The sequence below is a fragment of the Loxodonta africana genome, chromosome X (assembly GCF_030014295.1).
Source record: "Loxodonta africana isolate mLoxAfr1 chromosome X, mLoxAfr1.hap2, whole genome shotgun sequence".
NCBI lineage: Eukaryota > Metazoa > Chordata > Mammalia > Proboscidea > Elephantidae > Loxodonta > Loxodonta africana.
Genome location: NC_087369.1, coordinates 163,521,118 through 163,593,206, shown reverse-complemented (window position 1 = coordinate 163,593,206; position 72,089 = coordinate 163,521,118). Strand labels below are relative to the sequence as shown.

General features: G+C 39.3%; 1 protein-coding gene across 1 annotated transcript; it reads left to right on the top strand.

The window, feature by feature from the left end:
- The first annotated feature begins 26,433 nt into the window (after nt 1-26,433).
- On the top strand, nt 26,434-61,078 carry LOC104846930 (cerebellar degeneration related 1). Its single transcript, XM_023539449.2, is given in 3 exon segments — nt 26,434-26,580; nt 59,046-59,272; nt 59,274-61,078. Coding segments are annotated over 3 exon segments (810 nt in total). The 3' UTR covers nt 59,710-61,078.
- Nucleotides 61,079-72,089: the final 11,011 nt, after the last annotated feature.

The following is a 72,089-nucleotide window of genomic DNA, read 5'->3' as shown; positions in this document are numbered from 1 at the left end:
TTTCCTTGTGTCTTTGGTGTTCTTCATTCTCCTTTGCTCCAGGTGGGTTGGGACCAATTGATGCATCTTAGATGGCCGCTGGTTAGCTTTAATTTTTTTGCAGCTAAGTTTTTTTTTTTTAAGACTCCTAGTAACTCCTTATATCTTTTAGATAACTTACAAGCAGATCTGTAGAAAGGAACCACTCTAGAGAATACGAGGAAATACCTAGAACTCTGCTTTCAGCTTCCCTTTCCCTGAAAAATGTATAACCCAAAACCATTTCCTTTCCTTTTTAAAGGAACACATGAACTGATTAAAACTGGGGAACATCTTTCTTTGGATGAAGACGTTCAGAAATGGACCATGGATGGCGTGCACGATTTCATTAGAGGCCTTCCTGGCTGTTCCGGCTGTGCTCAGGTGATTTAAATAGTATTTAAGTGCTTTCCTAAAAGTATGACACTCTGAAATATATTTCCTTGATAACGAATCCTGCCAAACTCATATTTAATCCAAGAGAAGATTCCCAATAGTCTCCCCTTTTTATGCCATGGGGTCCCCTGGGACAGGTGCCTCTGCTTGGTAGAGCCTGTGTCATGCACCCACACCGCAGCTGCAAGGGAAGCTGGGAAAGCCAGTGTCTGGCTTCAGTTTCTCTCCTGGGAAGCAAGGTCTGTCTCCCGCGAAGACTCCTGAGATGTGGGAATTCTCCCAAAATTGGAAGGAAGTTCAGAGGTTAAACACCCAAAAGGAATGAGAAATGTCTACTACATTCCCTATTCATACATATAGCAAACAATTTTCAAGCACATATGCCGGTGTCAGAAGTTTTGGGCTATTCATCATAGCTAGCAGAAAAATATACTTCATTCTCTGCCTTAGGTGTCTACTCATCAGCCTCCAAGCATTTGCCTCCTGCATATACATCCTCTCTTTTGGATTTTAATTCCTGGGGTGATTCATCAGGCATTCCTTGTTCCCAGGAAATAATTCCTTGATAAAAGGACTCTGCTGCAGTTTTCCTTCACCACCATCCTGCACAGGGTCCCCAAAAAAAACCCAGTACATTAGGTGTTGTAAATGGATGGATGATAGAAAGTCCAAACTAGCTCTTTTCTTTCATGTGATAAAGGAGATGTATAGCAACCGCTGTACCTCTGTTCCCATCTGCTTGCTGGCTCCTCCTGCCAAATTCATATAATGGAGACACTTGCTATGTACTTCTCCCTGCTGTCCCTCTAATGAGACAGCACATTCCTCCTCTCCACTCTGTATTCCCTGTGTGCATTTAGCCAGCTCCTGTCCACCTCTGCATTTTCATCTTGCCTACAGAAAGGAGTTGCCCACATACTCTCGTGTCTACTTGAGCCAAGAAGCTCACTCCTCACCAGCATCATTGTCTATCTTACAGTCCAGTCCAATCCCTGTCTGGAGAGTTGGCTTCAGAAATGTTTCCAAACATGGGCCAACAAAGGGTCCAGGGACGAGGACCTCCCGAGTACCTCTAGTCTCAGTCAGACCATTAAGCCTGGTCTTTTTACAGGAATTTAAGATCTGCATCCCACTGCTCTCCTGCTCCCTCAGGGGTTCTCTGTTGTGTTCCCTGTCAGGGCAGTCATTGGCGGTAGCCGGGCACCATCTAGTTCTTCCGGCCTCAGGCTGATGTAGTCTCTGGTTTATGTGGCCTTTTCTGTCTCTTGGGCTCATCTTTACCATATGTCTTTGGTGTTCTTCATTCTTCTTTGCTCCAGGCGGGCTGAGACCGATTGATGCATCTTAGATGGCCACTTGCTAGTGTTTAAGACCCCAGACGCCTCTCACATATTCTTATACCAGTTGGCCTAGGTGTGCCCTGAAACCATGATCCCCAAATCCCCGTCCCTACTACTCTGGCCTTCAAAGCGTTCAGTTGTATCCAGGAACTTCTTAGCTTTTGGTTTAGTACAGTTGTGCTGACCTCTCCTGTATTGTCTGTTGACTTTCCCTTCACCTAAAATAGGTCTAGTCTACTATCTAATTAGGGAATATCCCTCTCCCTTCCTCCCCACCCTTCTAACTATCAAATAATATTTTCTTCTCTGTTTAAACTTTTTATTGAGTTCTTGTAAAAGTGATCGCATACAATATTAGTCCTTTTGTAACTGACTAATTTCACTCAGCATAATCCCTGCCAGATTCCTCCATGTTATCAGATGTTTCATAGATTCACTGTTGTTGTTAATCATTGTGCAGTATTCCATTATGTGAATATATCATAATTTATTTATCCATTCCTCTGTTGATGTGCGCCTTGGTTGCTTCCATCTTTTTGCTATTGTAAACAGTGCTGCAATGAACATGGGTGTGCATACATCTGTTCACGTGAAGGCTCTTATTTCTCTAAGATATATTCCAAGGACCGGGATTGCTGGATCGTACCATAGTTCTATTTCCAGCTTTTTAAGGAAGTGCCCAATAGATCTTGAAAGTGGTTATACCATTTTACATTCCACCAGCAGTGGATAAGTGTTCCAGTCTCTCCACAACCTCTCCAACATTTATTATTTTGTGCTTTTTGGATGAATGCCAGCCTTGTTGGAGTGAGATGTTATCTCGTTGTAGTTTTGATTTCCATTTCTGTAATGGCTAATGATCGTGAGCATTTCCACATGTATCTGTTAGCCCCCTGAATGTCCTCTTTGCTGAACTGCCTGTTCATATCCTTTGCCCATTTTTTAATTGGGTTATTTGTCTTTTTGTTGTTGAGCTTTGCAGTGTCAAGTAGATTTTAGAGAGCAGATGCTGATTGAAAATGTCATAGCTAAAAACTTTTTCCCGATCTGTAGGTAATCTTTTTGATCTTTTGGTGAAGTCTTTGAATGAGCATAGATGTTTGATTTTTTTTTACACTTATCTAGTTTCTCTTCTGCTGTTTGTGCACTGTTAGTAACGTTTTGTATACTGTTTATACATGTATTAAGGCTCCTAGCATTGTCCCTATTTTTTCTCCCATGAACTTTATCGTTTTAGATTTTATATTTAGGTCTTTGATCCATTTTGAGTTATTTTTTGTGCATGGTGTGAAGTATGGGTCTTGTTTCATTTTTTTGCAGATGGATATCCAGTTATGCCAGCACCATTTGTTAAAGAGACTGTCTCTTCCCCGCTGGAGGGACTTTGGGCCTTTGTCAAATATCAGCTGCCCATATGTGGATGGATTTATGTCTGGATTCTCAATTCTGTTCCATTGGTCTATGTATCTGTTGTTGTACCAGTACCAGGCTGTTTTGACTACCGTGGCGGTATAATAGGTTCTAAACTCAGGTACAGTGAGGCCTCCCACTTTGTTCTTTTTCAGTAATGCTTTGCTTATCCGAGACCTCTTTCCCTTCCATATGAAGTTGGTGATTTGTTTCTTCATCTCATTAAAAAATGTCATTGGTATTTGGATTTGATTTGCATTGTATCTACAGATCGCTTTGGGTAGAATAGACATTTTTACAATGTTGAGTCTTCCTATCCACAAGCAAGGTATGTTTTTCCACTTATGTAGGTTTCTTTTGATTTCTTGCAGTAGTGTCTTGTAGTTTTTTTTTTGTATAGGTCTTTTATGTCTCTGGTTAGATTTATTCCTAAGTATTTTATCTTCTTGGAGGCTATTGTAAATGGTATTGATTTGGTGATTTCCTCTTCAATGTTCTCTTTGTTGGTGTAGAGGAATCCAACTCATTTAGGTGTGTTTATCTTGTATCCTGATACTCTACTAAACTCTTCTATCAGTTTCAGAAGTTTTCTTGAGGATTCTTCAGGTTCTTCTGTGTATAAGATCATGCTATCTGCAAATGGAGATACTTTTACTTCTTTGCCAATTTGGATGCCCTTTTTTCTTTTTCTAACCTAATTGCTCTGACTAGGACCTCCAGCACAATGTTGAATTAGAGTGGTGACAAAGGGCATCCTTGTCTGATTCCTGTTCTCAAGGGGAATGTTTTAAGAATCTCTCCATTTAGGATGATGTTGGCTCTTGGCTTTGTATAAATGCCCTTTATTATGTTGAGGAATTTTCCTTTTGTTCCTACTTTGCTGAGAGTTTATATTAGGAATGGATATTGGACTTTGTCAAACGCCTTTTCTGCATCAATTGATAAGATCATGTGGCTCCTGTCTTTTGTTTTATTTATGTGATGGATTACACTGATTGTTTTTCTAATGTTGAGGCATCCCTGCCTAACTGCTATGAATCCCACTTGGTCACGGTGAATTTTTTTTTCTGATATGTTGTTGAGTTCTACTGGCTTGAATTTTGTTGAGAATTTTTGCATCTATGTTCACGAGTGATACAGGTCTGCAATTTTCTCTTTCTATGGTGTCTTTACCTGGTTTTGGTATCAGGGTTATGCTGGATTTGTAGAATGTGTTTGGGAGTATTCCATCTTTTTCTATGCTCTGAAATACTTTTAGTAGTAGTAGTGTTAACACTTCTCTGAAAGTTTGGTAGAATTCGCCAGTGAAGCCGTCAGGGCCAGGGCTTTTTTTTTTTTTTTGGAGTTTTTAAATTACCTTTTCAATCTCTTGTTACAGATTTATTTAGTTGTTCTACCTCTGTGTTAGTTTAGGTAGGTACTGTGTTTCTAGAAATTTGTCCATTTCCTCTAGGTTTTCAAATTTCATAGAGAACAATTTTCCATAGTATTCTGCTATGATTCTTTTAATTTCAGTTGGTGCTCATCTCATTTCTTATTTGGGTTATTTGCTTCATCTCCTGTTTTTCTTTTGTCAGTCTGGCCAATGGTTTATCAATTTTGTTAATCTTTTCAAGGAACAAGCTTTTGTTAACACTTTCAGTTGTTTTTCTGTTCTCTATTTTGTTTCATTCTGCTCTAACTTTTATTATTTCCTTTCTTCTGGTGCCCGAGGGCTTCTTTTGCTACTCTGTTTCTATTTGTTTGAGTTGTAAGGTTAATATTTTGATTTGGCCCTTTCTTCTTTTTGGATGTGTGCATTTATTGCTATAAATTGACCTCTGAGCACTGCTTTTGCTGTACCCCAAACTTCTGGTAGGATGTTTTTTTCATTCTCATTTGATTCTATGAATTTCTTTATTCCATCCTTAATTTCTTGTATAACTTAGTAGTTTTTGAGTAAGGTGTCATTCAGTTTCCGTGTGTTCGATTTTTTTTCCTTGCTTTTTCTGTTATTGATTTCTAGTTTTATGGCCTTATGGTCAGAAAAGATGGTTTGCAATATTTCAATGTTTTGGATTCTATTAAGGCTTTCTTTGTGGCCTAATAATGTGGCCTATTCTGGAGAGTGTTCCATCAGCTTTGGAAAAGAAAGTATGCTTGGCTGCTGTTGGGTGGAGTGTTCTGTATATGTCTATGTGATCAAGTTGGTTGATTGTGGCATTTAGATCTTCCATTTCTTTATTAAGCTTCTTTCTGGATGTTCTGTCCTTCATCAAAAGTGGTGTGTTGAAATCTCATACTATTATTGTGGAGCTGTCTATCTCTCTTTTCAATGCTGTTAGAGTTTGTTTTATGTATTTTAGAGCCTTCTTATTGGGTGTGTAAATATTTATTATGATTATGTCCTCCTGGTGTACTTGCCCTGTAATCATTATGTAGTGTCCTTCCTTTTCCTTTGAAGCGGACTTTACATTAAAGTCTATTTTGTCAGAGATTAATATTGCCATTCCTGCTCTTTTTTAATTTTTCTTTGCTTGATATATATTTTTCCATCCTTTGAGTTTTAGTTTGTGTTTTTAAGTCTAAGGTGTGTCTCTTGTAGGCAGCATGTAGACAGATAGTGTTTTTTTATCCATTCTGCCACTCTCTATTGGTGCATTTAGTCTATTTACATTCAGCATAATTATTGATAGGTATGAGTTTAGTGCTGTCATTTTGATGTCTTTTTGTGTGTATGTGTTGTTGACAGTCTTTTTTCCACTTAGTTTTCTGTGCTGAGTCATTTTTCTTTATGTATTTTCATCATTGCTGATTTTGTATTTGCTGAGTCTTTATGTTTTTCTTGTTTTTTTTATTTCAATGTGTAGAATTGTTAGTTTCCTTTGTGGTTACCTTAATATTTACTCATGTTTTTCTAAGTTTAAACCCATCTTTTATTTTTTTTATATCACCTTGACTTCCTCTCCATATGAAAGATCTATGATTACATTTTTTAGTTCCTCTTTTTTGTTTTAACGTTGTCATCTTTTACATACTGAAGTCTCTTCTTTCAGCATTTTAGCCTTAATTTATTTTTGTGACTTCCCTATCTGGGTTGATATCTAGTTGTTCTGTCCTGTGCTCTAGTCTTTGGCTGTTATCTGATATTATTGATTTTCTAACTGGAGCACTCCCTTTAGTATTGCTTGTAATTTTGGTTTGGTTATTCCAAATTCCCTAAACTTCTATTTATCTGGAAATGGCCAAATTTCGCCATCATATTTGAGAGACAGTTGTGCTGGATATATTCCTTTCCTGGCAATTTTTTTCCTTCAAGGCTTTATATTTGTCATCCCATTGCCTTCTTGCCTGCATGGTTTCTGCTGAGTAGTCCGAGCTTATTCTTATTGACTCTCTTTTGTAGATGACTTTTTGTTTATCCCTAGCAGCTCTTAAAATTCTCTCCTTATCTTTGGTTTTGGCAAGGTTGAATATAATATGTCTTGGTGACTTTCTTTTGGGATCTATCTTGTGTGGGGTTCGATGAACATCTTGGATAGATATCTTCTCATCTTTCACAATATCAGGGAAGTTTTCTGCCAAAAAATCTTCAACAGTTCTCTCCATATTTTCTGTTATCCCCCCTGTTCTAGTACTCCAGTCACTCATAGGTTATTCCTCTTGATAGTCCCACATAATTCTTAGGGTTTCTTCATTTTTTTTTAATTATTTTATCTGATTTTTTGTCAAATAAGTTGGTGTCAAGTGCTTTATCTTCAGTCTCACTAATTCTGACTTCCATTGCCTCAATTCTGCTCCTATGACTTTCTATTGAGCTGTCTAATTCTGAAATTGTATTCTTAATCTTCTGGATTTCTGTTTGCTGTCTCTCTTTGCATTCTTGCAGCCTGTTAAATTCGTGATTATGCCCTTCTATAATCTTCTTAAGTTCCTCCATTGCTTCCTCTGTGTGTTCATTGGCTTGTTTTGCATTTTGCCTGATCTCCTTCCTGATCTCTTCTAGAGTTCTGTATATTCATCTTTTGTATTCTACCTCCAGTAATTCCAGGAGGTTCTCTCCCTCTGGAAGATTTCTTGATTACTTGTTTTGGGAGCTTGCTGGTGCCATCATGATCTGCCTCTTTATGTGATTTGATATCGACTGTTGTCTCAGAGCCATTATTAAGTTATTATATTTATTTATTTTATGTTTGCTTACTCTGTACTAGCTTCTTATTTTCTTTTGTTTAGATATGCCCAAATAGGCTGTTTGTAGGAGGTGTTTTGATTATTGGCATCTTTGAAATTTTAACGTCCTGTCATCAGGTGGTTAGATTTGTTATTAGGCTTGTGAGCCCAGGAGTCTGTTTACTTTTCTTGCATGGATTCAGCTCAGGTGTCCAGATAGTCGGTCACCAGCTGTATGGTGCAGGCTCTTACCTACAGTCCTAGACAGGCAGGGGTGATTGGAGTAGGCACAGGTATCTGGCTGCAGTACAGGATCTTGTGCTGAACAAGGCAGGGAGCTGATGGCTGCTCCTGAGTGTCTGGGAGGAAAGCATGTCCCTGTTCCCTAGAGTGTGTGGGTGGGTGGGTTTTGCAGCCAGACTGAGCAGCCAATGCTGTTGGCTGTAGGGACTGGGAGGCACCACTTATTCTTGGACCCTGTTGCAGGTGGCTAGATGTCATGGGTGGGGTCAGCAGTCCTCAGGCCCCTTATGTGTGTAGGTGAAGACCCTGCTTAATGGGCAGAGTGGTGTCAAATGTCACAAACCTACCACTCCACCATATAGCTGATACAGTGAAGTTAGGCTTCAGGTATATACCCTGTTGTACTGTGCTAATGAGGGCCTACGCTGTTGAAACGGGCCCACACAAGTCTATGCAGGGGTGAAAGGCATTCAAAGTCCGAGCACCCCTTATGTCTGCGCCTAGGCAAAGGATCTGTACCTGCCCTGAGTTCCTGGCTTAGGGGAGGTGGGAGATTAGTTTTTCCTGTTTGTTAATTTGTTCCTTCTCTTGGCCCAGGGGAAGTGACAACTAGCAATTGCTGAAGCTGGTCCGGGACCTGGTGCAGAGGGAGCAGGAAAAGAGGTTCTTCCCAAAAGGGGTGTTTTTTGATCGGAGTGGTAGGTTAGACGTATGGACTTGTCTTTTCCCAATTGAGTGCCACTTCTTCCTGGTTCTGGAGGGTTGAGCAGACTCTCCACTGCTCAGTCTCTCCCAATGTGGAAAATGCATCCTGAACGCCACTGCTTCCCTCACTGTGTTCGTCAGCCAATCTGGCATGCAGGGTGCCAGTTCCCACTGGGTCAGGTCTGGCAACTCCTTGCTGCTTGTGAACTGTCTCTCCCTCCCCCTGCCACTCAGTCTGATTCCTCAACTTTGCCTTTGATGTTCAGGGCTCCTAGCTTGTCATATATAATTGATTCACTTGTTTTTTCCGGTCTTTATTGTAAGTGGGGCCACCAGAAGCATCTGACTACTCTGTCATCTTGGCCCCACTCTCTTCTGAGTGAACAATTTTAACACAAACTCACTAGGGTAGAAGTTTGCAATCTTATCTAAGGGGCTTTTGGGATGTTATATATTCCAACTGACTGTAAAAAATGAGAGCTTTATTTCCCAGTCCTCAGCCTTGACAGATACTCATAGAAGGAATCTTCTCATACCTCCCACAAAATTCTAGAGTCCAGTTTAGGGAAGGTGTTAACAGTGCCAACCTGGGATCGTCCCAGGCAACACAGCTTTCCTACAGCTTCCAATATGATTGTGAAAGCTGCTTAGAAGCTTGCTTTAACCAGCAGCAGCTCTAGGAATCCATTGCTTACGCAACTATACTTCAAGCCTAGCTTAAACAGGCACACCAAGGGAGTGGAAGGAGGAGCCACTCCTTCATAGAGCACATATTGGATACAGCAGATATCTAGCCCTGCAGAGCTTGTTTAAGCCATCATGTCCACTGCATGGAGTCAGGCCACCACCATCCCCACTCACAATGTAGGGGCATCTATGCATTGTCCAGTCTTTGGCCTGAACTACCTTGGCAACCTGTCTTGCATTCAGGATTCTCTGCAGTTCTTCTCATCCCAGCTTTCGCCCTTGTGACTTGTTATGCTATTTATATTATCACCTCACATCTTGGTCCTGAAACTTTGGTACCATTTTTTCCAGATATGAATTTGGCTTTTATCAACTATGCTTTGGTTCTGCCCTTTGATTCTGCTACTTCAGAAGCTCTACGTAACTACCTAGTCCATCCTGGCCCCAAACCTTCACAAGTTGGACTTCCCCCCACTCGTGGCTCCAAAGATCTGAGGGCTGAGCAAAAGGAGTTTGTAGGGAACATGCATACATGTTGCTGTTGAGTCGATTCCAACTCATATACATGCAAATAAAATACACTTAAATCATGCACTGTTCCATGTTGTGGTAAAAATGGTTTTATGTAGTAAATAAATTTTTTCTAGGAAGCAATTCTAAAACGTTATTGTCTAAAGCCCACTGAGGCTGAACAAAAGACACTGTGACCCACCTACCTCATCAATTCTCACTTTCCAATGGAAGAAAAGCTCAATAATAAGTAAGCACTCTTAGAGGGGGAATACATTTTCCTCACTTCTGATTTCAGTTTGGAGAGATTTTCCCTAAGCACAGCCTGGTCTCTCTCCACCCCTTTACTCAGTCTAGCCTTGGGGTTGTTGTTGTTGTTAGCGGCCATTGAGTTAGTTCCGACTCGTAGTGACCCTATGCACAACAGAACAAAATGCTGCTTGGTCCTGTGTCATCCTCACAGTTGTTGCTGTGCATGAGCCCATTGTTGCAGCCACTGTGTCATTCCATCTCATTGAGGATCTTCTTCTTTTTCGCTGACACTCTACCAAGCATGAGGTCCTTCTCCAGGGACTGATCCCTCCTGACAACATGTTCAAAGTATAGGAGACCTAGTCTTGTCATCCTTGCTTCTAAGGAACAGTCTGGTTGTACTTTGTCCAAGAAATATTTATTCATTCTTTTGGCAGTCCATGGTATATTCAACATTCTTCTCCAACACCAAAATTCAAAAGCATCAGTTCTTCTTTGTGCTTCCTCATTCATTGTCTAGCTTTCACATGCATATGAAGTGATTGAACACACCATGGGTTGGGTCAGGGGCACTTTAGTCTTCAAGGTGACATCCTTGCTTTCCAACACTTTAAAGAGATCTTTTGCAGCCGATTTGCCCAGTGCAATGCGTCTTCTGATTTCTTGACTGCTGCTTCCATGGGTGTTGATTGTGGATCCAAGTAAAATGAAATCCTTGACAACTTCAATCTTCTCCGTTTATATTGATGTTGCTTATTGGTCCAATTGTGAGAATTTTTGTTTTCTTTATGTTGAGGTGCCAATCCATCCTGAAGGCTGTGGTCTTTGATCTTCATCAGTAAGTGCTTCAAGTCCTCTTCACTTTCAGCAAGCGAGGTTGTGTCATCTGCATAACACAGGATGTTAATGAGTCTTTCTTTAGTTCTGATGCCCTATTCTTCTTCATATAGTCCAGCTTCTCAGATTATCTGCTCAGCATACAGATTGAATAGGTATGGTGAAAGAATACAACCCTGAAGCACACCTATCCTGACTTTAAACCATGCAGTATCCACATATTCTGTCCAAATGCCTGCCACTTGATCCCCACATACAGATTCCTCATGAGCACAATTAAGTGTTCGGGAATTCCCATTCTCCACAATGCTATCCATACTTTGTTATGATCCATACAGTCAAATGCCTTAGCATAGTAAATAAAAAGCACAGGTAAACATCTTTCTTGTATTCTGAGCTTTCAGCTAGGATCCATCTAACATCAGTAATGATATCCCCTCCCCCCCCGGTTCCATAAAAAATCCATATCCTCTCCTAAATCCAGCTTGAATTTCTGGCAGTTCCCTGTCGAGATACTGCTCAGTCACATTTAAATGATCATCAGCAAAATTTTGCTTGCATGTGGTATCAATGATATTGTTTGATAATTTCTGCATCTGGTTGGATCACCTTTCTAGGGAATAGGCATAAATATGGATCTCTTCAAGTTGGCTGGCCAGGTACCTATCTTCCAAATTTTCTGGCATAGGCGAGTGAGCACTTCCAGTGCTGCATCCATTTGTTGAAACATCACAATTGGTATTCCGTCAATTCCTTGAGCCTTGTTTATCACTGGAAACCCTGGTAGCGTAATAGTTAAGTGCTACGGCTGCTAACCAAGAGGTCGGCAGTTCGAATCCACCAGGCGCTCCTTGGAAACTATCGGGCAGTTCTACTGTGTCCTGTAGGGTTGCTATGGGTCGGAATCGACTCAATGGCACTGAATTTGGTTTTTTTTTTTTTTTTTGATTTATCACCAGTGCCTTCAGTGCAGCTTGGACTGCTTCCTTCAGTACCATTGGTTCCTGGTCATATGTTACCTACTGAAATGGTTGAACGTTGGCCAATTCTTTTTGATATAGTAACTCTGTGTATTTCTTCCATCTTCTTTTGATGCTTCCTGCATCATTTAATATTTTCCCTGTAGAATCCTTCAGCACTGCAACTTGAGGCTTGAATTTTTTCTTCAGTTCTTTCAGCTTGAGAAATGCTGAGCGTGTTCTTCCCTTTTGGTTTTCTATCTCCAGGTCTCTGCACATGTCATCATAATACTTTACTTTGTCTTCTCAAGCTGCCCTTTGAAACCTTCTTTTCAGCTCTTTTACTTCATCATTTTTTCCTTTTGCTTTAGCTACCCGACGTTCAAGATCAAGTTTCATAGTCTCTTCTGACATCCATTTAGGTCTTTTCTTTTTTCCTGTCTTTTTAATGACCTCTTGCTTTCTTCATGTATGATGTCCTTGATCTCATTCCACAACTCGTCTGGTCTTTTGTCATTAGTGTTCAGTGAGTCAAAACTATTCTTGAGATGGTCTCTGAACTTAGTTGGGATATACTTAAGGTTATACTTTGGTTGTCTTGGACTTGTTCTAATTTTCTTCAATTTCAACTTGAACTTGCATATGAGTAATTGATGGTCTGATCTGCAGTCGTCCCCTGGCCTTATTCTGACTGAAGATATTGAGCTTTTCCATCGTCTCTTTCCACAGATGTAGTCTATTTGATTCCTGTGTATTCCATCTGGCAAGGTCCATGTGTATAGTTACCATTTATGTTGGTAAAAAAAGGTATTTGTAATGAAGAAGCTGTTGGTTTTGCAAAACTCAATCATGCTATCTCCAGCATCATTTCTATCACCAAGGCCATATTTTTCAACTACCGAACTTTCTTCCATGTTTCCAACTTTCGCATTCCAATCACCAGTAATTATCAGTGCATCCTGATTGCATGTTCAATCAATTTCAGACTGTAGAAAAATCATCAATTTCTTCATCTTTGGCCTTAGTGGTTGGTGCATAAATTTGAATAATAGTCATATTAACTGGTCCTCCTTCTAGGCATGTGGATATTATCCTATCACTGACAGCACTAAACTTCAGGATAGATCTTGAAATGTTCTTTTGGACAATGAATGCAACACCATTCCTCCTCAAGTTGTCATTCCCAGCATAGTAGACTATATGACCGTTTGATTCAAAATGACCAGTACCGGTCCATTTCAGCTCACTAATGCCTAGGATATCGATGTTTATGTGTTCCATTTTATCATTGACGATTTCTGATTTTCCTGGATTCATAATTTGTACATTCCAGGTTCTGATTATTAATGGATATTTGCAGCTGTTTCTTCTCATTTTGAGTTGTGCCACATCAGCAAATGAAGGTCCCGAAAGCTTTACTTCATCCACATCATTAAGGTCGACTCCACTTTGAGGAGGCATCTCTTCCCCAGTCACATCTTGAGTGCCTTCCAATCTGAGGGGCTCATCTTCTTGCACTGTATTAGACAGTGCTCTGCTGCTATTCATAAGGTTTTCACTGGCTAATTCTTTTCAGAAGTAGATTGCCAGGTCCTTCTTCCTAGTCTGTCTTAACCTGGAAGCTCATCAGAAACCTGTCCGCCATGGGTGACCCTGCTGGTATTTGAATACCGGTGGCATAGGTTCCAGCATGTCAGCAATACACAAGCCCCCACAGTAGTAGAAACTGACAGGCATGTGGGGGAGCCTTGGGATAGTGAACTGATTCGTCTGATTGGTAAATTTGGGCAGATCAAGCTCAGCTCTGGCCTCCTTTTCTCCTTACTGCTAGCTGCCCTCTGCTCTTCCAGGGATTCTGCCCCTTTGGGAGGTAGGTATCCTCACCTAGTGCTACTGTGACTGCGTGGGTAAACCTGCCTATTTCAGGGGTTCAGTATTAGCAAGCCCAGTTAGCTAACAGATCTAAGGCCACATCTTCCAAGGTGGCCTCTTAAAGGTAATGAAGATGATCACTTGACTTCACATGCCATTTCTTTGTTTTCCCAAGTTCTTCTCAACTTGGTGGGGAAGAAGTGTGTCTCCTTAAAGACTCCAATAAATGTCATTACATAAGGCCAAGGATTTTGCTTGTCTTCACTGCTGTATGTGTCTAGCACAGTAGGTTAGTCAACTAATTTATTAGCCAACGGAATGTGAGGGGAAGTATGTCAGGAGGCTTCTGGGAAAGATTTCTCATCCTTAAAAAGAGATTTAAGCAGGGGACATTCTCTCCTTACGCTTTTGGGAGGTTCCACATGAGGCTACTATTCTGAAGCCACTGCAGCCACCTTCCCACCATGAATAGATGAGTCTGAGGCTTCAGATGATCGAGTAGGTAAGTGGGAAAAGTAATAGTATTGATAAGTCACTGAATTAATCAACCCTGTGATCACTTGCCCCTGGGACCTTATATAGTACGCAATAACGAATCTCCTTATGGTTTAAGCTATTTTGAATTGGAACTTCTATTGCTTGGACTTAAAGCATCCTAAGTGTTAAAACCAGTTGCTATCAAATTGAGTCTGACTCATGGCAACCCTGTGTGTGTCAGTGTAGAACTGTGCTCCATAGGATTTTCAGTGGGTGATTTTTCAGAAGTAGATTGCCAGGCTTTTCTTTCGAGGCACCTCTGGGTGGACTCAAACTGCCAACCTTTCATTTAGCAGCCAAATGTGTTAACCATTTGCACCACCCAGGGACAGGCTTAATTTGTTGTTGGTGGTGATGCTATCAATGAACATGCTATAAGCAAATTACCCTATGTACATAGCATTTGTTAATGATAAAACCAATGACATATTTCCTTATGAGTTATTTTATAGTGAAGTAATAGCATTATTTTGCAATATCTAAAAATAACAGCGTGTGATACCAGAATTGAAACATAGGACATCTCATACAAAAACTAATGTACTTGGAGCCAAACAACAGAATGTTGATTCTGTATACGAATTGTGCAAAATGTTTTATGAAAGAAGGCTGAATAAGTTGCCATGGAAATGCTTCTAATTTGACTTACTAGATAGACCAGTATTTTATTTCTGAACTGCCACATTTCTCTAAATCTTAGACATTCAGCTTCACAGGTAGTACCAAATTTTGCTCTAAGAGGTAATAGATTTAGTCTAGACCTTTGTGATTATTAGAAAAATGAAGCATAAACTGAACTATATTTCTTTTTCTATCATTAAAATTAGCACCTCCATTTTCAAATTGGTTATGCTGTTTTGAGAAGTAAAAATATGGCACCATTTAACAATTTCTTTTCTCGGCACACCTTCCACTGTCCTGGCTCTTCCTAAAAGTACGTGCAAGTAACTGAGGCAGTAAGTTGCAACTGAAAGAATAAACACCTCCCCCTCTTTGCCTCGCCCTGCCTATACAGAAAGGAAAGGGAAGGAGAATCATAAAGTAAGTCCTTACAATGAATAAATAATCTCAAGGCTCTGATAGCTGAAAGACAGGTCATAAGGACCCAAATGGCTCATCAATGGGCCTCTTTCCTACTGTTGGTAACTCCAAAGAGGAATGATATGGAAGCAAAGAATGAGGGAGGGCACACTAGATGAAAATATTCATCAAAATGCACCTACAGTAACTTAAAGTTTAAATGCCATAAAATGGCCATGGCAAGCCATGCCCTGGTCAGGTAAACTAAAAATAAACTGCTGTGAAAACATCCTTCCAGAAACCATGAGCACTGTAGCAAGCAGTCCTGCATGAGCATGCACTGTGGGAACCTTACAGTCCTGAATTCAAGTCTTCAGGAAACTTAAGCAATGGACTAATTGTACCTTATGAATACCAAGCTCTGGAAACCTATAATTGCTCACTTAGTAAGTTAATAGTATAGGATAATGGTTAAGAACATGGCCTCTGGAGGCAAATTGCCTAAGTTTGAATCCCAACCTTGCCACTTCCCAGCTGTGTGTCCTTGCACAAGTTACCCAAATTGTACCTCAATTTTGCATCCATTAAATGGGGACAATAAAAGTATCTTCTACCTAATAGGGCTATTATGAGGGCTAAACAAGTTAAACCAGAATTTTAATTGTTTGGGGCAGTGTCATACATATATTAGTACTATATGAACACTGTTAAACAAACAAGTAGGTTCTCCTAGTCATATATGAAATGATAGTGTCTGGAATTGTGTATCATTTGCCTGCAATAGCCAAAGAAAAGACTCATACTTTTAGATTCATTTACAATCCACCAGGTATATACTTAATGCCCAGCAGTGGGCCTGGGACCATATTTTCAGAATCCATTAAAGGCCTCTAATGGAACCTACTCATGTTACAAAGAAGAAACTGAGGCCCATGGAAGAGAAGGAAATTGCCCAATGTAACATTCGTTATATATAGTTATATATAGTGACAAAGTTAGGAAGAAAATCCAAATCACTGTTCTCTCTACCAGCTACCTCTCTGCCTATATTTGGTGAGAAACTTACTATATATATGTATGACCTTGGAAAAAATTCATGCTAGTAAAGATGGCATTTACACTAACAATTGAAGCAAATAGTATGCTTGGACACTAGAGTCACATGTTATGTGTAAGACTGTGGTTATCAGTGTCATTTATATTGCTTATTTCACAAACCTTTTACCAGTATGGTTCTGTCTCTCTTGCTCCTAAATTAAGTCGCAAGATTACTATTTCCTCTCTTATTATACGTTCAAAAACAATGCCTTTGTAGTCAAATAAACTGAACCTGTTTTAAAAAAAACAACCCTAAGGATGTTTTATTCCTTACACTAACACTTCAAAAGATCTCTCCTTAATGAGTGACTCAGACAATAGTTTAATTGCAATTTTGATTTCCCATATCAAGATATCTGCATCTTTTAGCTTTATTATACATCAACTATTAAAATTATTAAGAATGTACACAGCACAAGAATTAAACACGAAAGCCAGCTCAAAGGCAATGAAGTATAAAACCAGAAATTGCTTTTTCATCTCATCGCCAGTTAAAGAAATAAAAATAAGCAAAGAGCTTGGCCTTTGCAGTGTTTAAAAAGACATTTCTGAAAGTTAGGATTATGAATCCATGTCCTGTATTCCTTATACTCAGGGTACCCTTACAAGACTTACTCACTGAAAAGTAAAGCAGAGATTTGGAGATACTTCCTAAATATAAAGGCTACCACTTTGAAATTTTTTATTTAATTATTATATTTATCACAGTTAAAAATCCATGAGCATTTGTAAACATGAAAAAACCAATTGTAAACTCATCAGTTAAAGCCTTTTTAGAAATTCATTACAGACCATGATTATCTGTTTGAACTAAAGTTCTGTTAGTTTATCACAGCCATTCCTGCCTCTCAGGAGTGACTGAGATTTGTCCAGGCCTGTGAATGGCACATACATTTCCTCCTACGGATAGAGTTAACCTCAAGATCTGATGCTTATTAGAGTAAGATATAAGTACAGTTCAATAATGAGCTATCAGTAGGACACTAGATACAGGCATACCTTGTTTTATTGTGCTTTACTTTATTGTGCTTCCCAAATATTGGATTTTTTACAAATCGAAGATTTGTGGCGACCCTGCATCGAGCAAGTCTACTGACACCATTTTTCCAAAAGCATGTGCTCACTTCATGTCTCTGTGTCACGCTTTGGTAATTCTCACAATATTTCAACCTTTTATTACTATTATTCTATCTGTTGTGGTGATCCGTGATCAGTGATCTTTGACATTACTATTGTAATTGTTTGGGGGCGTCACAAACTGTGCCAATATAAGACGGTGAGCGTGATCAGTAAATGTTGTGTGTGTTCTGACTGCTCCACTGACGGACCATTCCTCCAGCTCTCTCCCTCTCCTTGGTCTCCCCTATTCCCTGAGACCTGACAATACTGAAGTTAGGCCAACTGATAACCCTACAGTGGACTCGAAGCGTTCAAGTGCAAGGAAGAGTCGCATGTCTCTCACTTTAAATCAAAAGCCAGAAATGATGAAGCTTAGTGACGAAGGCACGTCAAAAGCGGAGACAGGCTAAAAGTCGGCCTCTTTCACCAAACAGTTAGCCAAGTTGTGAATGCAAAGGAAAGCTCTTGAAGGAAATTACAAGCGCTGCTCCAGTGACCACACAAATGATAAGAGAGCAAACCAGTCTTATTGCTGATGAGGAGAAAGTTTTAGTGGTCTGGACAGAAGATCAAACCAGCCACAACATTCCCTTAAGCCAAAGCCTAATATGGAGGAAGGCCCTAATTCTCCTCAATTCCGTAAAGGGTGAGTGAGGCGAGGAAGCTGCAGGAAAGAAGTTTGAAGCTGGCAGAGCTCGCTTCATGAGGTTTAAGGAAATAAGTCGTTGCCATAACATAAAAGCGCAAGGTGAAGCAGCAAGTGCTGACGTAGAAGCTGCAGCAAGTCGTTGAGAAGATCGAGCTGAGCTAAGTGATGAAGGGGCAGCGCTGAACGGCAGATTCCCAGCGTAGATGGGACAGCCTCGCATTAGAAGAAGGTGCCATCCGGGAATTTGACAGCCGGAGAGGAGAGCTCAACGCCTGGCTTCAAAGCTTCAAAGGCCAGGCTGACTCTCTCGTTAGGGGCTAACGCAGCTGGTGACTTTCAGCCGAAGCCAGTGCTCATTTACCATTCTGAAAATCCTAGGGCCCTTAAGGATTATGCTAAATCTACTCTGCCCGTCCTCTATAAATGGAACGAGACAGCCTGGATGACAGCACATCTGTTTACAACGTGGTGTGCTGGACATTTTAAGCCCACTGTTGGGATCTACTGCTCGGGAAAAAAGATCCCTTTCAAGATATCACTGCTCATTGACAATGCCCTGATCACCCAAGGGCTCTGATGGAGATCAACAAGGAGATTAATTGTTTTCATGCCTGCTAACACAACAGCTATTCTGCAGCCCATGGATCAAGGAGTAATCACAACTTTCAAATCTTACTGTTTAAGAAATACATTTTGTAAAGCTATGGCTGCCATAGATAGTGATTCCTCTGATGGATCTGGGCAAAGTAAGTTGAAAACCTCCTGGAAAGGATTCGCCATTCTAAATGCCATCAAGAACACTTTGTGATTCACGGCAGGAGGTCAAAATATCAACATTAACAGTAACTTGGAAGACGTTGATTCCAACCCTTATGGATGACTTTGAGGATCTCAAGACTTCAACGAGGAAGTAATTGCAGTTGTGGTGGAAATTGCAAGAGAACTAGAATTAGAAGCGGAGCCTGAAGATATGACTGAATTGCTGCAGTCGCATGAAAAAACTAACAGATGAGGAGTTGCTTCTTATGGATGAGAAGAGAAAGTGGTTTCTTGAGATGGAATCTACTCCTGGTGAAGATGCTGTGAACACTGTTGAAATGACAGCAAATGATTTAGAATATTACATAAACTTAGTTGATAAGGCAGTGGCAGGGTTTGAGAAGACTGTCTCCAATTTTGAAAGAAGTTCTACTGTGGGTAAAATGCTATCAAACAGCATCACATGCTACAGAGAAATCCTCCATGAAAGGAAGAGTCAATTGATGAAGTAAGCTTCATTGTTGTTTTATTTTAAGAAATTGTCACAGCCACCACAGCCTTCAGTAACCACCACCCTGATCAGTCAGCAGCCATCAATATCAAGGCAAAAAAGATTATGACTCGCTGAAGGCTCAGATGATGGTTAGCATTTTATAGCAATAAAGTATTTTTTAATTAAGGTATATACTTTCCTTGTTGAAAGTGAAGAGGATTTGAAGCATTTACTGATGAAGATCAAAGACTACAGCCTTCAGTATACATTACACCTCAACATAAAACAAACTTCCTCACAACTGGACCAATAAGCAAGATCATGATAAATTGAAAAAAGATTGAAGTTGTCAAGGATTTCATTTTATTTGGATCTACAATCAAAACCCATGGAAACAGCAGTCAAGAAATCAAAAGACCCATTGCCTTGGGCAAATCTATTGCAAAAGACCTCTTTAAAGTGTTAGAAAGCAAAGATGTCACCTTGATGACTAAGTGCCCCTGACCTAAGCCAAGGTGCTTTCAATTCCCTCATATGCATGTGAAAGCTGGGCAATGAATAGGGAAGCCCAGAGAAGAACTGACGCCTTTGAATTGTGGTGTTGGAGAAGAGTATTGAATATACCATGGACTGCCAGAAGAATGAACAAATCTGTCTTGGAAGAAGTACAGCTAGAGTGCTCCTTAGAAGCAAGGATGGCAAGACTACGTCTCATATACTTTGCACATGTTATCAGGAGGGACCAGTCCCTGGAGAAGGATATCATGCTTGGTAAAGTAGAGGGTCAGCGAAAAAGAGGAAGACCCTTAACAAGATGGATTGACACAGTGGCTGCAACAATGGGCTCAAACATAGCAACAATTGTGTAGATGGCGCAGGACCAGGCAATGCTTTGTTCTGTTGTATATAGGGTCACTGTGAGTCTGAACCAACTCAATGGCGACTAACAACAACAACATACAGGATATACAAAGAACTCTTAAAACTGAACAATAAGAGAACACACAACTCAATTTAAAAATGGGCAAAGGAACTAAACAGTTTACCAAAGGCAATATACTCATGACAAATAAGCATATGAAGAGATGTTCTACAGCATATGTTATTAGGGAATTGCAAATTAAAACAACGAGATACTATTACCACCTATTAGAACAGCTAAAATTCAAAACATTGACAACACCAAATGCTGGTGAGGAGGTGAAGCAACGGGAACCCTAATTTACTGCTGGTGGGAATCCAAAATGGTACAGCTATTTTAGGAGACAATCTGGCAGTTTCTTATAAAGCTAAACATTGGCTTACCACACGATCTAGCAATCATGCTCCTAAGTATTTACCCAAATGAACTGAAAACTTATGTCCACACAAAAACCTGCACAAGAAATTTTTAGCAGTTATATTCATAAAGGCCAAAAATTGTAAGATGTCCTTCAATAGGTGAATGGATAAACAAACGGTGCTATATCCATACAGTGAAGTATTATGCATCAATAAAAAGACATGAGCTATCAAGCTATGAAAAGACATGGACAAACTTTAAATGCATATTTCTAAGTGAAACAAGCCAGTCTGAAAAAGTCACATACTGTGTGGTTCCAACTATATGACATTATGGAAAAGGCAAAACTAAACGGTTCAGGGGAGGAGAAGAATGAATAGGTGGAGCACAGGACATTTTGAGGGCAATGAAACTATTCTGTATGATACTGTAGTGGTGTCTACATGACATTATACCTTTGTGAAAACTCATAGAACTGTACAACAGAGAGTTGACCCTAATTAATGTAAACTGTGGACTTTAATTGATAATAATGTATCAGTATTGATTCATCAATTGTAAAAAACATTCCACAGGGATGCAAGATATTAATTATAGGAGGAGCAGTATCCGGGGGAAAGGTGGGTGTCATGGATTGAATTGTGCCCCCCATAATTATGTGTATCAATTGGGCTAGGCCATCATTCCCAGTATTGTGTGATTGTCCACCATTTTGTTATCTGATGTGATTTCCCAATGTGTCGTAAATCCTACCTCTATGATGTTAATGAGGTGGGATAGACAGCAGTTATGTTAATGAGGCAGGACTCAATCTAAAAGATTGGATTGTGTATTGAGCCAATCTCTGTGGAGATATAAAAGAAAGAAGCAAGCAGAGAGACTGGGGGATCTCCTACTGCCAAAAAAGCAGCGCTGGGAGCAGAGCATGATCTTTGGACCTGGAGTTCCTGCTCAGAGAAGCTCCTAGTCCATGGGAAGATTGATGAAAAGGACATTCCTCCAGAGCTGACAGAGAGAATGCCTTCCTCTGGAGCTGACACCTTGTATTTGGACTTCTAGCCTACTAAACTGTGAGAAAATAAATTTCTCTTTGTTAAAGCGATCCATTTGTGGTATTTCTGTTATAGCAGCACTAGATAGCCAAGACAGAATTTGGTATCAGGAGTGGGGTCCTGCTTCAACAGATACGTAAAATGTGGAAATCATTTTGAAACTGTGAATGGATAGAGGACTCAGAAGGAAATGAGGAGAGCTGTTACATTGGAGATGGTACAGATGGCGAGAACCAGCAGTGACAGAGAACTGGCAGCAGCAGAGTACAGGCACCAGCAGAACCAGGAGACCAGTGCGAGACAATGCTGGAGCCTACCAACAGATCAAGAGCTGAGTGCCTGTGCGCAGGAGGCTTCCTGGCAGAGTGGCATGCCTCTAGGCACTTATCAGTGGAACTAGGCTTGCCAACCCATGGAGCAAGAGTTTAGTACTATATGGCTGAAGTTTACTGGAGGAGTGGGATGCCTCCGGGCACTTATCAGTGGAGCAACAGAGCTTTGGAACACTTGCCCCATCAAGGCACACTTGGGCAGAGAGGCCCAAAGGGTCAAGAGGCCAAGCAACCAGGAAACAGACGCTAAAGAGACAAGGAACACAGGAAGCAGAGAGTCTCAAAAGGTATGGCCAAGACCTCTGGGGTCTCAAAGGGTGGAGCCATGGCCTCTAGAGTTTCTAAGGGTAGAGTGGCCACTCAGATGGACAAAGAGAATTATGAGCTTAAAGTGAAAAAAGCAGAGTTGCTGTCCCAGTGAGCCTAGAAGGTGGAGTTGAAGCCCAGGGCCTACGGGCCTCCACTTAGAATCCAGAGAGTGTGGCCAATACCTAGACTCTGGAGGGCAGGGCCATTGTGTAAATTGTCTCAGAGAACAGAGGATTATATTCAAAGCCTTGAGGTCCAATGTAATGTATTCTGCTGACTTGCTTGTTGCCTGTTATCCCTTCTTTCCCTCCAGTTTCTCCCATTTGTAATGGAAATGTCTAGCTTGTGCCTGTTCTACCATTGTACTTTCAGAAGCAGATAACTTGTATTCTAAATTTCACAGATGAAGAGGAATTTTTGGATTTTGGATTTGGAGTTAAGATTTTTGCTATGATATGCTGGGGTGAATATGTTTTACATGTTTGCAAGGACATGAATTTTGGGGGGCCAAAGGGTGGAATGCCATAGATTGAATTGTGTTCCCTAAAAATATGTGTATCAATTGGGCTAGGCCATGATTCCCAGTATTGTGTGATTGTCCAACATTTTGTCATCTGATGTGATTCTCCTATGTGTTGTAAATCCGCCCTCTGTGATGTTAATGAGGTGGGATAGGCAGTAGTTATGTTAATAAGGCAGGACCCAATTTACATGACTAGATTGTGTCTTGAGCCAATCTCTTTTGAGATATAAAAAAGAGAAGTGAGCAGAGAGAGAGGAGCACCACACACCACGAAGAAAGCACCGGGAGCAGAGCACACCCTTTTGACCCAGGGTTCCTGGGCGGAGAAGCTCCTAGTCCAGGAGAAGGTTGATGAGAAAGACCTTCTTCCAGAGCCAACAGAGAAAGCCTTCCCCTGGAGCTGATGCCCTGAATTTGGACTTCTAGCCTACTAGGTTGTGAGAAAAAAACTTCTCTTTGTTAAAGCCATCCACTTGTGGTATTTATTCTATAGCAGCACTAGATAACCAAGACAGGGAACTCTCATATTCTGCACAATGTTTCTGTACACTTAAAACTGCTGTTAAAAAAAAAGGGGTATTTTTAAAATGCTCCATAACCCCACTACCAGTTAACCCCAGATGACATGAAAAAACAACAACAAAACATTACACATGCACATGCTAAGAAAGTCCAAATAGAAATCCTTCAAAAAATAAATGCATATATATCAGAACATGTGTTGTATCATATTCCAAAATATTTTCAACTATTTGAAATTATAAACAATGCTGTGAATATTTATATCAAAACGTGTCACTACGACATGAAAAATGGCTGGATGAATTTTCACCAAGTTTGTAGAATACATTTAGAATTGGCTTAGAATAGGATTGAAAATATAGGTTATTTAAAATACATGAGATTCACTTTGGGGGACCAGGAGGGAAACCCTCAACAAAAAATGCTCTGAAGCAGCTAAAACTGAGGTTCAGCAAGAGGCCTCTGTGACCGCTAATCAGGAAAACCCTGCCATATGCACTAGATGCCAAGGAAGCAAATAATCGATGCTGTGTGATCTGGGGAAACCCTGGTGGTGTAGTGGTTAAGTGTTACAGCTGCTAACCAAGAGGTTGGTGGTTCACATCTGCCAGGCACTCCTTGGAAACTCTATGGGGCAGTTCTACTCTGTCCTATAGGGTTGCTATGAGTCGGAATTGACTCGACGGCAATGGGTTTGGTTTTGGGTTTTTGGATGTGATCTGGAGTAAGAGGAGAGTTAATATTTATATCCTGAGGGTACAAGATTAAATTGTGCTACTCAATTTTTTTTACTCAGTAGAAATCAACATAAAAAAAAATTACCCATTACCTGAAGATAATGAACAGCATAGAAAAGTGATGCAAACTCAAAATAGAGGAACCAAACCCAAAGAATTAATGCAGGAAACAGAAGAAAATTTTATCAAAAAGATAACCTCTCAGAGAGATTCAAAATGTTGTATCACATGGCAACTGTGCTCTATAAGGAGCTCTAGGGGCCAATGGAAGGTAGATTGTTCTTGGCTACATGTGCTCCTAGTTTGGGTATCTACATTGCTTCCAATAAAAGCCTGAATTCCTGTGTAAATAAATCAAGAGTACATCTAATCTTAACATATGTATGTGTGCCTGTGTAGGTGTGCAAGAGCACACTTGTATATGGTATCTTTCCACCAATTCATAACCCACCTGGAGTTCTGTAATTGGGGTTAAAAGTGGGACTGGCATACCACAGCTACTATCAGGTTTGGGAAAAGATGCTGATAAACTGAAAGAAGGAATCGTGATCTGAAGCTAACTGTGTTGAAACTCAATAATTCAAAGCATGAGACTGGTAGATCATTATATCATTTTTTTGGGAGGTAGGCATGTAGTGGAATTCATCAACTGTTCCCTAAACTAGAATTAGCTGAACCCAAAAGATACACAAAGGAAGTGGAGGATTTAGAGGACAGGGAGAGGGTGAGAGTGGAGCTAAGAAATGCTTTAATTCAAAGGAAAACAATAAAGTCCATAAACTTTTAAAACTGTGAATTCCCTGTTTTAACATGTGATAGATAATTGTTTTTCAGGGGAAAAAAAAACATGAAAGAGTATTTTGGTCTTGGAGCACTGTATTATCGATAAATTTAGTTTTGGAGGTTATTTTTAATACAGAGAAAAAGATTTCAGAAAAAGTTTTCTGCAGAACAAAGATGATTTCCAAGTGTAAACATAATAAAAAATCCAAAAAAACCAAACCCACTGCCGTTGAGTCGATTCTTACTCATAGCTACCCTATAGGACAGAGTAGAACTGCCCCATAGAGTTTCCAAGGAGCACCTGGTGGATTCAAACTGCTGACCTTTTAGTTAGCAGCTGTAGCACTTAACTACTACACCACCAGGGTTTCCATAAACATAATACCTAGTTTAAATGTTCCTGAGACAATTCAGCTAAAGCATTAAATAACCAATTCCTGTGTCTCAGACATGATTTTCTTAGGAACAAGGCAGTTGTATTGGTGTTTAGCTGGTTGAGACAAAAGAGGTTGGTACAACAGCCAGAAAGAGAATTTTCCCCCAAAATGTCACTCCACTGCTAGAGTAGGGAGAGCTTTTTCCCTTTACTTTCTGGCTTATGTTAAAATGTTGGTATAGAGTTTTGGCTTCTGTGGCTACTGAGCCAAGTATAAGGGTGAATAAGTTGCAGTAGCATGTTGAAAAGCATCTTGCCTTTCTTCAAATAAAGATGCTTAACCCGTTGCCACCGAGCCAATTTCAACTTATTGTGACCTTATAGGACAGAGTAGAACTGCCTGATGGGGTTTCCAAGGAGTGGCTGGTGAATTTCAATTGCTGACCTCTTGGTTAGCAGCTGCAGATCTTAATCTCTGCACCACTGGCGCTTCAACTTCTGCAGTCTTAAATTGCTCAAACATGCAATCAAGATTCATTGATAATTATTGGTGATTGGAATGTAAATTTGGAAACAAAGAAGAAGGAACAGTAGTTGGAAAATATGACCTTGGTGATAGAAATGATGCAGAAGATTATATGATAGTATTTTGCAAGGCAAACAACTTCTTCATTGCAAATACTTTTTTCACCAATTTTTTTTTTTTTTTTTTTTTTTATACACATGGACCTCACCAGGTGGAATACACAGGAATCCAACTGGGTACATCTGTGGAAAGAGACGATGGAAACTCATATCATCAGTCAGGACGAGGCCAGGGGTCAACTGCAGAACAGATAATCAATTGCTCATATGCAAGTTCAACTTGAAGCTGAAGAAAATTAGAACAAGTTCACGAGGGCCAAAGTACAACCTTGAGTATAAAACAAAAAAAACAAACCTGTTGTGGTTGAATCGACTCCAACTCATAGTAACCCTACAGGTCAGAGTAGAGCTGTACCATAGGGTTTCCATGGAGCAGCTAGTAGATTTGAACAGTCCACATTTTGGCAAGCAGCCTAGCTCTTAACCACTGTATCACCAGGGCTCCACCTTGAGTATACCCCACATGAACTTAAAGACCATCCTAAGAATAGATTTGACTCATTGGACACAAATGACTGAACACCAGATGAATTATACAATGATATCAAGGACATCATACAAGAAAGCAAGAGGTCATTACAAACACAGGGAAGGAGAGGCGGGGCCGAGATGGTGGAGTAGTCAGATGTTTCTGGTGGTCCCTCTTACAAAAAAGATGCAAAAAACCAAGTGAATCAATTATATGTATGACAAGCTAGAAACCCTGAGCATCAAAGGCAAAGTTAAGAAATCAGACTGAGCGACAGGGAGGGAGAGACAGTTCAGAAGCAATGAGGAGTTGCCGAGTTGGCAGCAGCACCTCAACCCCAATCCCCTGGCATGACTGTGGAGGGGCTAGCAGTAGTGTTCAGAGACATGGCTGCTTCAGCAAAAGAAGGCAAGCGAAGTGGTGGACCCCTGACACCTGGAGTGGCCACGGTGGGGATAGCGGTGCTGTTTAGGACACAGAGGCTTCAGCAAAAGAAGGTAAGTGAGGTGGTGCAGCCCCAACCCCCTGGTAAGACCACAGCAGGGACTGAGCCAGTGCACACAATCTACACACGACTCCAGAATCTTGGCACAAGATAAATGATTTTGTCTAATTTACCGTGAAGATCTAATATCTCCTCCTTTTGAAAGAACCCTCTCCTATGTATCTGATCACTCCTCCCTCTGCCCCAGCCAGCTTCATGAACAGTTGAGATAGGTCCTGCTGCACTACCTGAGCCATTATCCTGGCCTTGGAGAAGGAACAAATTAACATACGGGAGGAAAATATTCTCCCAACTCCCCTAATCTGGAAACTCAGAGCAGAAGCAGCTCCAAGCCAGGCACAAGCAGTCCACAGGCTTTGTCCTTCAGCCCTGCATGGATCCAGGCAGCCCCATTACAGCAGATAGGATCCGGAAGTTATATTGCAAGGATGAATCAGTTTAAGGTCTGACTGTAACTGTTTCAGCTGTGCAGTAGACAGACAGCTCTTGGATGTTTGATACCTCCTCCCTGTTAAATATGGCCCTCACCTACCCACAGCAGGGGCCTGAGGACTGGAGGCTCCACCCACACTACCTAGCCACCCAATACAGGGGTCCAAGGATACATGGTGCCTACCAGTCCATACAGTTAAAAGCATTGTGTGTATCTGGTATGGCTGCAGAGCCCACCAACCAGAGCGCTCTAGAGAACAGGGATATGCCTTCCTCAAGACACTGGGGGGAAGGTTGTCAGCCACTGCCTTCCTCAGACTGTGACCCCCTGCTGCTACCAGTAACCTGTGCATAGGTCAATCACTACTGCTCCTCTAAGATTGTAGGTGAGAGCCTGCACCAAACACTAGGTGACCGACTACCTGGACACCTGAGTGGAATCTAAACAAGAATAGTGAATGGACTCCTAGGCTCATATACCTGGTAACAGCTCTAGCCATCTGGTGACAGGACATTAGACATTAGTTCTTCAAAGGCTTCAATAATCAAGTTAGCACACTCTAGTAGCCTATTTGGAGCTATCAAAACAAAACAAGGCAAGAAGCTAGGACACAGTAAGCAAACATTAAATAAACAAATAGAATATCTTATAGATGGCTCAGAGACAACAGACAATATTAAATCACAAAAAGAAGCAGACCATGATTGCTTCAACAACCTCCCAAAACAAAGAATCAAGGACTCTTCTGGGTGAAAATATATTCCTGGAATTACCAGATATAGAATACAAAAGATTAATATACAAAACTCTTTAAGACATCAGGAAGGAGATCAGGCAAAACACAGAGCAAGCCAAGGAACACAAAGATAAAGCAGTAGAGTAAATTAAGAAGATTATTCAAGAATATAATGAAACATGTAATAGGCTACAAGAATCCATACAGAGACAACAATCAGAAATTCAGAAGATTAACAATAAAATTTCAGAATTAGATAACTCAGTAGAAATTCAGCAAAGTAGAATTGAGGAATGAGAAGTAAGAATTAGTGACATTGAAGATAAAACACTAGGCAACAATATATTAGAAGAAAAATCAGATAAAATAATTTTAAAAAATTAAGAAACCTTAAGGATCATATGGGACTCTATTAAGAGAATAACCTAAGAGTGATTGGTGTACCAAAACAGGGAGGAGTAACAGAAAATACAGACAGGATTTTTGAAGATTTGTTGGCAGAAAACGTCCCTGGCATCGTGAAAGATACGAGGATAACTATCCAAGATGCTCATCGAACCCCATACAGAGTAGGTTCCAAAAGAAAGTCACCAAGACATAATCAAACTTGCCAAAAACAAAGACAAAGAGAAAACTTTAAGAGTAAAAAAAAAAAAAAAAAAAAGAGCAACCAGGGATAAACAAAAAGTCACCGAAAAAGGAGAATCAATAAGAATAAGCTTGGACTACTTGGCAGAAACCATGCAACAAGAAGGTAATGGGAAGACATAAGTAAAGCACTGAAGGAGAAAAATTGCCAGCCAAGAATCATATATCAGCAAAACTGTCTCTCAAATATGAAAGCAAAATTAGGACATTTCCAGAAAAACAAAAGCTTAGGGAATTTGAAAAAAAAAACAAACCCAAACTACAAGAACTACTAAAGGGAAATCTCTATTTAGAAAATCAATAATATCAGATATCAATCCAACACTAGAACACAGGATAGAGCAACCAGATATCAATCCAGAAAGGGAAATCACAAAAGTAAATCAAGATTAGAAAAACATTCAAAACAGATAATCAGTGATGTCATTATGTAAAAGATGACAACATTAAATCAATAAAAAGGGACTAAATAACGTAGTCATAGATCTTTTATATGTTGAGAAAATCAGGGAGATATAGGGAGATACAAGTGCGGTTTAAACTTAGAAAAATAGGAGAAGATACAACCACAAAGGAGAGTAACAATTCTACGCACCAAAATAAAATACAACAAAAACATAAAGACTCAGCAAAAACAAAATTAACAACAAGGTAAAAGAGGAACACACAATTTACAAAGAAAAACTAATCAGCATAACAAAATAAGTGGAAAAATAAAACTATCAACAACATACAAAAAAAGACATCAAAATGACACCACTAAACTCATGCCTATGTATAACTACGCTGAATGTAAATGAACTAAATGCACCAATAAAGAGACAGAGAATTGCAGAATGGATTAAAAAAACACAATCCGTCTATATGCTGCTTACAAGAGACACACCTTAGAGTTAAAGGCACAAACAAACTAAAACTCAAAGAATGGAAAACAATACATCAAACAAACAACAACCAGAAAAGAGCAGGAGCGGCTATACTAATTTCTGCCAAAACAGACTTCAAAATTAAATGTAACACAAAGGATAAAGAAGGACACTATATAATGATTAAAGAGACAACATGCCAGGAGGATATCACCATATTAAATATTTATGCACCCAATGACAGGGCTTCAAGATACATAAAACAAACTCTAATGGCATTGAAAAGTGAGACAGACAGCTCCACAATAATAGTAAGAGACTTCAACACACCACTTTCAGCAAAGTACAGAACATCCAGAAAGAAGCTCAGTAAAGACATGGAAGATCTAAATGCCACAATCAACCAACGTGACCTCATAGACATACACAGAACACTCCACCCAACAGCATCCAAGTATACTTTCTATTCCAACACAGATAGAACATTCTCTAGAATAGACCACATATTAGGTCATAAAACAAACCTTTGCAGAATCCAAAACATCGAAACATTACAAAGCATCTTCTAAGACCACAAGGCCATAAAAGTGGAAATCAATAACAGAAAAATTAGGGAAAAGAAATCAAATACTTGGAAACTGAACAATACCCTGCTCAAAAAAGACTGGGTTATAGAAAACATTAAGGAGGGAATAAAGAAATTCAAAGAATGCAATGAGAATGAAAAGACTTCCTATCAAAACCTCTGGGACACAGCAAAAGCAGTGCTCAGAGGTCAATTTATATCGATAAATGCACACATACAAAAAGAAGAAAGAGCCAAAATCAGACAACTGTCCCTACAACTTGAACAAATAGAAAGTGAGCAACCAAAGAATCCATCAGGCACCAGAAGAAAACAAATAATAAAAATTAGAGCTGAACTATAGAGAACAGAAAAACAATTGAAAGAATTAACAAAGCCAAAAGCTGGTTCTTCGAAAAAATTTAAAAAATTGATAAACCATTGGCCAGGTTGACTAAAGAAATACAGGAAAGTAAACAAATAACCTGAATAAGAAACGAGATGGGCCACATCACAACAGGCCCAACTGAAATTAAAAGAATCATATCAGATTATTACGAAAAATTGTACTCTAACAAATTTGCAAACCTAGAAGAAATGAATGAATTCCTAGAAAAACACTACCTACCTAAACTAACACAATCAGAAGTAGAACAACTAAATAGACCCATAACAAAAAAAGAGATTGAAAAGGTAATCAGAAAACTCCCAACAAAAAAAGCCCTAGCCCAGACAGTTTCACTGCAGAGTTCTACCAAACTTTCAGAGAAGAGTTAACACCACTACTCCTAAAGGTATTTCAAAGCATAGAAAATGACGGAACACTGCCTAACTCATTCTATGAAGCCACCATATCCCTGATACTAAAACCAGGTAAAGACATCACAAAAAAAGAAAATTACAGACCTATATCCCTCATTAACATAGATGCAAAAATCCTCAACAAAATTCTAGGCAATAGAATTCAACAACATATCAAATAAATAATATACCATGACCAAGTGGGATTTATACCAGGTATGCAAGGCTGGTTTAATATTAGAAAAACCATTAATGTAATCTAGCATATAAATAAAACCAAAGACAAAAACCACATGATCTTATCAATTGATGCAGAAAAGACATTTGACAAAGCCCAACACCCATTTATGATAAAAACTCTCAGCAAAATAGGAACTGAAGGAAAATTCCTCAACATAATAAAGGGCATCTAAAAAAAAAAAAAAAAGGCGACAGTCAACATCACTCTAAATGGAGAGAGCCTGAAAGCATTTCCCTTGAGAACAGGAACCGGACAAGGATGCCCTTTATCACCGCTCTTATTCAACATTGTGCTAGAGGTCCTAGCCAGAGCAATTAGGCTAGACAAAGAAATAAAGGGCATCCGGATTGGCAAGGAGGAAGTAAAATTATCTCTATTTGCAGATGACATGATCTCATACACAGAAAACCCTAAGGAATCCTCTGGAAAACTACTGAAACTAATAGAAGAGTTTGGCAGAGTCTCAGGTTATAAGATAAACATACAAAAATCACTTGGATTCCTCTACATCAACAAAAAGAACATCAAAGAGGAAATCACCAAATCAATACCATTCACAGTAGCCCCCAAGAAGATAAAATACTTAGGAATAAATCTTACCAAAGATGTAAAAGACCTATACAAAGAAAACTACAAAGTACTACTGCAAGAAACTAAAAAGGACCTATTTAAGTGGAAAAACATACCTTACTCATGGATAGGAAGACTTAACATAGTAAAAATGTCTATTCTACCAAAAGCCATCTATACATACAATGCACTTCCGATCCAAATTCCAATGTCATTTTTTAAGGTGATAGAGAAACAAATCATCCACTTCATATGGAAGGAAAGACGCCCCGGATAAGTAAAGCATTACTGAAAAAGAAGAACAACGTGAGAGGCCTCACTCTACCTGATTTTAGAACCTATTATACAGCCACAGTAGTCAAAACAGTCTGGTACTGGTACAACAACAGGCACATAGACCAATGGAACAGAATTGAGAACCCAGATATAAATCCATCCACATAGAAGCATCTGATATTTGACAAAGGCCCAGTATCAGTTAATTGGGGAAAAGATAGTCTTTATAACAAATGGTGCTGGCATAACTGGATATCCATTTGCAAAAAAATGAAACAGGACCCATACCTCACACCACGCACAAAAACTAACTCCAAGTGGATCAAAGACCTAAACATAAAGACTAAAACGATAAAGATCATGGAAGAAAAAATAGGGACAATGTTAGGAGCCCTAATACAAGGTGTAAACAGAATACAAAACATTACCAAAAATGACGAGGAGAAACCAGATAACTGGAAACTCCTAAAAATCAAACACCTATGCTCATCTAAAGACTTCACCAAAAGAGTAAAAAGACCACCTACAGATTGGGAAAGAATTTTCAGCTATGACATCTCCGACCAGCGCCTGACCTCTAAAATCTATATGATTCTGTAAAACTCAACCACAAAAAGACAAACAACCCAATCAAGAAGTGGGCAAAGGATATGAACACGCACTTCACTAAAGAAGATATTCAGGCAGCTAACAGAGACATGAGAAAATGCTCTCGATCATTAGCCATTAGAGAAATGCAAATTAAAACTACGGTGAGATTCCATCTCACTCCAACAAGGCTGGCATTAATCCAAAAAACACAAAATAATAAATGTTGGAGAGGCTGCAGAGACATTGGAACTCTTATACACTGCTGGTGGGAATGTAAAATGGTACAACCACTTTGGAAATATATCTGGCGTTTTCTTAAAAAGTTGGAAATAGAATTACCATACAACCCAGAAATCCCACTCCTCGGAATATACCCTAGAGAAATAAGAGCCTTCACAGGAACAGATATATGCACACCCATGTTTATTGCAGCTCTGTTTACAATAGCAAAAAGCTGGAAGCAACCAAGGTGTCCATCAACGGATAAATGGTTAAATAAATTGTGGTATATTCACACAATGGAATACTACGCATTGATAAAGAACAGTGAGGAATCTGTGAAACATGTCATAACATGGAGGAACCTGGAAGGCATTATGCTGAGTGAAATTAGTCGGAGGCAAAAGGACAAATATTGTATAAGACCACTATTATAAGATCTTGAGAAATAGTATAAACTGAGAAGAACACATATTTTTGTGGGTACGAGGTGGGGAGGGAGGGAGGGTGGGAGAGGGTTTCTCACTGATTAGTCAGTAGATAAGAACTACTTTAGGTGAAGGGAAGGACAGTACTCAATACATGGAAGGTCAGCTCAACTGGACTGGACCAAAAGCAAAGAAGTTTCCAGGATAAACTGAATGCTTCAAAGGTCAGCAGAGCAAGGGCAGGGGTTTGGGGACTATGGCTTAAGGGGACTTCTAAGTCAATTGGCAAAATAATTCTATTATGAAAACATTCTGCATCCCACTTTGAAATGTGGCATCTGGGGTCTTAAATGCTAACAAGCGGCCATCTAAGATGCATCGATTGGTCTCAACCCACCTGGATCAAAGGAGAATGAAGAACACCAAGGTCACACGATAACTATGAGCCCAAAAGACAGAAAGGGCCACATGAACCAGAGACTTACATCATCCTGAGACCAGAAGAACTAGATGGTGCCCGGCCACAGCCGATGACGGCCCTGACAGGGAGCAAAACAGAGAACCCCTGAGGGAGCAGGAGATCAGTGGGATGCAGACCTCAAATTCTCATAAAAAGACCAGACTTAATGGTCTGACTGAGACTAGAGGAATGCCAGCGGTCATGGTCCTCAAACCTTCTGTTGGCCCGGGACAGGAACCACTCCTGAAGACAACTCATCAGACATGGAAGGGACTGGACAATGGATAGGAGAGAGATGCTGATGAAGAGTGAGCTACTTGTATTGGGTGGACACTTGAGACTGTGTTGGCATCTCCTGTCTGGAGGGGAGATAGGAGGGTAGAGAGGGTTAGAAACTGGCAAAATTGTCACGAAAGGAGAGACTGGAAGGGCTGATTCATTAGGGGGAGAGTAAGTGGGAGTATGGAGTAAGGTGTATATAAGCTTATATGTGACAGACTGACTTGATTTGTAAACGTTCACTTAAAGCTCAATAAAAATTATTTAAAAAAATTAGAGCAGAATTAAATGAAATAGAGAACAGAAAAACAATTGAAAGAATTAACGAGACCAAAAGCTGGTTCTTTGAAAAAACTAACAAAATTGATAAACTATTGGCCAAACTGACAAAAGATAAACAGGAGAGGAACCAAATAATAAAAAATGGCATTGGCGATATCACAACAGACCCAAATGAAATTAAAAGAATCATATCAGATTAGTCTGAAAAATTGTACTATAACAAATTTGAAAGCCTAGAGAAAATGGACAAATTTCTAGAAAAACACAACCTACCTAAACTAACACAAACAGAGGTAGAACAACTAAATAAACCCATAAAAAAAGAAGAGACTGAAACAGTAACTAAAAAACTCCCAACAAAGAAAAGCCCTGGCCCTGATGGCTTCACTAGAGAATTCTACTAATCTTTCAGAGAAGAGTTAACACCACCACTACTAAAGGTGTTTCAGAACATAGAAAAGGATGGAATACTCCCAAACTCATTCTATGAAGCCAGCATAACCCTGATACCAAAACCAGGTCAGACACCACAAAAAAAATTACAGACCTATATCCCCCATGAACATAGATGCAAAAATCCTCAACAAAATTCTAGCCAATAGAATTCAACAACAAATCAAAAAAACAATTCACCATGACCAAGTGGGATTCATACCAGTTATGCAGGGAATGGTTCAACATTAGAAAAACAATCAATGTAATCCATCATATAAATAAAAGATAACCACATGATCTTATCGATTGATGCAGAAAAGGCATTTGAAAATGTCCAATACCCATTCATGATAAAAACTCTCAGCAAAATAGGAATAAAAGGAAAATTCCTAAACATTATAAAAGGCATTTATACAAAGCCAAAAGCTAACATCATCCTAAACGGAGACAAAGCATTGCCCTTGAGAATGGGAGCAGGATGATGACGTCCTTTATCACCACTCTTATTCCACATTGTGCTGGAGGTCCTGGCCAGAGCTATTGTTGTTCTTGTTAGGTGCCGTTGAGTCGGTTGCAACTCATATCGACCCTATGCACAACAGAACAAAACACTGCCCAGTGCTGCGCCATCCTTACAATCGTTGTTATGCTTGAGCTCATTGTTGCAGCCACTGTGTCAATCCACCTCGTTGAGGGTCTTCCTCTTTTCTGCTGACCCTGTACTCTGCCAAGCATGATGTCCTTCTCCAGGGACTGATCCCTCCTGACAACACGTCCAAAGTATGTAAGATGCAGTCTCGCCATCCTTGCCTCTAAGGAGCATTCTGGCCGCATTTCTTCCAAGAGAGATTTGTTCATTCTTTTGGTAGTCCATGGTATATTCGATATTCTTCGCCAACACAATTCAAAGGCGTCAACTCTTCTTCGGTCTTCCTTATTAATTGTCCAGCTTTCACATGCATATGATGTGATTGAATATACCATGGCTTGGGTCAGGCACACCTTAGTCTTCAGGGTGACATCTTTTCTCTTCAACACTTTGAAGAGGTCCTTTGCAGCAGATTTGCCCAATGCAATGCGTCTTTTGATTTCTTGACTGCTGCTTCCGTGGCTGTTGATTGTGGATCCAAGTAAAATGAAATCCTTGACAACTTCAATCTTTTCTCTGTTTATCATGATGTTGCTCATTGGTCCAGTTGTGAGGATTTTTGTTTTCTTTATGTTGAGATGTAATCCATAGTGAAGGCTGTGGTCTTTGATCTTCATTAGTAAGTGCTTCAGGTCCTCTTCACTTTGCGCAAGCAAGGTTGTTTCATCTGCATAATGCAGGTTGTTAATGAGTCTTCCTCCAATCCTGATGCCCCGTTCTTCTTCATATAGTCCAGCTTCTCGTATTATTTGTTCAGCATACACATTAAATAGATATGGTGAAAGAAAACAACCCTGACGCACACCTTTCCTGACTTTAAACCAATCAGTATCCCCTTGTTCTGTCCGAACAACTGCCTCTTGATCTATGTAAAGGTTCCTCATGAGGACAATTAAGTGTTCTGGAATTCCCATTCTTCGCAGTGTTATCCATAGTTTGTTATGATCCACACAGTCGAATGCCTTTGCATAGTCAATAAAACACAGGTAAACATCCTCCTGGTATTCTGTTTTCAGCCAGGATCCATCTGACATCAGCAATGATATCCCTGGTTCCACATCCTCTTCTGAAACCAGCCTGAATTTCTGGCAGTTCTCTGTCGATATACTGCTGCAGCTGTTTTTGAATGATCTTCAGCAAAATTTTGCTTGCGTGTGATACTAATGCTATTGTTCTATAATTTCCACATTCGGCTGGACCACCTTTCTTGGGAATAGGCATAAATATGGATCTCTTCCAGTCAGTTGGCCAGGAAGCTGTCTTCCACATTTCTTGGCATAGACGAGTGAGCACCTCCAGCGCTGCATCTGTTTATTGAAACATCTCAATTGTTATTCCATCAATTCCTGGAGCCTTGTTTTTAGCCAATGCCTTCAGAGCAGCTTGGACTTCTTCCTTCAGTACCATTGGTTCCTGATCATATGCCACCTCTTGAAATGGTTGAACATTGACTAATTCTTTTTGGTATAATGACTCTGTGTATTCCTTCCTTCTTCTTTTGATGCTTCCTGCGTCATTTAATATTTTCTCCATGGAATCCTTCACTATTTCAACTCGAAGCTTGAATTTTTTCTTCAGTTCTTTCAGCTTGAGAAATGCCAAGTGTGTTCTTCCCTTTTGGTTTTCCATCTCCAGCTCTTTGCACATGTCATTATAATACTTTACTTTGTCTTCTCAAGAGGCCCTTTGAAATCTTCTGTTCAGTTCTTTTACTTCATCAGGCTAGATAAAGAACTAAAGGGCATCTAAATTGGCAAAGAAGAAGTAAAGGTAGCTCTGTTTGCAGATAACATGATCTTATACATAGAAAAACCTAAAGAATCCTCAAGAAAACTACTGAAAGTAATAGAAGAGTGTAGCAGAGTATCAGGATACAAGATAAACACACATAAATCAGTTGAACTCCTCTACCCCAACAAAGAGAACATCAAAAAGGAAATTACCAAATCGATGCCATTTACAATGGCCCCTAAGAAGATAAAATACTTAGGAATAAATATAACCAGAGACATAAAAGACCTATACAAAGGAAACTATAAGACACTAATCCAAGAAACCAAAAGAGACCTACATAAGTGGAAAAACATATGTTGCTCATGGATAGGAAGACTCAACATTGTAAAAATGTCTTTTCTACCCAAAGCAATCTATAGATACAATGCAATCGCGATCCAAATACCAGGGACATTTCTTAATGAGATGAAGAAACAAATTGCCAACTTCGTATGGAAGGGAAAGAGGCCCCGGATAAGTAAAGCATTACTGAAAAAGAAGAACAAAGTGGGAGGCTTCACACTACCTGGTTTTAGAACATATACTGCCACAGTAGTCAAAACAGACTGGTACTGGTACAACAACAGATATATAGACCAATGGGACAGAATTGAGAATCCAGGCATAAATCCATCCACATATGAACATCTGATATTTGACAAAGGCCCAAAGTCTGTTAAATGAGGGAAAAGACAGTCTCTTTAACAAATGGTGCTGGCATAACTGGATATCCATCTGCAAAAAAAAAGAAAATGAAACAAGACTCATATCTCACACCATGCACAAAAACTAACTTAAAATGGATCAAAGACCTACATATAAAATCTAAAACGATAAAGATCATGGAAGAAAAAATACAGACAATGCTAGGAGCCTCAATACATGGCATAAACAGTATACAAAACATTATAACAATGAAGAAGACAAACCAGATAACTGGGAGCTCCTAAAAGCCAAACACCTATGCTCATCCAAAGACTTCACCAAAAGATCAAAAAGGTTACCTACGGATTGGGAGAAGTTTTTAGTTTTGACATTTCCAGTCAGCATCTGATCTCTAAAATCTACATGATCCTGCAAAAACTCAACAACAAAAAGACAAATAACCCAATTAGAAAATGGGCAAAGGATATGAACAGGCACTTCACCAAAGAACACATACAGGCTGCTAATAGATACATGAGGAAATGCTCACGAGCATTAGCTATTAGAGAAATGCAAATCAAAACTACAATGAGATTCCATCTCACCCCAACAAGGCTGACATTAATCCAAAAAACACAAAATAATAGATGTTGGAGAGGTTGCGGAGAGACTGGAACACTTACACACTGCTGGTGGGAATGTGAAATGGTACAGCCATTTTTGAGATCGATTTGGCGCTTCTGTAAAAAGCTAGAAATAGAACTACCATTAAAAAAAAATGAAACCCAGTGCCGTGGAGTCGATTCTGACTCATAGCAACCCTATAGGACAGAGTAGAACTGTCCCATAGAGTTTCCAAGGAGCACCTGGCCGATTCAAACTGCTGACCTTTTAGTTAGTAGCTGTAGCACTTAACCACGATGTCACCAGGGTTTCCAGAACTACCATACGATCCAGCAATTCCACTCCTTGGAATATACCCTATAGAAATAAGAGCCTTCACATGAACAGATATATGCACACCCATGTTCATTGTAGCACTGTTTATAATCACAAAAAGATGGGAGCAACCAGGGTGCCCATCAATGGATGAATGGATAAAGAAATTACTGTATATTCACACAATATAATACTACACAATGAGTAAGAACAACGATGAATCTGTGAAGCATTTCATAAAATGGAGGAGTCTGGAAGGCATTAACCCCAACCCCCAGTGCCGTCGAGTCATTATGCTGAGTGAAATTAGTCAGTTGCAAAAGGACAAATATTGTATGAGATCATTATTATCAGAACTGTAGGTAAAGTTTAAATACAGAAGAAAATATTTTTTGATGGCTACAAGGGTGGGGAGGGAGGGAGAGGGATATTCACTAACTAGATAGTAGAGAATTTTTTTAGGTGAAGGGAAGGGCAACACATAACACATGGATAGTCAGTACAACTGGACTAAACCAAAAGCAAAGAAATTTCCTCACTACAACCAAAAGCTTCAAAGGCCAGAGTAGCAGGGATGGGGGACTGGGGTTCTTGGTTTCAGGGGACATCTAGGTCAATTGGCAGAACAAAATATATTACGGAAACGTTCTGCATTCCACTTTGGTGAGAGGCGTCTGAGGCCTTAAACGCTAGCAAGCAGCCATCTAAGATGCATCAACTGGTCTCAACCCACCGGGAGCAAAGAAGAATGAAGAACACCAAAGACAAAAGGTAAATATGACCCCAAGAGACAGAAAGGGCTGCAAAAACCAGAGACTACAGTATCAGTCTGAAACTGGAAGAACTAGACGGTGCCCAGCTACCATAGGATCACTGCCTTGACAGGGAACACAACAGAGAATCCCTGATGGAGCCGGGGAATAGTGGGATTTTTACAAATTCTTGTAAAAAGGCCAGGCTTAATGGTCTCATTGAGACTGGAGGGACCCTGATGGTCATAGTCCCCAGATCCTTTGATAGCCCAAGATTGGAACCATTCCCAAAACCAACTCTACAGACAGGGATTGGCCTGGACTATAAGATAGACAGTGATGCTGGTGCAGAGTGAAATTTGTGGCTCAAGTATACACATGAGACTATGTGAGCGACTCCTGTCTGGTGGCAAGATGAGAAGGAAGAGGGGGACAGGAGCTGGTTGAATGGACACAGAGAATACACAGTGGAGACGAGGAATGTGCTGTCTCATTGAGAGGGGAGCAGCTAGGAGTACATAGCAAGGTGTGTATAACTTTTTGTATGAGAGACTGACTTGATTTTTAAACTTTCACCTAAAGCACAATAAATAATTTAAAAAAAAAGATTAAAGCAACTGCTATTACTTTAAAAAAAGAGAAAAGACAAGAAAGAAAGAAAAGACCAAATGAATGTCAGAAGAGACTCTGAAATTTGCTGTTGAATGTAAAGTAGCTAAAGCAAAAGGAAAAAATGATAAAGCAAAAGAGCTTAACAGAAGATTTCAAGGGCAGCTTGAAAAGACAAAGTAAAGTATTATAATGACATGTGCAAAGGCCTGGAGATAGAAAACCAAAAGGGAAGAACATCCTTGGCATTTTTCAAGCTTAAAGATCTGAAGAAAAAATTCAAGCCTTGACTTGCAATACTGAAGGATTCTACAGGGAAAATATTGAATGACACAGGAAGCATCAAAAGAAGATGGAAGAAATTACATAGCATCACTGTACCATTTCAACTATTTTAGGAGACAGCATATGATCAGCAACCAATGGTACTAAAGGAAGATGTCCAAGCTGCACTGAAGGCACTGGTGAAAAACAAGGCTCCAGGAATTAACGGAATACCAATTGAGATTTTTCGACAAACAGATGCAGAGCTTGAGGTGCTCACTCGTCTATGCCAAGAAATTTGGGAGATAGTTACCTGGCCAAGTGACTGGAAGAGATCCATATTTGTGTTCATTCCAAAGAAAAGTGATTCAACAGAATGCTGAAATTATCAAACAATATCATTAATATCATACAGAAGTAAAATTTTGCTGAAGATCATTCAAAAGTGGTTGCAGCAGTACTTTGATAGGGAACTGCCCGAAATTCAAGCTGGATTCAGAAGAGGACGTGGAACAAGGGATATCACTGTTGATATCAGATGGATCCTGGCTGAACACAGAGAATACCAGAAAGATGTTTACCTGTATTTTATTGACTATACAAAGGCATTGGACTGTGTGGATCTTAACAAATTATGGATAACATTGCCAAGAATGGGGGTTCTAGAACACTTAATTGTGCTCATGAGGAACCTGTACATAGATCAAGAGGCAGTCGTTCGAACAGAGCAAGGGGACATTGCGTGGTTTATAGTCAAGAAAGGTGTGCATCAGTGTTGTATCCTTTCACTACACTTATTCAATGTGTATGCTGAGTAAATAGTCTGAGAAGCTGAACTCTATGAAGAAGAATGTGGCATTAGGAATGGAGGGAGACTCATTAACATCCTACGATATGCGGATGACAGAACCTTGCTTACTGGAAGTGAAGTGGACTTTAAGAGCTTACTGAGGAAGATCAAAGACCACAGCCCTCTGTATGGATTACACCTCAACATGAAGAGAACAAAAGTACTCACAATTGGACCAACAAGCAACATGACAAATGGAGAAAATATTGATGTTGTCAAGGATTTCATTTTACTTTGATCCGCAATCAACACCCATGGAAGCAGCAGTCAAGAAATCAAATGATGCACTGCACTGGGCAAATCTGCTGCAAAAGACCTCTTTAAAGTGTTGAAAAGCAAATATGTCACTTTAAGGGCTAAAGTGTACCTGACCCAACCCATGGTGCTTTCAATCACCTCACTTGCATGTGAAAGCTGGACAAAGAATAAGGCAGACTGACTGTCAGAGGAACGAACAAATCTGTGTTGTAAGCAAGGATGTCCAGACTTTGTCTCACATACTTTGGACATGTTATCACGAGGGACCTGTCCCTGAAGAAGGACATCATGCTTGTTAAAGTACATGGTCAGCAGAAAAGAGGAAGAACCTCAATGAGATGGATTGACACAGTAGCTGCAACAATGGACTCAAGCATAACAATGATTGTGAGGATTGTGCAGGGCCAGGCAGTGTTTAGTTCTGTTGTACATACCGTCACTATTTTATGATCTTATTGGGCCCTGTTGTGAATTGATGCACTGATAGTCCCTGTTACTCTACACTCCCTGCAGTGTGACTTTTCAGCTCCTTCCATCAAGAGGTGAAATTTTTCCTCAATCCTTGAATGTGAGTTGGCCCTGTGCCTTGCTTTGGCCAATAGAATGTGGTAGAAGGGATGGTGTACCAGTTCTTGCACTAGGCCTCAAGAACCTTTGCATCTTTGGATTGTGATTATTTTATGCTACCAAGTTTGTGGGTGGTATATTGCTTATCAACAGCTAACTGATACAGAAATTCATAACTTATGAGGGGCATCACTGAAGCCAAAATCTAAAGCATATGGCATCACCTTTGGGGCTGGGTAACAGAGGCTAGAAAAATGGCAAACAAAGTAGTAATAAAGACTGAAGAAATGGTGATATAATTGTCATTAGATATTGAAAACTTGGCAACCTGTGTTATGTAGTAGTGAAACAATTGGAAAAACTGTTGCCTGGAGCTACTTGGAAGATGAAAAATGTTTCTAATGGTCTTTTCAACTTGGCTAAGGAGATATAAAAGCGAAACATTGAAAATGTCACTTGGTTACTTCTTGCTATGTATGAGAAGGGAAGGGAAGTACCAGATGAGCCAAAGAAAGAATTTGAGAGTTTTTAAGCAGCATTTAGAGGAAACATAGAAGAACAAGAATTTATTAATTTGAAAAATAGATTGTTTCTTTTACCCTGAATCACTCAAGGCAAACAAAATATCAGATAAGAGTATTGTGAATAAGACATGGTCTTTTGGCAAAGATAAAATTAAAGGTGTGGCTATAAGACACTTTGATAAGACCTCTGAAAGAATTAAGTTGGTACCTAGTAGCAGCTGGAGTCCTTGGGCGGTACAAAAGGTTACATGCTTGACTACTAACCGAAAGGTTGGTGGTTCAAACCCACTCAGATGCTCCTCGGAAGAAAGATCTGGTGATCTGCTTCTGAAAGCCCCATGGAGTGCAGTTCTGCTCCACACCTTTGGGGTCATCGTGAGTCAGAATACACTCAATGGCAGCTAGTTTGACTTGGTTTCGGTTTTGCTAGCACCAGGACAAAAGAGCTTCCAGGAATCTTAAGGGTGTTGGCCCACAGCAGACCAATATGCCCCCGGTAGATATGATTAAGTCTGGAGAGAATGATTGTCTCAAAAATGTGAGTGTGACTTTTGTTTAATGGAGGAGATTCAGATTCACAGGAAATCCACAAAGATTCTAAGGAAGTTGTACTGACAAATAGTGCTTCCAATTTAGATTAAAGGGGACTAAATCAAAATGCACAAGACCTTTGAGACCTCAACTATCTATGGACAGGAAGCAAGCTTCGAAAGTTGCTGAAAGGGCATATCTTACAACACTCCCTTTGGAAATGGCCAAGGCTAGTGGATATCTGAGATGTTCTCAGAGGGCAGAGCGAAGAGCCGTGGAGAACAATAACCAGTAGTGCCTTCTGCAGTGATCAGAACCTGACTGTAATCAAGATCATTCCTTGTCCCTGGAGTAGGGGGATTTAACACCCTTATCTGAGATTTTAGAATTGTTATAGACGAGTAGTGATTATACGCCTCCCATTCCTTTTTGAATGGTTATTATGGTTATTTTGTCCCTGTCCCACCATTGTATGTTGGATGTGTGGCAGGCAGATTAACTTTTTGGAAGGGGTACATAAATTTTCATGTCAGAGGAATAAGGATAACTGAGGAAGCAGAGAGTAGATTGTGGTGGATTAACTTCATTGATACCCCCCATTAATGGACTCCCCATATCCACACCCTTTGCAATGTGACTTTGCAGTTCTTCCCATTAAAGGGTGAAATTTATTTCCCCACATCTTGAGTCTGGGATGGCACTGTGATTTGCCTAGGCTAACAAAATGTGGCAGAATTGACAGCTGAATTTGTAGGCCTCATGAGGCCTTGCGCACTTCTGCTCTCCCTCTTGTAACCCTGCCATGCCAAGAACCAGCCTGGAATAGTCTGCTGGAGGATAACAGACCATGTGATTGGGAGCCTGGTTATCCCAGAAAATCCCCAAATGTATGATAGAGCCTAGCCAAGATCAACAGAGCCTCCTATCTTACCACAGCTGACTAAAGACACATAAATGAGTCTAGCTAAGATGACAAGAAATGGGCTCATGAGAAATAATAAAGTGTTATTGTTTTAAGCCATTGAATTTTTAAGTGGTTTGTTATGCCATAATAGGCAAACAATACAGGCCCTGTCCACCAAGTACCTGGAAGAAAGTAACTTTGTATTTTTCCCTGTGGTAATCATCAAATTACCACTAAACTCAAAATTTGGGTTTAGAGATGGTGCATCTTAATCCATGAAAGGAGCTGGATCTTGCACTGGAACTTTCGGTGGCAGTTCTGTCCTTGTTTTTATAAGAAAGCGTGTAAAGGATGTCACTATCTGGATTGGTATGGGTGTGTGGATGAGGAGGAAAAGAGGGTAGGTAAATGTGACTTGGATATAAAATTGAAATTGAAGTTTGCTGCATTAATGTTCTGGTGTTTTATGAGTTGATGCTTACGGTAAATAATATAATGTGAATTATACAGGTATACCGAAATAATCCCAGCTGAACCTTTTAGATAAAAATGTGAAAGTCTGACCATTTTTTTTATTTTAAAGTGGTTACATTTGCTGACATTCTTAATTTTCATTTGCAAAGATGGACTGGTACAGTACTGAGATAATAAATGCCTATTTATTGAAAGGCATTTAAGAAATTAGAATTCAAGACTACGGCTTCCTGCAACACTAGTTCTCATGAAAGTGAAGCATTAAAGACAAGTTTTAGACAACTGTGTAGTATTCTATTTGAGCTACTTTATGCCCTATACCTTTGTATTCACTGGGGGTAGATGGGGATTTTTCTTTGTAGATAACTGGGGTTTGGGTGACAGAGATGGAGACTGGATGTATAAACCTTGTGGCCATTTTTGAGAAACATAAGTCAATAGGGAAAAAACAGAGGCTGCTAAATTGGAAGAAAGGGGGTGTCATGGATTGAATTGTGTCCCCCCAAAATATCTGTCAACCTGGCTAGGTCATGATTCCCTTGTATGATTATCTACCATTTTATCTTCTGATGTGATTTCCCTAAATGTTGTAAATCCTATCATTATGATGTAATAAGGTGGATTAGCGGCAGTTATATTGATGAGGTCTACAAGATTAGGTAATGTCTTAAGCCAATCTCTTTTGAGATATAAAAGAGAGAAGCAAGCAGAGAGACAGGGAGACCTCATACCAACAAGAAAGCAGTGCCAGGAGCAGAGCGTGTCCTTTGGACCTGAAGTTCCTGCACTGAGATGCTCCCAGACCTGAGGAAGACTGATGACAAGGACCTTCCTCCAGAGCCAACAGAGGGAGAAAGTCTTCCCCTGGAGCCAACGCTCTGAATTTGGACTTGTAGCCTACTAGACAGTGAGAGAACAAATTTCTTTGTTAAAGCCATCCATTTGTGGTATTTCTGTTATAGCAGCACTAGAGAACCAAGACAGGGGGAAACACTATAATTTGAACACATGATTTGGTTTCCTAGCACATAGCATGATGAAATAAAATCAACAGAAAAGGAGAGAAAAACTGGTAGCAGAAAAACACAAATGAAATCTTGAATTAATAAGCTCTCATATTAAGCCATGTAAAAAGAAACGGCAACCTAAAAGCAACAATGTGAATTTGTGTGTTTTGGAAAAAAACTCTTTTGATATATCACAAAAGTGGACGGTCGTCTCCATGTTACCCTGTTCTACCCTAAGCACTCATGTGGAATAATTTCAACTCCTAGCATCCTGAGTTTGGTCTTTCAGTTTTTCACTAAAAAGCTGGGGTCCTTACAGAGTGGCCAGCTTTAAAATCAGCTTGGAACATCCTTTCCTTTTGAGGAAGTAAGAATACTTTCAAAGATGTCCAGAAGTTGTGACATAGGAACCAGCTGAAAATGGCCCCCACTGATCTGTGACAATTTGAATATTTAAAAAAAATTATTATGGTCACCTGGAACCAGTGGTCTACGAAAGGCCAGAAGTCCATGATGCTGCTGAAAAGGGACATAAAGTGAACAAGAATCAAGCTGTATATAGTATGTTGTTAGATGGGGGCATAAGTACAGAAAATGAATCATTGTAGCAAGATATTAACACCCACCAAGGGTCAGGGGCTGGGCTGTGAAAAAAATGCATGTGGAGTTGCAATTCTCAGACAAGCTCCGTATCAGGACCTTCCGAGTCTGAATATTAAATCATAATCTGTGTGCTTCCTCGCCCACTGAGAATCTGAGGGGAGATACTACGTGGACACTTAGGCACTACCTGATTTTTCATGTTGCAGATGAGGATGGGGCCTTTTTAAGGTTGTGCTTGGTTCAAAAACCGTGACAGCTCAATATTTGTAAACATCTCCTTAAATGTAGGCATGTATATTATGTAAGTTCTTTCTGAATAATGACATAAGATCCATATACAAAAAAAAGTGGCTGGGCAGCAATGAGTTTAGACATGTCATCCTGTGTGGACAAAATCACTTGCAGCTGCAACTTCCAGGGACTCTAGGGACCCAAGAGAAGCTTTGTTGGAATATGAAAAAAAAACTCCATTTACACCACCCTTTAAAGGAAAAAAACACCTACTTAAGGATATTATTCAGTAAAAATGAAAATGTATGCAAGAAAAGAGACTTGTTCTATCAGAAAACAGTTATTAGCAAAGTAACCAGGAACTTACAATTATAATTAGTAACATGGCTATGAAATTAAGTAAACTATTAAGTAAAATTCCTAAAATAGAAGAGGCATGGTGTAAACAAACAAGAATACTTAAAAATGTAGAAAAAGGGAAGTGCTTCAGCAAGAAATCGGTTTGTTCATCCAGCAGACTCCCATGTCATGAGGACAGTATTGCTTGTAGCTGACTCTCTGCCAGGCCCTCTGGGGGCAGTGATCTGAAGGAGGTAGGTAGTAGGGGAAGAAATATAAAGTATGGTAAAGACCTTGTCTTGTTTCAGGGGGAGAGGAAATGCTGTAGATAATTAATTCTCGACATTGGTAAGAAAAACGTAAGTTTCTTCAGTGCCTAGAGTTCTTGGACCCTGTCTTGGTCATCTAGCGCTGCTGTAACAGAAATACCACCAGTGGATGGCCTTAACAAGGAGGAGTTTATTTTCTCACAGTCTAGTAGGCTACAAGTCCAAATTCAGGGTGTCAGCTCCAGGTGAAGGCTTTCTCTCTGTCAGCTCTGGAGGAAGGTGCTTCTCATCAATCTTCCCCTGGACTAGGAGTTTCTCTGCACAGGAACCCTGGGTCCAAAGGACACGCTCTGCTCCTGGTGCTTCTTTCTTGGTGGTATGAGGTCCCCAACTATCTGCGTGCTTCCCTTTCCTTTTATCTCTTGTAAGATAAAAGGTGGTGCAGGCCACACCCCAGGGAAACTCCCTTTATATTGGATCAGGGATGTGACCTGAGTAAGGGTGGTGTTACAATCCCACCCTAATCCTCTTTAGCATAAAATTACAATCACAAAATGGAGGACCACACCACAATACTGGCAATCATGGCCTAACCAAGCTGACACATATTTTGGGGGGACACATTTCAATCCATGACAGACCCCATCCCTAGCTCCACCCCAGGGGAGGAAGGGCCATATTGACTGAAATAGAAACAAAGGCTCTGATTGGAGTCTCAAGCTTAGAGCAGCTAATAGAAACTTCCAGGGAAGCTCATGGTCATGGGCTAAATACTGATATACTCCAAACCAACTCTCAGGGAAATGGGAGAGTGAAGTCCCTCTGCTAGGGAGGATTCAGAAACTACAGAAACTGAGGAAAGGTTTAAATTGAGGTGATGGAGATCAGCACTGTTACGTAGGAAGAAAGTGTAAGGGAACCTTTGATTTGGAGCAAGGGATTAATATCAATGTCTAAGTTGTGTTAGGAGAAGGTATGTCTGTAAGAAACATCAAATGCTTGAAGGTTTCAGGGTCCAAAATGAAGGGCATTCCCACAGTTTTGTGACTTCAATGCTTCTGCTTCCTGAAGATATAGTTGTTCCCTGCTGGACAAAAGAATAAACAATCAGTTAAGGAGGAAGGGCTTCTTCTGAGATAGGTGTCTAGACTCTTAAAGGACAGGTAGGACTCTGAAATAACAGAAAAATAGAACAAAATGAGCTATAGTGGAGGAAGGAACAATTACTGATTTATGAAGCAGTAGGAAACCAGTCTGACCACTGGGGGGTCTGTGAACAAGTAGAGAAACGGGATGGTTATATAGGGAAGATCACGGAGGACTTGGATGTCAAGTATAGGGAAGGTCACGGAGGACTTGGATGTCAAGTATAGGGAAGGTCATGGAGGACTTGGATGTCAAGTATAGGGAAGGTCACGGAGGACTTGGATGTCAAGTGTAGAAGATTAGATATAATTATGAGACCAGATTTGTAAGTTTTTGAGTGATGTGAGGAAAATTATATTGTGGAAGATTAATCTGGTAGCTATAAAGAAGATGGACAGGAGTAATGAGGGATTGGGAGATTGGTACCAAAAAAAACAAACCAGTTGCCGTCGAGTTGACTCTGACTACACTCCAACTCATGGCAACCCCATGCATGCCAGAGTAGAACTGTGCTCCATTAGATTTTCAATGGCTGTGATTTCTTGGAAGTAGTTCATCAGGCCTTTCTTCCAAGGTGCCAGTAGGTAGAAGGATCTAAAATCTAGATGATGAGAGCTTGAACAAGGGAAATGGGACTGGTGAGGAAGGAACAAATACCAGAAACTGTTAAAAGCAGATTTTTTTTTCTTTATTTTTTATTACGAAGATATTACATGCTCATGTTAAAAGCTTGAACAATAAAGACATATATAAGAAAATCAATATTTGTGTAATCACTATCAAAATAGAAGTGATATTTCAAACTTCTAAACCACTACAGAAAAAAGGATCACACACTTTGACAAATCTAGCAATAAGAGGAAAAAAAAAAGTATTTCAAAATTGTAATAAATGTGAGAGGTTTAATTGTGAATTAAAAAGTAGATGTTCTTGGATGGAGTAAAAAAAAACTGATCATGTGCTGTTTTGAAAAAAGCAATATAGAAAAGTTGAAAATATTAAAATGGATAAAGATATGCTAACAAAAATTGGTTTGGCAAAGAAAAATTGAGCCAAAAAGCATTAAATGCAAAACAGAATATATCTTCATATTGTGAAAAAATACAATCTAATACAATCATGAAACCTCACGCACTGAAGAACAGTTTAAGTATAAAGCAAAAGAAGTTCGAAATAGGAGACTATCACAAAACAATGAAGTGGGAGATTTTATAAACTTTTATCAGACAATTGAGATCAAGTAGACATAGAAATAAGAAGCATATAGAAAATCTGAATAACAATTAACAAAATTAATTTAACATGTAGAAATATATTACCCCCAACAAAAAGAAAATATATATTCGCTTCAGTTGCCCATGAAATATTTATAAAAATTGATCACATATAGGACACAAAGAAAATATTCCAAAATATGTAACTTACGCAGGATACATTTTTCACCCATGAGACAGTAAAAGTAGTCATTAAGAAAAACAAAACATCGATTAACACTTAACCACTTTGAAATATATCCATACACATGTCTAAATGACTCTTGCATTAAAAAGGTAAACAAAACCGAAACTACAGTTGAGGTGACAAATAAAGGATAATGAAAACACTGCATACGAAAACTATCGGATATAATCAAAGATGCATTCAGAGGACAACTTACAATTTAAATGTATTAAGTAGAAAGTAAGAACGATTGAATAATAAACTAAGCATTCACCTAAGAATCTAGAAAGAGATCAAACAAGCAAAGTAGAACCAAAAACCAAAAAACCAGATCCACTGCCGTCAATTCTGACTCATAGCGACCCTATAGGACAGAACAGAACTGCCCCATAGAGTTTCCAAGGAGCGTCTGGGAGATTCAAACTGCTGACCTCTTAGTTAGCAGACGTAGCACTTAACCACTATGCCACCAGGGTTTCCAACAAAGTAGAAGGAAGGAATTAAATGAAAGGAGAAAGTGGTATAAAAAACTCGATTAAAAAAAAAGAAAACTAGTTGACTGAAAATAAAATATAAACCTATAGAAAGGTCCTACCAAGGAAGAGAATGAAAAAAGGGATATAGCTACATATGTGCAAATTAAGACACATGAGAAAATACTACGAACAACTTCCAATCAATGTATTTGAAAATCTGGATGAAATGGGTGACTTTTACAGGCAAATTGACAAAACTGACCCAAGAAGAGGTGGAAACCTTGGATACACTAATTATCAAAGGAATTAAAACAGGAGTTCAATTTCTACCCCAACTCCCAAACAAGCACCAGCTTCTGTTTAAGTTACTCACACTGTAAAAAGTTAAAAAAAAAAAATCAAGTTCATTTAACAAGGGTAGCATAATCCTGATTTGATATCAGGAAAAGAACATCACACAAAGGAAAATAATAAACCAGAGTTTCCCAAGGAGTGTGCCTTAGCACACTTGGTGTTCCATGGATGGGTTGTATGTGTACTGTGATATTTATCTACTAAGGCCTTGGGGCAACCAGGCAGAGCCTGGGAAACCAGTTGCCTCTGGCCTGAACAATGTTGCCCATTTACCCCACTGTGCAATGATGTGAAGAAGGACACACTACTAAAGGCACTTGATAATATAGGATCTTATATCCTAAATAAAATATAGAAATAGCCAAACCGTGACTACCAAGTCAGTTTTACTCCAGGAATGCAAGAATAGCTCAACAATAGGAAATCTATTAATGTGACTCACTACCATTGATAGATTAAAGAGAATAACTATATTATCATCTTGATATGATCTTGGCAGGTGCTAGAAAAGGCATTTTATACTCATTCTTAGTAAAACTATATGCCAGTCAAGAAGAGAAAGACATTTCCATAACTTGAAAAACGGCTTCTGTCCTAAACAATGGCAACAATCATAGAATACAGCAAAACACTGAGGCATTTTTATTAAAATCAAAAATGAGAAGGGGGTCTGTTCTTTATTAATCAACATAAATCTGCATTATTCTGGAAATTATACGGTCTTTACCAACATGCCAAAAGAACAAAATTAGATACATTCACAAGAAAAGGACAAATATTTCATGATTTATAGCTGACATGGTATGGTTGTATATCTAAGAATCCAGGAAAATCAACTGAAAAAAAGCACTATTAGAGATAGGAACAGATACAAGGTAAATATTCAAAATCAATAGTATCTATACACTACCAATAATGAATTTTTAAAGTGTAGTATCATTCTTAAGAGCAACCAAAGTATAAAATACCAAAGAATAACCCTAACAATTGTTTAATATCTAAATGGGGAATATAATAGAGTTAAATAAATGGAGACACCATGTTCACAGATGCAAACCTCAACATCATAAAGGTGTCAATTCTTGACATGTTACTCAAAAGGTCTGAGGCAATTCCAAAGGGTTTTTCTTAATGGAAGTTGATGAATTGATCCTAAAATTCATCTGGAAAAATAAAATCCACAGTAATAGCCAAGAAAATTCTACATATAAAAAAAGAATAATGAAGGGGAAGCAGGTCTATAAGATTTCAAAACATATTATAGTGCTACAGTAATTAAATCAGTGAGATATTAGCTCAGTAATAGACAAGTATTATAAATTAGACAGAAAAAAATCATAAGAAACACACCCATAAAGTTCATGATGAAAAGGGAATTCCAAATCAGTGTGAAAATAATTCAATTCAATAAATAGTGTTGGGAAAACTGGCTCTCTCTTCTGAAAATACAAACTTAGATCCCTACTTTCCACCAAACACACTCCAAAAACCAATTCTGGATGGATTAAAGTTTTTTTTTGTTTGTTTTGTTTTTGTTTTTTTGTGCTTTAAGTGCAAGTTTACAAATTAAGTCAGTCTCTCACACAAAAACTTATATATACCTTGCTACATACTCTAAATTACTCTCCCCGTAATGAAACAGCCCACTCTCTCCCTCCACCCTCTCTTTTCACGTCCATTTCGCCAGCTTCTAACCCCCTCCACCCTCTCATCTCCCCTCCAGGCAGGAGATGCCAACATAGTCTCAAGTGTCCACCTGATCCAAGAAGCTCACTCCTCACCAGCATCCCTCTCCAACCCATTGTCCAGTCCAATCTATGTCTGAAGAGTTGGCTTTGGGAATGGTCCCTGTCTTGGGCTAACAGATGGTCTGGGGGTCATGACCACCAGTGTCCTTCTAGTATCAGTCAGACCATTAAGTCTGGTCTTATGAGAATTTGGGGTCTACATCCCACTGCTCTCCTGCTCCCTCAGGGGTTCTCTGCTGTGTTCCAAGTCAGGGCAGTCATCGGTTGTAGCTGGGCACCAGCTAGCTCTTCTGGTCTCAGGATGATGTAGTCTCTGGTTCATGTGGCCCTTTCTGTCTCCTGGGCTTGAAATTACCTTGTGACCTTGGTGTTCTTCATTCTCCTTTGATCCAGGTGGGTTGAGACCAATTAATGCATCTTAGATGGCTGCTTGCTAGCGTTTAAGACCCCAGATGCCACTCTTCAAAGTGGGATGCAGCATGTTTTCTTAACAGATTTTATTATGCCAATTGACTTAGATGTCCCTTGAAATCATGGCCCTCAAACCCCTGCCCCTGCTACACTGGCCTTCGAAGCATTCAGTTTATTCAGGAAACTTCTTTGCTTTTGGTTTAGTCCAGTTATGCTGACCTCCCCTGTATTGTGTATTGTCTTTCCCTTCACCTAAGCCATAAAATTATCTTAAAAATTAGAAGAAAATATGAGAATATTTTTTATAATCTTTGGGTCAGAAGCCTTACCTAAATATGAGACAAAACCAAGAACTATGAAGGAAAGATGAAAATATGTGTATTGAAGTAATTAGATCTTCTTTATAACAAATGGTACCAGAAATTGAAAAGGTAAAGAACAGACATTTACGATATATAGTAGACAAAATGATACCAGCTCTAAATATCCAAAGATCTTTTATAAATCGATAAGGAAAAAAAAAGACAAACGGCACAATAGAAAATAGGCAAAGGATATGAACAAGCAATTTCCCAAAAGAGAAAATACAAATAGTAAATATATGAAAACATGCTTTATCTTAGTAGTGACTAGGGGAAAATAATTTAGAAGAAACAAGATTGGATTTTCCATCCAATATATTGACAACGTTAAAAAGAGTGACAGTGTCCAGAATTCTGGGAAGGCAAATGTAGCTCAAACTCTTTGATCTAGTAGTTATATTTCTAGGGGTGTAGCCTATAAATATACTTGTAAAAGTGAAAAAGATGAACAAGGTGCTTTTTAGAACATTATCTTTAATAGCCATAAGCTGTTAATAACCTAAAGTTACATCATATGGGAAGAGTTGAATAAATTATATAGTACACCCTACTACGGAATTCCTTGTAGCTGTTGAAACAATGACTTTCTATTGAGTGGGGGGAAAAACCAGCTGCACAGTAATATAAAGAAGATGATTTTGTTTTATAAAACGTGACAAAACGTGCACATAAACTGAAGAACTACTAGAAGAAACCAACCAACCAAATAATCATGGCTATTTCCGGGCAGTGGATTTGAAAGAAGAATATTTTTACTTTTTATTTTATATATTTCACTTTATATACTACATTTTTTATTTTCAAAAAATAAGCATTACTATTTTTGTAACCAAAAAAATAATGTGATGTCACTTTATAAAATTTGAATGTTAAAAATATATATAAGGAAACAGGAAGAAAAGTGATTTTAAATCTCACTACAGAGATGCAATTATTGTCACCATGTAGACACCTTTTTTCAGCCTCGGTTACGCATTTTACATATTTTAAATCTTAATCTGTAATTTTGGGCTTGTTTTTCAATGAATACATTTTCCTATATCACTAAGAACACATTAACATAAAGTTGAAATTAACATTTTCTCCTTTTGAAAATAACATTAAAAATGGAAAAATTAGAAAATAAGGAGTCAAAACAAAATAAAAATCGCATATATTCCCATGACCCCAAAATAATTAAGAAAAACAATAAAACTGGAGCTCACAGAACGAGATTGATAATAATCCTTAGATCATGTACACTGTCTCACTGATCCATGGATGGCCATTTTTTAAAATTTTTATCCGTGTACTTATTCTTTAATTTTAATAATAAGCATATAATTATAAAATAATCAATTATATGATTCTAATTATATAGTGAACATCCACCCACAGAACCTGAGCACTAGAATACTGACAATAACTTAAATCCATCTATATGATCCTCCCCTATTCGAACCCCTGTTCCCACCCTTAATGACCATTAGCCTGAAATTTTTGTTTGATATTCCTTTGCTTCTCAGTAAAATGATTTTATCCCGTGTATAAAACCAAACCTGTTGCCATCAAGTGAATTCTGACTGATAGTGACCCTATAGGACAGAGTAGAACTGCCCCTTAGGGTTTCCAAGAAGTGGCTGGTGGATTCGAACGGCTGACCTTTTGGTTAGCAGCCTAACTCTTAACCACTGCACCACCAGGGCCCCATCCCATCCCATATATACGTAGACCTAAATAATATGGAGTTTAGTTAGTTTTGAATATTAAAAAAAAAAGTTGCTGTCAAGTCAATTCTGACTCATAGCAACCCTATAGGACAGAGTACAACTTCTCCATTGAGTTTCCAAGGAGCACCTGGTGGATTTGAACTGCTGACCTCTTGGTTAACAGCTGAACTCTTAACCACTGCACCACCAGGGCCCCATCCCATATACAGGTAGACCTAAATAATGTGGTGTTTAGTTTTACTTGGTTTTGAATAATGCAAAAAAAACCAAAAACAAAAAACCAAGACTGTTGCCGTCAAATTGATTCTGACTCATAATGACCCTATAGCACAGAGTAGAACTGCCACATAGAGTTTTCAAGGAGTACTTGGTGGATTCGAACTCCCGACCTTTCACTTAGCAGACATAGCTCTTAACCACTACGCCGCCAGGGTTTCCAAAAAGATAGCCTATTATATGTTGGAGCCCTGGTGGTACAGTGGTTAGAGCTCAGCTGCTGACCAAAAGGTTAGCACTTTGAATCCACCAGCTGCTCCTTGGAAACCCCATGGGGCAGTTCTACTCTGTCCTATAGGGTCACTATGAGTCAGAATTGACTCAATGGCAACAGTTTCATTTTTTTTTAATTGTTATTATATGTAGTCTTCTGGGACTTGCTATCTTAATTCAACATTATGGAAGTAAAATTTATCCATATTAATATGTGTAGGAGTAGTGTATTCTTTCAGTGCTGTACGATACTCAATTGTGTGAATATACCATGATTTAGCCTTTCTCCTTTTGGGACTTTGAACATTTTAGTGTGGATTCTTCTGATTATTTTCCTTTGAGGATATTTATGTAACAAAATTTGGATATTATACATACTTTCATGTGACCTGTTCCTCTCAGTAATATCTTGTGAACATAATCTCTTGTCAATAAATATTCTTCTATGGCATAATTTTAAATGTCTGCATGGTATTCCATCATATAGTTACGATATACTTTAATTCAACCATTTCCAATTGTTGGAGATTCTGGATTGTTCGTAATTCTTTGCTATGATAAACATTGTGATGTATATACCTTTTAGCTCAGCAACTCCCCTTTTAGAAATTTATCCTAAGTAATATCTGAACAAAATTTTCACACAAATATGTACAGGGCTACCATATAGGACAATGAAGTTTGTGTTCTGCACCACTTTCACCATCTATGTGGTCATCACAGCAGTTTTTACAATACCAAAAAACCTGAAAGGAACTTAATGCCCACCAATAGGAAATGGATTAAATAAGCTATATATTAAAATTATAATATAGATGCACTCTATGAAGAAAACATTCTGTGTCCCACTTTGAAGAATGGCATCTGGGGTCTTAAACGCTAGCAAGCAGCCATCTAAGATGCATCAATTGGTCTCAACCCACCTGGATCAAAGGAGAATGAAGAACACCAAGGACACAAGGTGATTACAAGCCCAAGAGACAGAAAGGGCCACATGAACCAGAGACTATATCATCCTGAGACCAGAAGAACTAGATGGTGCCCGGCTACAACCAATGACTGCCCTGACAGGGAACACAACAGAGAACCCCTGAGGTAGCAGGAAAGCAGTGGGATGCAGACACCAATTCTCATAAGACCAGGCTTAATGGTCTGACTGAGACTGGAAGGACCCCGGTGGTCATGGCCCCCAGACCTTCTGTTGGCCCAGGACAGGAACCATTCCCAAAGCCAACTCTTCAGACATGGATTGGACTGGACAATGGGTTGGAGAGGGATGCTGGTTAGGAGTGAGCTTCTTGGATCAAGTGGATACTTGAGACTATGTTGGCATCTCCTGCCTGGAGGGGAGATGAGAGGGTGGAGGGGGTTAGAAGCTGGTGAAAAGGACACGAAAAGAGAGAGTGGAGGGAGAGAGCAGGCTGTCTCATTAGAGGGAGAGTAATTGGGAGTGTGTAGCAAGGTATATATGGGTTTTTGTGTGAGAGACCAACTTGATTTGTAAACTTTCACTTAAAGCACAATAAAAATTATTAAAAAAATTATAATATACATGCACAGTTACCAACTATGGAGAGATATTCACAACGTATTGTTAAGTGAAAAAGATAGGTAAAAACAGCAGTATGATTCCATTTTGTAAAAGAAAACCACATACCTGGGAAAAAGTCTGGAAGAACGTACACCAAAAACCTTACGGTGATTATCTCTGGGTATTAAGATTACTGGGGATTTTTTTTTTTTTTTGCTTTCCTTACTTATATTTTGAAGCACTTTCAACAGTAAAGCAATTACATATATAATAAAAATGATGAAGAAATCATGAATTTTATGTATAATTACTTAAATATTTCTACTAAATATAAAATACTTGCATACTATAAGAATTTGGAAGAAAAGAAAACTAATATAAAGAAAACAAAAATCACACATAATCCTACTCATCTTAAGATAATCAGTTCACAATGTCCAGAGAATTTATTACTAGTTGTTTGTCTCTGATGATATATTTTTAAATAGTCCTAATCACACTTTATATAATCTTATATGCTGTATTTTTCACTTAACTTTATATAATATGAATACGCTGCAAATATTGTAATGGAAAAATATTCCATCACATGGACATAGCATCATTTGCTTAATCACTCCTCTAGGTTTTTCGCTATATCAAATAACTACGTGAGGAATAGCTTTGTGCATGAATTATCCACATTTTAGATAATTTTCTTTGGGTAGATTCTTTGCAGTGAAAATACTAAGAGTACAAATATTTTTATATCTCTTGATATATATTGCCAAAATATATTTACTATATATTTTAAGGCAGTATAGTATATTAGGGGGAAAAAGAAGTAAGAAACACCTGAATCCCACATTCATCTCTAGTACTTGCTGTTTAACTGCTGATTAGGTAAAAACTGATATAAAAACATTAATTTTATCTAAGTCACAAGGTTATACTGAAGAATGGATGATAAAATAGATCCTTCAGAGTCATCATAAATGTGACTTCCTTAGCAAATATACCCTTTGGCTCAGCAACTCCCCTTTACTTTCCAGACTCTCACAGCAACCTATGCTTTCTATTGCTTCACAGTACTGATTGCAATTGATAAATAATTTTATACTGTATGTTTCCCCCAGAAGATTTTAGTCTCCATTAAAACATGGCAGGCAAACAGCTGGCACTCAATGAATATTGAATGAATGAATGAATGAAGTGACAGTACTTTGTACACTATAAATAATTTGACATTTGGGAGGTATTGTGATTTTCATTATTATTAATAGTTAATTTATTATCATGTAGATGATTCTAAATCTCTAGAGATTCCTTGCCTAACCATAATTTCATTATATAGCTTTAATGTTTGTCATGCCAACCAGTGGTACAAGTACTAACGTTGCTGGAGGCACCTGGTGGGAACTGAGATGTGGACAACCACGTAACTTGCATGCTGCAACTTAAAGAGCTATAGTTACCATTAGTCAGAAACAAGGCAGTGGTCAGGAATCTAGGAAGTCAGTGATATTTGAAGAAGCAGGTGGGGGTCTTAAGAGATCAGAAACAAGCTAATGGTAAGTAATCTAGATAGTAAGGTGCAATTAAAGTTAATGGGAGCGTTGAATTCCAAGCACCAGCACTTAAAGCATGGAGCTATGCATATGACTCTAAAGCTAAGGGAATTTGAATTCAGCCTTCCCTTATATTCATCCTGTCAAAACTAAAAATGGCATAAGGAGGCTTTTTATGCCTAGTTCTGCATACATGAGTAAGGCAATAGTAGTAGGTGACTGAGAAATGAAATCTGTGAATACAAATAGGTTCTGATAATAGCAGGAAAAACTGAGACTATTTCTATATAAGATCTTATATTATTCTACACATAAAATGGATAGCAATCAAGCTTTGGATCCTATAATTCTCACTTTGATTTTCAGTGGCAGACATTATAGCATGATTAGGATCATGGACTTTGGAAGCAAGCTAAAAAAAATCGAGGGTTCAAATTCCAGCTCTATCATTTACTAGTTTTGTCCTTTGGACAAGTTATTTCACCTCTGTTCCAGTTTTCTCATCTGTAAAATGGGGATAATGATAGCACCTACGTCAGTGGGCTGTTGTGAAGCTTAAATGAGTTAATGCATGTTAGGACCTTAGAACAGTGCCTAGACATAGCAAACGCTATGTTAAGTGTTACCTATATTATAAAAAATGGTCAAATACACTGTTAACTTTGTCTAAAATAATAAAGTCTCTAAATAAAATTTTTCTCATTAAAATTTTCACTTGCACTTAAACACAGTTCGCTATATAGAAATTATAGCATTAACAGAGTGCAAAAATTCATCACAACAATGCCATCTGGGTGTTTAACCCATAGAAGCTGTTTCATGAACACTGTCTTAAAAAGTTGCAGAGAATATATACACATTTCCTAATAGCAAACAAACAGGAAAGTGTAACCATTAAGCTGCAGTAAAGTTGGTCCACAAGATCTGGTCTATGAGAAGGAGTATCCTTTTAAATTGTCTGTGAAGCTAATTCTACTAGAAGCAGTAAATATTAGAGTTCAGAGAACTGGCTGTGGAAAGATCTGAATATGGGAAGGCTTGGGCATAGGAAGACTAAATTTGAAAAAGCTTGGATGTGGGGAAAGGTTGTAAGGCCTGGACTGTGGAACATGTTAGAATGAATACCTGGATATTGCAGAGACTGGAAGACCTGAATATTAGAAGGCCGGCACACTCCAGACGATGGAACACGTGGATATTGAGCTCTCTGTTAGAAGACTGGGTAGTTGTTTGAAGAACTGAAGATGTTGGAAGACGCGGAGATACAGGAAGACACGGAGATGCTGGAAGACGAGGAGATGCTGGAAGACGAGGAGATGCTGGAAGATGAGGAGATGCTAGAAGATCTGGAGATGCTGGAAGATCTGGAGTTGTAGGAAGACATGGCTTTGTTGGAAGACATGGATTTTCTGGAAGACGTGGCTTTGTAGGAAGACGTGGATTTCCTGGAAGATGGAAGACATGGATTTTCTGGAAGCCACAGATTTGATGGAAGACCTGGATTTTCTAGAAGACATAAATTTTCTGGAAGACATGGATAGTCTGGAAGACATAAATTTTCTGGAAGACACGGATAGCCTGGAAGACCTGGATTTTCTGGAAGACATGGCTTTTTTGGAAGACATGGATTTTCAGGAAGACCCGAATTGTCCGGAAGACCTGGATTGTTGTTGGAAGATGTGGATTTGCTGGAAGACCTGGAAGTTGTTGGAAGACACGGCTTCTCTGGAAGACATGGACTGTCTGGAAGACGTGGATTTTCTGGACGACGTGGATCTCCAGGGAGACCTGGAGGTTCTTGGAAGACATGAATTTTCTGGAAGACATGGCTTTATTGGAAGACTTGGATTTGGTGGAAGACACAGATTTTGTCTGGAAGATGTGGACTGACCAGAAGACAGGATTTAGTGAAAGACATGGATTTTCCTGGAAGACGTAGATTGTCTGGAAGACCTGGATGTTCTGGGGAGACGTGGATTGACTGGAAGATCTGGATTTCTCTGGAAAACGTAGATTGACTGGAAGATTTGGATTTGTGGGAAGACATAGATCTTTCTGGAAGACATAAAATGGTTGGAAGACCTGGACTGATTGGAACACTTTGCTTTTCTGGAAGACATAGGTTTTTCCAGAAGACGTGGATTGGTTGGAAGACCTGAGTTTGGTGGAAGATCTTGAAATTACTGGAAGACATGGATTTTCCTGGAAGATTTAGATTTTGTGGAAGATCTATAGTTGCTGGAAGAACGGATTTGCTGAAAGACTTGGAGGTCGTTGGAAGACATGGGTTGTCCGGAAGATGTGGTTTGTCTGGAAGACTGGGATCTCCTGGAAGACCAGGATTGGCTGGAAGACCTTGAGATTGTTGGAAGACGTGGAGTTAGTTGGAAGACTTGGAGTCGCTGGAAGATCCAGAGTTGTCAGAAGACCTTTACACCGGCTCCATTGGAAACCCTGGACATTGGAGACATTGGAAGCACAGGATGTTGGATACATTGGAAGCCCTGTATTTTGGAGACACTGGTTACTCTGGACATTGGAGATTTTGGAGACATTGGAATATTGAAAGCTATAGACACTGGAAGCCCTGGATATTAGAGACAGTACAGATCCTGTACCTTGGAAGCCCTAAACATTGTAAGATATGGACAATAGAAGACCTAGACATTAGAAATCCCAAAATCGGGAGCCCTAGAATTAGAGATGTTGGAAAGCCTCAACATTGAAATATTCATATCAAAAGACATAGCATTTGGAAGAATTAAATTATCATGATGTTGGAAGTCCAGGATGTTGGTAGGCCTGGACATGAAATGATCTGGAGGTTAAGAGTTCTACTCATTCAGACATTGGGGATGTTGGAAGACCTGAATGTTGGAAGACCTGTTTCTCAGAGATATTGAGACTTGGGCACTGGAGGAACTAGTGATGACAAGACAGGGTAAAACCAGGATTTTGGAGACGTTAAATGATTAGGGGACTAGACGATATAGGTGCTAGAAGGTGATGGTTTTAAGGGGAAAGAAAGAACAAAAATGAGTGCTAATATTTCTCTTTGCTTGTTTGTGAGAGATACCTGAAACAATAATTCCTTCATCCCTAAGTTACTCCTTGACCTGCAGTGACTCTTTATGCTATATTTATAATGTAATTATCCTTGCATGATATTTATTTATATAGCAATTAGAGACAACAACTTTTTTTGAGCTTGATGTATTCCTATCCTCTAGAAAATAATCCATTTACTTGGTTCCACTTTCAAGATAATTAAGTCACTCAGTGATATAGGGGCTAATGATAAAGCTCTCTAGGACCTACTTTGCTAGAACCACAAGTTATTAGCTCAGCTGCTTTGGAGAGATATTGGATTAATCTAAGCAATCTTACTAGGTGAGGGCAATTCCTCGTAATTAGCTTCTGAAATTTCACATATGCTGTGATGGCATTCAAGAAATTTAAAATAGTGGTATTCAGAATGCTGAGTAGTCATTGTTACTTTGATGCTGTGTCTGCTTAGTGACAGAATAATTTCTGCCTTAATTTAAGCCATCACGGCATACATGAAATACATCCCTTATTTTGAAAGAAACTAGATAAAAATCAAAATATTAAAATTTTGCAAAGATAAAAATAAAATATCATATTCTAGCTATATAATGCTTATTAATGTTATAATAATAGCAACAATTTATTGAGCACTTACTATGTGCAGGCACTGTACTAATTATTTCATGTATATTTAATCTCATAGTAATCCTATAATACAGGTATTTCTGACCCCATTTTACAGATTAGAAACTAAAGCCTGGAATGATTAAGAATCATGCCCATAGTCACATAGCTGGTAATTGGCAAGGGCAGGATTTGAAAGCAGATCTATCTGACTCCAGAGTCTGGGCTCCATGCTGACTCCTCACCCCAAGAGCAAAAGGGTTATCCTGCCAGGACTAGGTACCACTGCCCAAAGAGAGGGACTCCCCCACCCAGAACAGACAAGAAGTCAGTGGCAAAGTCCTCACTCTAAGTTCCATGATCTTGACAGCACTCATCATACCGCTGCCATTAATCAAGAGCCAACTCTAGGTGTTTGCAATGATGGGTTAATTACATCCTTGGCTTTATGTAGCAATGCAAGAAAGACGAAGTGCCATGTCCCAAACACACTAGGTTCTTATTTACTTTCTTGGTATTTGTTACTTATGCTAATAAAATGTATTGTTTATTCTTTCAGCTATTTTCTATTTCATTTTATGATTCCCAAGAACATATACACTCTGCTCCCAGGACATCATAGTTATTTCTGAATTATTAGATAAACAACCATAACACGCTGACATCAAAGGTAATACTATGAGAAGTTCAGTGATCAATGTATTTCAAGGTACAAACATTGTTCATACAAACTTTTGGACTATATATGCTGCAGAAACCCTTTATTAGCATTCAAGTGGCAGCAGTTCTCTAACCCAAAAGTGTAGAATAAAGAGCCTTCTCTGCCTTTTGAACTTAAAAGGATTTCAACAAAAGGTTCTTTGGCCAGTTTTCTAATATTTTCCCCAAATTTCAGCAGCCTGGGCTGCCCTTTCTCCCCATATACCAGAAGAAAGCTTCCATGCACTTCATAGTATTGAGTGCAAGAATTTACCTGATCCATTTGTCAACACGAAGATAATCTCCACTCAAGCTATGCAGAAAATGTACGAAAGGAAATTTCAGTTTTTCAAATTTGAGGACTATTCTTAGCCTAAAGAAGAAGAAAGGAAACCACCCATTTACATAGCAATGTTGTCATTAAGTTCTGTATTTACCATTCAGCTTATGCCAAACTTTCACACCCTCCTATAAATTCTGCTGACTTGTTAAACTCAACCACATTAAAATAGTCTATCCTTTACCTTCTTAATGATATTTCTTAGATTATGTTAACTGGATATTGTCTTACCCTAGACTAATAAATGTTTCCATTTATCAAGCCAAAGTCTAGGCATTACTACCCTATAGGACAGAGTAGAACTGCCCCACAGGGCTTCCAAGGAGTGGCTCGTAGATTCAAACTGCAGGCCTTTTAGTTATCAGCTGAGCTCTTAACCACTGCACCACCAGGGCGCCAAGCATTCCTAAGGCAACTAAATTCAAACACTATTCGGTTCCCCATTTTATTATTTTATGGTAAGAGTTCCTATCCGACGCCAGTTAAGGAGACTGAGTGGCGCAATGGTTAAGTGTTCAGCTGATAACTGAAAGGTCAGTGGTTCGAACCCACCAGTGGCTCCACAGGAGAAAAGGCCTGGAGATCTGCTCCCATAATGAATACAGCCTAGGAAGCTGTATGGGGCAGTTCTACTGCTACACAGGGTCGCTATGAGTGAGAACCATCTTGATAGCATACAACAAGAAGTTGATGCTACTGAATTAAAAAATTTGATTTCTCTAATTTTGGGGAAATAAAGATTAACAACTGACAAAGCAGTATTCTCAATGTATGATAAAGATACCAGGGAAACTCATTCCTTAAAGGCATATGGAACAACTGATTATACTGGTGAAAAGGTCATTGACTTAAAGATATTTTACCTCAAGGCATTATTGGGAATAAGCGAATTATCCACGGAACCTTGAAACATTCACCATACAGAGTTCTCTGCTTTGGTTTATGGAAAACATAGGTACAAAATATTAAAGTTTTACATACAATATCTATGCAGTATTATTTTCCCCAAACCCTATAACGCAGAAAAAAAAAAAACAGCAATTCTCATGGAAAAATGCACTCACAGGAGGCACCCTCTTATTTTTCTTTTCAGGAAGCTGATGCTATGTTTACCTTTTTCCTCTGACATCTTGGCCTAACTTTCTTTTCTGGGATGGACTAAAACGTGGTAAAGCTTGAGCCACAAGCACAAAGCTCAAAATAACAAGATCACAATATACTACTACTACTACTTACCTTTGGTCTCTACGCAAGAACTCAAATCAAAAAACCAGCTGCCATCAAGTCACCTCCGACACATGGCGACCAAAGGACTCAGGTACTCTCAGAATCAACCAATGAGCTAAGTCAAAGCAACAATGGCAAAGATAGAAGGCCCTTAGAGGCCAATTGGTTCTATTCTCTCACTTGACAGATAAGAGCAGTCTGACTTGAAGACGACCATCCATTGCACTAGCGGCAGAGCAGAAACTTGGAGTCAAGGTTTCCAAACTCCTGGACCCACTGTTATCCACAACACAGCATCTATCATAATTGTGTTTAGCCTTGGAGTAGTGGCTTGCAACCAACCATGGCTACGTAAAGAATGACTGGAGGATCTTCTAAAATATATGATGCTGGCCCTGCCTGACTCAGCAGGTCTGGGGGCAGGTCCCAGAAATCCGTATTTTTAAAAGGTCCTTATAATGATTCTGATGTGCAGCCAGCGTTGAGACAGTCTGTGGCTTATAGCAAGAGCGTAAGCTCACCTGGCACTGCGGCAAATCACTAGATCCACAGCATTCTGCAATGGGTTTCCAACTCTCATGTGCCTCTTTCGAACTTCTTGAACTTCTGTCCTCAACCAGAACTACATTAGCAAGCCCTTTTAATCTTGTTATTTTTCTCCTTTTCCCTGATCACTTCAAACTCAGATACAGGTAGCCTACCGTCCAGACTTCCATGCTGGGGAAAAAATTAATGGACTCCTCACTGAATCACAACTCAAAAGGGCTTGGCCTATGCTTCCTACAAGACTAAATTCAATTTACTACCTGATGCCATTTTTTTTTGACACTGTGTTGTTAAAGAGAGCATTTTCTCATTACTGTATGGAAATGTCAACATTCCAGGCTGTCTTTATGCTTTTTAAAGGTATATAAGGTCTCTTTTGGCAAGTGAATTATCTTTCTTCCTTTCTCTATTCAGTTATTTTGTACATCATTATCAGCATGTGATTACGGTGCTAGTGCTCTGATGCCAGCACAAATAACAATTAATACAGAATGAACAGTGATGCTACTCAGCCTTCCTGTCCCTCATTCCCTAGGATAACTGCCCAACTGAGTTCCAAGTGGACATCAGGTGGGAATGTGTATAAGCAGCCAAAAGAACAGACTGGTTCATCGTATGTCTTTGCCAAGAATTCTTAGAACGAGATATCAGCTTCTTATCTCTGGCTTTGGGATTTTTTTCCCCTCTGTTAATTCTGCCTGAAAAAGTTCAAATATCCAAAATTAAAACAACATCTTTGTAACACAGCTGACTCCAATAAAGTAATTATGTGGAATTACGGAGGGAATCAAAAACACCCAATCTGGGAATGAAGAAGCCTCCACCACCTTTAAGAAATAGGGATAACCAACATCCCTTTTCTGGAGGATATTCAACTGTTCACATCACTGGGAAGGCCAGATATGAGAACTGACAGTATGTACAGAAATGAGCTCTAGCAGCTTCTCCTCCTTGATTAGGTAACAAAGTAATCCCAGTAAGTGATTATAATATTAGATGCCCTGCCTTTAGAGATTGGCCAACAGCTAATTCATACAATTACTGCAAAACAAATTAACTTATACCAAACTAGTTACAAGGAAAGGGCTTGGGTCTTGTCTTGGCTAAGCTAGCAAGTGAGGCTTAATCAAAATTAAAATAAATTTCAGGATCAAAAACTCAAAATCAAGTTGTCGAACAAACCAGAGAAGCCCTCATCCTGGGTATTACAGTTGATTTCCTGAAAGCCTCACGGTAGGGGGATTTGTGTTGGAGGAATTTAAGACCTTTCGGGAAAAACAGAAGCAGGGAAGGGAGTATTGTAAAAACTCTGGCAAATGATTCGTTCACTAAAATAAAACACTAAGTAAAGTGAATCTTAATGGTACTTTACAAACATCACATTCGCAAGAGTGGCTACTGGGCAATTAATCTCTACTTCTCTCTGATCTAAAAGTGAAGATGATAATGCATCAACAAAAATGGTGGTCAGGATAGTAGGAACAGGAGAAGAGAGAAAAGTGGATTTTTTCCTGCAGGTAAGTAAACTCAGTCTTCTGCTCCGCTTTCATCCTGCAGCTCACAGATCTCCACTTCACCAGAGCTGTCGGCGTCTGATTCCCAAAGTTCAACTCTGTATGCTGGGTCTCTGCTTCTTGTTTGCAGAACAGGTTTGGATGACATGCCTCGATGGTCCAGCCTCTTCTTCCCTGTTGAAGCAAGCAGAGAGAAAAGCCTTATTGGCCTTCGTTTGAAGGTTTCTTATTAGTGCTTTATAGGGTGGTGAGTAATCATTTCAGCCTTGCCTCAATGTCAACAGATATTCCACAGAAGGTTCTCTTTCCTCTGAATTTGATTTTCAGAGTGGGCGCTTCCATGTTCTTCGAGTTCTGGATGTTAACCTACCCTGACCCCTCCTGGCAACTTCTATCACGTCTCTGAAATATCTTTCAACTCTCTTCTGAGAGTCAGAGTCTAACAGTTCAGCAATGTCACTTGACGCAATGTCTTCAAAGCCTTTGCCACCCAAACGTTTTGCAGAGGCTACAGTATTTTCGATTTCTTCTACCACTGGAAGGAAACCTTCAGCATAAGTTACAACCTCATTCCAAAGTTTCTGCCAGGCTCCATTAAGAGTCGTTTGTTTTATTTCTCTCACTGATTCTTCCACTATTGTTAAGGCATTACAAACGGAGAAATTTTGCCAAGCTACTTTCATGGTAAGCTCCGGTGTCTCTCTCATAAGATCTGCAAGGTAGGTCACATACGCGCCGAGCGTGATACATCATGAAGATTTTTAGCACCGCCAGGTGCATGGGTTGAAGGAGTGGAGTTGTACTGGGGGGAATGCAGACGACACTTAACACAAGGGTCAGCATTTAACACTGCACTTTTGTCAGTAGGGGTGCGGTGTCCAGAATCAGCAACACCTTGAATTCAAGATTTTTTTCAATTTAAATATTGTTTCACCTCAGGGACAAAACAGTTCAAAAACCAGTCTAAAAAGAGTTTCTCAGTGATCTATATATTATTGTTTTCCCTTCATGAAAACAAAACCGTGTTTCCGGTAGGTATCCTTTTTGAAGTGGGCACAGATTTCAGAATCTGTGAAGCAACACGGATTTCATCAGGAAGTCTCCAGGAGCATTGGAACACAGCAGAGCTTTGAGCTTGTCCTTTACAGGCTTGAAGCCTCGGGCCTTTTTCTCATCCTTTGCAAGAGATGTGCAAGTGGGCAGGCGCTTCCAGGACGGGACCCTTTCACCAGCACTGAAGAGCCGTCCAGGCAAAGAGTCATTTTCCTCAATCAGTTCCTTCAAGTAGTCAGGATACTCTATAGCAGCTTCACGCTCTGCGTCTCCCGCCAGCCACTTATTTTCACACACACAGGCCGCAGCATTTCTTAGATCGCTCCGGTCACCCGTTACTCACACTGAACTCTAGAACTTTTCATGCAGCTCGAAATTTTAACTTGGATTTTTGTGATGCTCACTGGCGGATTATACACATGGAGAGAGGCCTATTCAGCATTTTCTGTTTTAGAAGCCACAAACACAAATCTCTTTCCATTTTCTCTAATTTGGCATTTCCAGTTATGTATGATTTTCTCAATGATTCTGGTGTGTCCCTCTATGCACTAGCCCTCATAGCTTTCTCATTTTTTTCTTTTATTTTCTGTACAAATAGTAGATTCATTCACACCAAGAAAATGCCCTACAGTGGTTCTGGCTTCAATATTATCAAGCATTTCAAGACCTCTCATTTTGTTTGCTGTGGACCTCACCTTCCTTGGCCGCTTCACTCTTCCTGCATTTCTATCCTCCACCCTCTTGTTCTTTGGCTTGGAGGCCATGCTTACCCTAATTTTTGCAAATTTAAAATTATTGTAAGTGTTATGTTGCTGAGTGGCAACACAATACTTATTTGTCATGTTTAAGAACCAAATGATAACATTCACAAGACAAAAAGCGCGAAGCAGTTTTTTGTCTGACTACCCATGTGTGTGATCGATGGCTGCAGAGGGAACAAGAGGCAGAAGAACAAGGGTAGAAGCAAGTGACTCAAATGTTGGTCCTGTCACACGAGACAGTCAGCAAGACAACATGATGGTGACTTGAGCTTGCATATACTTGTTCCAACACTCTCACAGGTACAGACTAGGCAAACTCAAATTTGGTACGAGAAGGACTTGCGGTTATGAAGGGATCACAGAACTCGGGACTCAGGGTCAAGGCTACCAGGCTGAGGTCAGGAGCAGAAATACCATCATCTAGGAGAAACCAGACACAAGAATAGGAAATGAAGTCAGGAACAGAGGCAGTCTGAATAAGAAGTTGGTAAGGTAGTGAGGAAAACAGAAATGTGAAATAATAATAATAATATATGACAAATTGCCTGTAGAAAGATTATACCAATTTGTACACTCCCTGATGGTGGGTGAGCGTCTGCATCCACCCACATGTTCACCAACATGAAGTATCACCAACCTCTGTAATTTCTGCCAATCCGAAGGTGAATAATAAGGTATCTCATTTTTGTTTTAATTTTCTTAAACATCTTTCCATATGCTGAGCCATTTCTATTTCCTCATCTTTAAATCACTTGTTTATATCCTTTGCTTGCTTTTTAATCTTTCTCTTATTGATTTATAAGGAGTTCTGGTGGTACAGTGGTTAAGCGCTCGGCTGCTAACCAAAAGGTTGGCAGTTCAAACCCACCAGCCAGTCTGTGGGAGAAAGACGTGGCAGTCTGCTTCTGTAAGGATTAGCACCCTTGAAAACTCTGTGGGGCAGCTCTACACCATCCTATAGGGTAACTTTAAGTCAGAATCAACTCGATGGCAATGGGTTTGGGTTTTGAGGGGTTTGTCTTTTGCCATAAAGTTATTTTAAATAGCTATGTGGTAAAATGTTTCATGCCTTGTTTTCGAAAGTCTTCCCCTCCCTAACATAATAAAAAATATGTTCACATATTTTAGTACTTTTAAAGTTTTTTGTAGCACACCAAGGCATTGAGGAAAGGATGGACTACTCAAGCAATAGTGTTGGAATGGCTGACTATCAATCTACAAGAGTGTATGGAGGCTTCTCTCAACCGGCTTCCAATTCTATACTGGAAACAGAGGGGTTCTGGTGGAGTCAGAGCCCCAAGATGACCAGGATGGGGGCTTGAGCTGATCCTAGTTGATCCCTCAACTTCTCAGGGGGTCTGTGAAGCTTGGGTGGGGTGTGTTTCCACATAAATACAGAATTACTATACATTTTGCTGGCTTATATGTTTCGCTCTGCTACCAATCCATACTCCCAACTTACATCAACCGAGTGCCAATGCCAAGTTCTCAGATCTCTGATCTTCTGATAATTGCTTCTAGTTAATAATAGTCACTCACACACTTTTGGGACAATTGGAGAAATTTGAACATGGTTGACTATTAGATGGCATTTAAAAAAAAAAGAAACAAAAAGCCAAACCCGTTGCTGTCAAGTAGATTCCAGCTTATAGAGACCCTATAGGACAGAGTAGAACTGCCCCATAGGCTTTCCAAAGAGCAGCTGGTGGATTTGAACTGCTGACCTTTTGGTAAGCAGCCATAGCTTTTAACCACTGCGCCACCAGAGCTCCAACTAGGTGGTATTAGGTAATTACTATTGGCTCTATTAGGTGCAATAATGATACTGTGGTAATACAGGCAAATATCCTTTTGGGGGGTGGCTGAAGCAAATATATATATTATGTTATCAGTAATTTGTTTTATGGTAAAATGTTAAAACTTGTTGAATCCAGGTGGCTGGTATGTGGGCATTCATTGTACTCTTTTTTCTGTCCCCTTTTTGGTTTGAAAATTCTCATAATAAAATGCTAATGTGTGTGTGCATGTGGGCATGAAATGGCAATTCCATGTTTCATGGCTACCTTTTAGACACTATTCCACATGCATCAGTGGTTGTTCAAGTTAAATACAAGATGAAGAGTTACTATGAAAGAATGGATTATTGGAGGAAAAACGCTTTCAATGGAATATTTTTCTCATTTAATGTCAATAGATTAAATACCAACACATTATGAAGCTTGAATCCCAATGTCAATATAAAGGCAATATAATTTTCAAGCGTTCTCTTTCTCCACCAAATTTTAACAAGAGATTTATAGCAATTTTACCCAAAACCAAGTTATTTGAACCTGGGGACAGTTCAACTTCATAATACTAATAGAAACCATTGTCTATACCATAGGACGGATGGACACTCATGAAAGGAAGTAAGTAACAAACTGTTTTGAGCATAAAAAACTGATATCCTGGGTGCAAGAGGAACGACTACTATATGGTTAACAAAAAATTAAATCATTGGATAAAACATCATCCAATCAATTTTCAAATAATAGAATACACCTTTCCCCATGAGATTCACTTGGGATCAGAGTTCCATCCTGTGTTCTCTGTCTCTACGGAGGACACGTCACTTTTTTAAGATGCTGGATCCAAGTTAGTATGAATACAACAGCCTCTGAAATAAACTTCCTCTCTTACCTTTCAGTTCTGCAAATTGTGCAGAGACTTGAAGCTGTTAGGATGCTAATAAATAATGGTGTAATCAAGCACACCTCTTCTCAATGTAATTTTCCAAAGTACTTTTATCTGCAAGGTTGAGAGCATAAGCGTAATTCTTTTGGTCCTGCCAAGTCCAAGAACACCTTGCATACTCTATAAGAAGAAAGCAGACTGGCTGATTGAGATCTCCAGTCAGGAGTTTGAGCTTGCAGTACTGAGTGCCCAACAGGGCGGGAAGATCACAGGATAGTTTTTATGTCAGCATTCCAACTGATGTTTAAATGATGCTATAAGTACAAAGAAGAAAAATGCCATATCCTGTGAGGTATGGACAAACAGGACTGAGTTCATTGCAGGTGGCATAGTAGTTAAAAGCTACAGCTGCTAACCAAAAAAGGTTGACAGTTCAAATCTGCCAGGCGCTCCTTAGAAACCCTACGGGGCCATTCTGCTCCATCCTATAGGATTGCTATGAGTGGAATCGACTTGACAGCAACAGGTTTGATTTTTTTATTCTTTTTTTGGTTGTGAAAGTACATTTGGTCTTACGAAGTTTGCTTTTCCGCAAGCTGCTTAGAGCTGTCATTTTCCCTCCTCAAATATCTTCTCTCTCACACACTCAATTGGCAGGCTCAAAGTACAGACCACCATGAATCATTTAACATTTTTGAGAATAATACCCACAAATGATAACTGATGGTGAGGTTCCCATGAGAAATCTTATTTTTTCAATATTTATAAAGTACTCAAAACACACTTACTAATATGATGAACAAAGAAGTCATTCAACCGACTTTTGAGACCAAAGATAAAGAAGTTGTTGTTGTTGTTAGCTACCGTTGAGTTGGCCCCTGACTCATGAAGTCCCCATGTACAATGAGATCAGACCATTGTGATCCATAGGGTTTCATTGGCTGATTTTTGAACGTAGATCACCAGGCCTTTCTTCCTCGTCTTAAGTCTGTAAGCTCTGCAAAAAACCTGTTCTGCAGCATAGCAACATTCAAGCCTCCGCACTGACAGACATGGTTGCACATGAGGTGCATTGGCTGGGAATTGAACCCGGGTCTCCGCATGAAAGGCAAGAAGTCTACCACTGAACTACCACCGCCCTCTAAGACCAATAATGGAGCATTTCAAATATAAACACTCATGATCAATAATTTCACAAAGACTCTGCCCTGAATCATTTTACTCAGTCAACTCATGCTGACAAAGAGCTTACTGTGTAGCAGGCTATGTGATATGAGAAATAAAGAATAGAGGACATACCCTGATCTCAAAGAACTTACTGTGTTTTTCACAAATAAGTAATGTGCCCACACATATAACTTGTGGAAATGATGAAATTAAGCAAAACTGTTCTGGTACAGTGCACCCATGCATATCTCATGACATTTCCAGAAGTGAATTTCAGCTTCACTCACCTGTCCTCCCATATTACAGATAAATCATATTGTTCTGTTCATTTACTTTGATCTCTTGCTTATGTGTATAAAAATAGTCCAAAAAATGTTACCTTTGACCATAATTGTATAAAAAAGGGATAAGCCATGGTCAAGAAGTCATGGTTGAGTTTGGTGATGCTCTGGTAATTGGAAATACACAATCAAAACTCTGTGTTTGTTTCTGTTAATTTAAGCTGATAATCATAGCACATTACCTCAACAGTTGAATTCAAAAACCTTACCAGATCATCTTAAGTGAAACCATTAGGTTATGTTAAAGCAAACCAAACCAAACCCAGTACCATCGAGT